Raw genomic sequence first — 72,089 nt, forward strand, 5'->3', positions numbered from 1 at the left:
CTTTGAAGATGGGCCAGATCTGTCTACTCACTGCACCAGTCCGCGCTGTTTAAAGTTTGCAGTGCTTGCCAAATTTGCAAAACAAGTACCTTGGTTATTAAATTGTTAAGGAAGCATTTTCCCTAGATTTCTATATATAATAACCAAGTGCTTTGATCTGCAGGTAAATCCTATGATATCTGTGGTCTGAAGCTGAGACTCTTGCCACCACTCTGTACTGAGATCAGGCTGTGCGTCTCCTCATTTCCAAAGTGATGTGAGTGATTAGAAATGGGAGTCTGTGATCAGGAGCGAGGGAAAGGAGTCGAAGTGGATGGGAGAGAAGAATGTGATATTTTCAGCCGAAAATCTCTGGGCAAGACAAAGGGGGTAGAAATTTGCTAGTACATACAGACCTTAGAACTAGGTCCGTGCTTTGTGAGGGGAGACAGTTGAGGCTCAGAGAAGTGGAACTGGTATAATGGAGTATGTGTTTGGTATATTCTAGTATTTTCTAGAGGAAGAACATTACGGTAAGAGCGAAGGCTATAGAGCACAGGTCAGAGAAGGAGTGGGATTCTGGACCTACTTTTAGGCAAGTGTTCTCCATCCTTACTGCTTGCCCAGTGGTACTTGAAGTGTCCAAAATGCCCTGAGTTGCCGAGGCCACACGTAGTCCAGTCAGGAGGTGGGGCCTCACACACGGCCATCGGTTCGAAGGACGAACACCAGCCAACTGTCATGTATCACAGAGTTGCGCGGTTCTCAAACCCGGGGCACATTAGAATTCCTTGAGAAGATATTTTTAAATTCTTTTTAAATAAAAAAAAAATAATAATAATAATAAAGAAACCATATACGCCTAGTAAAGTACAGAAATCCTAAGTGCGTATCTCTATGAATATTTAAAAAGTGATCTCACCCACACATTATCTGTATGAAGGCGTAAAGGCCATGCCCAGCATCCCGCCGGGCCCCTGTAGCACGGCCGCCAGGCTTGCTTCTGGCGCTTCTCCGGATGAGATTCCGCACTGCGCACGTGTCCGCGCCTGGGCCCTTCTGTCCCAGGTCCGCGAGATCCGCTGACTACGTATGGGGGCGGTTCGCCCTTTTCACAGGTGTGTAACATGTCGACGGCAAAGGATACGTTCCAGTGAAATCTTACCGTATATTTTTGGGGAATTATTATCTTGTTTCTTGTTGAACTGAAAATTCGATTGTCATAAATGTCTCCTTTATCCCTAGTTTTTTTTTTCTTGCCTTAAAATTCTGTCCTCTGATCTTAGTAAAGAAACACCAGCTTCTTTTTGATTAGAGTTCCCATGACATTGTCTTTTCCTATCCTTTTCCTTTCAACGTTTCTGTGTTTTTATGTTTAAGGTACATTCTCGTAAGATTTATTTTTCCAGTTTTTTATTTGGATAATTTAATCTATATTTAATGTAATTACTAACATTTAAACTTAAATGTGGCACTTCACAGTTAGTTTTCTGTTTGTCTGGTCTTATTCCTATTCCCCCCCACCCCTTGCCTACTTTTTTTTTTTTAATCAGCCTAGTACTTTTAAATTTTATTTAATTTTTATTAGCATTTTAAGTTACATTTTTTAAATCCTTTTAGTGGCTATCTATAATGCACGCCTGATTTATTAGAATGTACCTTGAATTAGTACCTTTAGTACTTCTCAGATAATGCAAGGACTTCACAATGCTTTGATTTATTTATATCTTTTCCCAACCTTTCTGTTATCATTGCCATTTCCTTTAATTCTGTGTTTATTTGAATGCTCACAAGACGGTATTATTTTCTTCTTCTTCTTCTTCTTCTTCTTCTTCTTCTTCTTCTTCTTCTTCTTCTTCTCCTCCTCCTCCTCCTCCTCCTCCTCCTCCTCCTCCTCCTCCTCCTCCTCCTCTTCTTCTTCCTCCTCCTCCTTCAAAAGAGAATATTTATTTAATTTACCATACTGCTCTCATGTTAGGGTTATCCATGCCTTCCTACATTTGCTTGTTACCGTCTCAAATTATTTCTATTCTGCTTGCTAAACATTCTTCAGCATTTTTTTTTTTTGGTAGAGTCCTGTTGGAATTAATCCCTCAATTGTTGTTGGTCAAAAAAATCTTTATTTTACCTTATTTCTGAAAGATCGTTTTTCTAGATATAGAATTCTAAGTTGACATGTATTTTTTTTCAGAATGTAAACATTCTCTTGTCTGGTGGTTCCCATTCTTTCTATTAAAATTGCTGCTTTTAGAAGGTCATGTATCTTTTTCTCTGGTAGCTTTTAAGATTTTCTTTCTATTATTATGAGGTACCTAGGTGTGCTTTTCTCTGTTTATCCCGTTTGGGTATAAGAGATTCTTGAGTCTGTGGCTTTATGTTTTTCGTATATTTTAGACACTCCTTGGCCAGGATTGCGTATTTCTTCCACACCATTCTGTCTTCACTTTTTTTTTTTTTAAGATCCCAATTATACAATTTGGACATTTAACTGCATTCCATTTGATTCTTACTCTTTTTTATTTCACTTTTACTTTTAGTATGTGCTTCAGTTCTGCTGAGCACCTTCCCGCTGCATAATCCTCTCTCCTGGTTTTTTTTTTAATCTACCGTTACACTCAGCTATTCTTAATGTTAGTATTGCATTATTTTTGGATCTAGAATTTCCACTTGGTGCTTTTCTATATATTTTAGTTCACTGGAGAATTTATCTGTCTTTTCATCTTTTTCTTAAACCCATTGATTGTGGGTATTTTAAAATCCGTGTCTGACAACTTAAATATTGTGATCACCTATGTGATCTGTTTCCATTTTCTGTTTTCTTTTTTCCTTTTCTCTTGCCTTTTAGTCATTTGGTCCAGTTTCCTGGCATACTTATTAATTTAAATGCCACATATTATCCACGAAAACCAATATGGGGCTTTGGAAGATTTTATCTTCCTCCAGAGTGGGTTTGATATTTTTCTGGCAGGCAGAGGGAATGTAGGCAGATCACCTTAATGTAAGCAGCAATTGCTTTGATTTTGGGCTTTGTGAGGCACATGTATTTTCTGTTTGCCCTCATCCTTAAGGGGTCTTTAAGGGGTGGTTCTCAAGTAAAACTCTGGGACATTCGTAATAGCTTCACCTCTCCAGCGAGCCCAACACCAATTTTTTTCTCTCCAGTACCAAGAGACTGCCCAAATTTCTGTTCAACTTTTTAGCCTCTTAGTAGATGCTTTTTACTTGGTTTATTGGTCTCTAGCACTACCTACTCTCCAAGCCCCCATGTACCACTCAAGAATTGACAGATACCTCAAAGGTAACCATTTTGGGCTCACTTCTCTGTGGCCTTATTTCTTCCAGGATCTTGGTTCTGTAAGTCCTCATCATTTGGTACTTCTGAACAGCTTATTTTATTTTATTTTATTTTTTTTACTTTGCCCCCCAGAAGGCTTTAGTCCACCGGTCTTTATTCAGCCTCTATGCCCTGTAACGTGAATTGGCAAATGACCCAAAGGGTGATAAAAAAAATAAAACATACACTTCAAATAAAACAAAATAAAAATCTTTCTGGGGTCTTTTTTCCTTCAGTCGTAGGCTGATTTAAATGTTCACTAGACTTCAATATATGTGAATACATTTCTGTGCTATTCTGTGATGTTCTTAGACATTTCGGTAGCTTATCTGACACAATCTTCCCTTTTAAAAATTATTTTAGTTGTAGAAAGTTTTAGAGAATGTCAAATATATGCAAAACTAGAGCAAATAATATAATGAACTGACACGTATCCATCACCCGGTTCTAACAATTAAATGCTAAAAGCAACTTTATCTATATCCTCAAACACATTTGTGGTTGTCATATCCTGGGAGAGGGTGCTGATGGCATCTCATGAGCAGAGGCCAGGGATGCTGCTAAAGATCCTGTAGTTCACAGGATGGTTCCCCACAACAAAGAATTAGTTAGCCCCAAAAATCAACAGTGCAGAGGTTGGGAAACCTTGATCTAATTAAATCCTTTTATCTTGCATAGGAGGAGTTTAAGACTCACAGGTGTGAGGGGTCCTGTTTAAATTCAGTGAGTACCAGGATGAGGGCAATAAGGGAAGACTGGAGCCTTTTCCACTGCAGCGCCCTATCTCCTTAACAGATGTTCATTTAAAACTAGCCACTCCCAATATATGTCAGACAACTACGCAGGGCGCCTTTTCACTGAAAGATGGCAGCGATAGCTTCTTTCCTAGTAAATCTGCTTATTCAGCTTTTTGGCTGATGAATAACATCAGCTAAAATGTGGGTGGTACTATAAAGCTTCACTAAATTAGAATGGCCATGTGAGCAGCAAATACTTTTGGTTTTCTGCAAAATATTAAATGTGAAATACACAGATTTTTAGAGAAAGGAGTTTACTTAGAGGTCGTCCCATTCCACCTTTCATCCGTCATCATCATCTAGACTGGCTCTGCTTGGACAATTTCAGGGATGGGAAGCTCAAGACACTCAGATGCAGGTTTGTAATGGTGATTGCTGTAAATGCGAGGTATAATAGAAATTGCAACTGTGATTATGGTGACCATAAGGTAACAATTGAATTTATGCTCATAAATCAATCAGGAAAGAGTTTGTCAAACAAAACAATGTGGGTTTTGTTGAGAAAGTGATTCTAAGAGGGTGCAGAGGAAGATAGGAGGTTGGAACGTGCTTTGGCATGACAGGTGATACAATCAAACTTTCCAGGCCCTGAAAGGCGTCTTTGGCTCCAAGGACAAAAGAGCCAACCCATTGTGGGGACCTACATTCCTGGATCAGAACTGTTACTTCTGCAGGGAAAACTGTAGGGAGAATTTCTAGATTTAGTCATGATGGCTGACTCAACTGCTGAATTAACAAATGGTTGTAACGAGGAGAAGCAAAACCTACAAAATTTCTCGGAAGGAATCAAGCTGATAAGAAGATCTCTGTGATTTTTCCTCTTCCCTATGTGGCACAAGAAGAGAAGAAGAAGAGAGTCTTTACTCAGATCGACATTTTGGATGTGGACAGAGATAAAGAAAGCACAAAAATTAAGACAAAAATGTGAATTCTGATCTTTAAAACTGTACTATTAATTTCCGAAAGTGGACTTTTGTTTTAGAATTGATATTTTACTTTACTCCCGCTCCCTCTCCCCAACCTGACCTCTACCCCATTTCCCCTCAGACTTCCCCAAGTCAGTTAATGATACTAGCACCAACCCAGATGCTTAAGCCGTACGCCCAGAGGTTATCCTTGATTCCTGGTCAACCATATCTTCTCACAGCTGGCCCAATACCGTGTCATATGGATTCTGTCTCCTAAAATCATCTCAGTTGTGGACCTTGAAAGATCTTCACTGTGATAGTCCAGGTAGAGGCCACCATAGTCTCTTATTTGGAAATCTGCCACCACATTTTCTGGTTACCCAACTCTGGAGCCCTTCTCATCTGTTCTCTACATAGCAGAAGGGGTTTTTTGTTTGTTTTAAACAGAAATCAAATGGTATCACAGTTCTCTTCCTGGATATGGCTAAATATTCCATCAAGAAATAACAACGATAATAATAATAATAATAATAATAATAATAATAATAATACCTTAAATTTATGTACCATTATCAACTAGTCCTAAAATGACACTGTGATGTAGTTTTGATTAATCTTTATTCTATGAATAAGGATATTGATGTCCAGCAAGGTCAAGTAACTTGTTCAGGAGTGCAAAACCAGGGAGCGTCTGACCTGTGATTCGGGTCTGTTTGAGTTCAAGGTTAAACTGGCTGCTCTTGCTTCTTACGTTGGGGAAAAGGCAAGTCGTCTCCTCGTCACAAGGAAACGCTCTTCATGTTTTCCATGGCTGACTGTTCCCACAAGCGGAAAGGAGAAATCTACTCCGAATGTAAACTGAGTGTCGTGGTAAAATTTTCAACAGTTCTGCATTATTATTTAAGAAAATAGCAGAAGGAACAAGGAAACTAATTATGGCATTTCTGAGGCAAAGCTTAAATGGTTCTTTTCCTACAATGAAACCTAATCCTAATTTTTCTTAAACGAACGAGATTTAACAAAGGATATCAGCCCAATAAAGTAGACTTTGAAATACTTTAGTTTGTTTTTCACATAAATTTGGGATTCTGTTATGAGGGAAATTTTGTTTTGAATGGTATTTTGCATTTCACAGTCAATTAAATTCAAAACAATGTATTTAGTATGTCGATGGGCAAGGCAGGCTGTGGAGAGAAAGAAGCCAATATCCAATGATAAGACCAGATTTGGCCCCAAAGACCCTTGTTTACCGCCTACTGACTGGAGGAAAGTACATGAAGTACCTCGGTGGCGCTCACCTGAAGAATGGAAGCTAATTCCTACCTCCCGAGGTGGTTGCGATGATCTTCTGGGACAACGTGTGCTACGATGCCTACCTTCGCACCCGGGCCATCGGAAGGTTTCAAAAGAATCGATCGTACCTGAAGTGAGACAAGTACGAAAGCAGTGCGGAGCTGGAGAGCTGGAGGAGCTCGCAGTAAAGGACCGAACTGGGGAAGAGCTTGTGGAGGAGCTTACATTTAAGTTGGCGTCGAAACAAAGGGTAGAACGGTGATAACAACATTCCAGTAAATGGATTACATAAGGGCAGAAACCTGTAGCTCTGATCCAGGAAACAGTAACGGTGGGAATTAGCTTCCTATAAAAGGTTAACAGAGGGAGAGATGAGAAATTAATAGGACGATTAGATTGATAGATTTAACTTCAATCAAATCTTAAAAACATCGCCCACTGTAAGACGCACTATTATTTTATGCTCCGTTCAGAAAGAAAAAATCCCAGCTAACTCTAAACAGTGACACAGGTTAGTTATTTTAATTGAAAGAGCTTTTTTTTTTTTCTTTTTAAAGACTTAGATATCATATATCACTCTCACGTGTGAGAAGAAAGAAAATGGAAGCAAAATAAGGTGGCGGAAGAAGGCCTAAAGCATCGTCGCTTTGGGCATCCTGAGGCTCACGTGCATTCGGTACAGTGCCGCTCTCGGGGCTCCCAGTTTCTGACAGCAGTGCTCCGCGGTGGCTCTGGCCTTTTCCCCAGGCTGCCGACACCCATTCTGCATCCTGACGCGTGTTCTCAGGCAGTGTGGCACCCACAGCGCCACCGCCGCATGGCTGCCAGAGGTTAAAAGGTGCAAACCGATTTCAGAGATGGAAAAACGTGCTTTTTAGAAAGTCTTCGGAAGCTGGTGGCTGTGAAAGGCTCGGAAGATGTATCACTCTTGGAGTCTGGACTTCAACCTGTAGCCGATTGAGAAGCACACGAGCTTTTGAATCAGGGAGGCGCTTGGGGTGGTTCGTTCTGGCAGCAGGATATGGAGGGTTGGGAGGGAGGGTGGCAAGGGGCGAAGGTGGTCTCCACCCCGGGAACAGCTGAGATGACGGCAGGAAGGCGGAAGACCTGGCGTGAGAATGCCACTCTTTCGAGCCAGTTCGTAATATTTCCCTTTGTTATTTATACATAAAACCTAATCTTTTTAAATTAGATTTTTTTCCCCCAGCAATCATGTATCTGGGCCCTAAAATAAGAATGGGAAGATCTATAAAAGGAATCTGGAAAGCTCCAGTTACCCAGACTGGCAACAAAGCGTTTCCACTCTTTGGGTCGTTCAGCGCGTGCTGGGCCCTGAGCTAAGTACGGAGTATGCAAAGATGGGCGTGACTGCACCCCAGGAACCCGGACTCCTCTAGTGCATGCAGAGAAAACAAGAGTTAGAATGCCCCCTGATGAATTCTGAGTGGAGCGATGCAGGGGAGGAGTCTGAGCATGGAGGAGACGGCGTTTCATGCCTCACAAGCCTGTGGTGGCTCTGAGCGGGCAGCAGAACTGCTCTTGAGGTCAAGATACATGAACGCAGAAAGAAGCAGGAGCAGGTGGCGTGGGTTTCCAGCTCAGAATGCAAATCTCTTTCGATGGGTAGCTGTGTTTCTCAGTTCCTTCAGGGTGGCGTATGTACGCAGTCCCCACAGAGACACGCGAGACCCTCCCATCACTGTGTGGCCTCTCTCCTTACGAGGGCTCAGGGAGTACCGCAACACAGTGTGGCTTCGGACACTGGTTCTTCCCTCCCCTAAGAATGAACCCAGTTGGGGACAAAGCTCCTCCCCTCACCAGCGCCCCACTGCTCTCGGAATGTGCCTTCCCCATGAAGGTAGAACATCCAGGCTGTGCTTTTACCAGGCCAAGGTGCCTCTGCCCTGTGGAAAAAAAATTCGCCTCTCGTGGTATTTACTCTGTTTTAGCGAGGGAGTGGACCACATTTTCTGCTAGATCAACATGCATAACTTGCATCCAGAAAAACATTCCAGGAAGGGAATGTAGCAATAAATGTAAATTCTGCTTTCTTGAATCATTATGCCAGCGATTGGTGTGGTTCTTTGCAGGGCCTGTCTGCCCGAGAGGAACTCCAGGCTGGACATATAGATGCTACTTAAGGCTAATGTCCTGTCAATTAGCAGGAACAGCTCTACAAATATATATAATACCAAGACAGAAAGTGTAAAAACCTAGAATAAAATCTGCCTAAATTCAGTACCCTGCTGATGCCTAGATATTGGTGAAGGAAATAAATCTCTTTGGTGGAGTTATTATCCACACATTTATGATGTTTTAGATTTAATCTTTTCTGTTTAATGCTGAAGAGCTTCTCTAGCTGAGGGAAAGTCCAACTGTGGTAATAAACAAATGGCAACATGCAAAATGGCTCACTGAAAAATGACGGGAGAAGTCTATTTCTTCCTCACGCAGAGTTCGAAATGAGTGTTCATAACTGGCGAGCAGCAATCAGCGACCCAGGCTCCTTCTTAGCTGCCTCGAAATTTACTGTGCTCATTTCCAAGAAATCAGCAAGCAGACAAAAGGCATCGAGGACGAAGCGTGGGTAGTTGCTGGCGGACAGGCTTGACAAAAGCCTGTCATTTCTGCTCATAGTTCACGTCTGCTCCTATGTCATATGCTAGAATTCAGTCACCTGTGTACACATGACAGAAAGAGAGCTTGGGGTGTAGACTAGGGTGTTTAAGAAGAGGGAATATGTTACAGATTAGGGAGCATTAGCCAGTCTCTGCCATAGCCTGTCCTTCTGTTCACCAAATGCAGTGCATCCTGCTGTTCTTCCCACACAGAAAATCCACTTGACCTCCTTACCAAGGGAGGAAGCTAAAGTTCGGCATGGTCACCACATCCAACTGCGATCACTGCGTGATGCGCAGGCCTTTCCATTAGTCCTACTGACCCCACGAAAGCTCACGGGTGGGTAAATCAATTGGCCCCACCACCCTCCATAGGCAACGGTGGTGCGTAGAAAGGATGTCAGCAAAACTCTCATTCAGAAAGAGAAGACACTGTCTTCTGCTGGTCCATAGGAATGGTGGGCCGTGCTGGGCGGGCACCGTGAAGGCCACCTACCTAATTTGCAGCTTTTTGGAATAAACCCTGATTCTGCCCTATGGACCTGCACCCGGTTCCAGCCTCCGAGAGGTTCCTTCTTACCTATTTTCCTCTTCCACTTCTGAAATGGGCGTTGAAGAGTTTGCTTTCCATGGGAGATGCAGAACTTTGATAACTCATAGTCTGCTTGTGTGAAGTTGGTTTCTTGAGGACTGTTTTAAGGTTTAAACTGTCAAAGACTTTTTAAGGCCAGGATCATGCTTTCTTTGTTTTCTTTTTTGTTGTTGTTGTTTGTTTGTTTGTTTAACAATACAAGTCCCTCAAAAATTGTAGGTTTCTGATCTATTTGCTTCAGTAAACCTCATGGACGGGTAACAACACCCAAATCTTTTAGCAGTCATTCAATTTTTTTTAATCAGTTTATTGTGAAAATTTTCAAATATAAAGGATCAACGAAATAATTTGATAGTGAACACGTAGTCTAGTCATACCTACTACCTAGATTCCATTATTAACATTTATCATGCATTTTATCACATCCATTTCTTATCCCTCTTTCTTTAACTATTTTTGATTTCGTACATTTCGAAATACATTGTGTATTTGCTACACTTCCTCCTTAAACAGTTCAGAAATACATGTGTAATCCAATACACTATTTAAGTATAGAACCTAAGTCTTTCATACGTATGTTTTTCCTTTTTCACTTTAATTTCATAATGACCTCCAGGAGGAATTTGAGTTATTACTTTACTAATGACCTGGGAACAGTGAAAGATGGATGTGGACTGGAGTATGAGGAGAACTGATTTTCTCTTGTTTAGTAACTTAGTCAGGCAAGGGAAGCTCCATAAAGCAGAACATTCTGGTCCAGCAGGCAAAAAGGGTCAGATTTTATGTATGAAGTGACATTTTTATACACAACTTAAACTTTGGTCCACCATTTTATTCCTGTTTTTTCTTTTTCCTAACTTTCTGTAAGTTACTTGAAACTTTTCTTAGAATTCTACTTTAATTTATAGTTCTTTTTAATGCATTTATGCTATAATGCCTTAACTATTTTTCTACATACATTGATAATCGTATCAAACGGTGCTATAATTTTGCTTCAAACATGACACACAATTTAGAAAACTCAAGAGGAGAAGGGAAGTGCATGGTACTTACCCACATTTACTCTTTCCATTGTTCTTTATTCCTTCTCGATGCTCTTAGATTCCTTCCTTTGCCATTTTCTCTGTTTCAAAAACTTCCTTTAGCCATTTCTTTGATGGTAGTCTACAGATGACACATTTTCTTAGTTTGTCTTCACCTAAGAATGTCTTGGTTTTTCCTTCATGCCTGAAAGATATTTGTTCCTGAATAAATAATTTGGGTTTCATAGTTCTTTCTTTCAGCAATTGCAAAGTAATTTAGAGCACTTCTTCCTGGTTATTTCTGATAGAAATCCACTGCCATTGAAATTGTTTTCTCCCTGTAGGTAACATGTCACCTCTGTCACTGCTTTTAAGATTTTTTCTGTCTTTAGTTTTTAAAAGGTAGACTATACTGGATCTTGGTGTACATTTCTTTGAATTGGTCCTTATTGGGGTTCACCAATTTTCTTAAGTCTAGGTTTTAAAAATTTGGAAAATTTTGACTCATGATTTTTATGAACATTTTTTTCAATCTCATCCTCTTTCTCTTCTTCTTGTGATTCTGATGAAACAAGTATTAGGTGCTTTGTTACAGCCAAAGACTTTATTCATTTTGTTTTAATCCACTTTATCTCTGTTATTCAGAGTGGGCGATTTCTATCGTTCTATCTTATAATTCGTGAACTCTGTCCTCTGTCATTTTTAGTCTACCGTTGAGTCCATCCATTGAGGTTTTTTTTTTTTTTTTTCATTTTTGTTATTGTATTATTCGGTTCTAAATTTTCCACTTGATTCTTCTTTATATCTTACATTTATTTGCTGAGTTCTTTTTCTTTTTTTATTTGTTCCAAGTGTGTCTGTGATTGGTCACTAAAGCATTTTTTTAATGATGGCTACTTGAAAATCCTTGCGAGATAATTCTAACATCTGTGCAATTTTGGTGTTATCATCTGCTGATTGTCTTTTCTCATTCAAATCGAGATTTTTCTTGTTCTTATTGTGACAAGTAATTTCCGATTGTATCTTGGGCATCCTAGGTATTATGTTCTGAGACTCTTGATCTTATTGAAACTATTAAGTCTTCTGTTTCAGCATGCCTCCTTCTGATACCAGCCCAGAAAGGAAGGGCATTCCCACTTTTTTTCTGCCTTATCTGATCTTCGTTTCACTGTGATATAAATTAGGAATTTTTATTGTGTTAAGCCAGTGAGATTTTGAGATTGTAACAGCAGGTAGTATTAATTAGCCTAATAATTTAGGAAAACATAAATTCTGTGCATATCACTGACTCATTTCTTCATTTTGTTTTATTTATGGGCACAATATAATGTGTGAGTGGGAGATGCGGGGACGTGGGTGGGGAAATTTGGAGTGAGGGACCAGCAGCTGTTCCCTGCGCTGTTCAAGGCTACGTACTGAATTAACATTTCCATACTGGGCCATCAAGCTCAACGTGATTACTTCCCTGGCAGCCTACCTACCCTCAAGAAACAGCCATCTTTAATTGTGCACATTTAATGGTGAGCGTTCACCTTCTGAAATATTTTTCTGTCATTGGGCTCCGTGCAGCAGTCCTCACGGTCTGAAAAGAGAGAGCTCCATCCTAGCGTTAAGGAATGGTCTCTCTTCATGTGGGATCCAGCCTGCTGTTTGGAATCAACTCTGGAATCTGTGTATGGCAGGTGCCGGTTACACGGGGAGCATGTCATGAAGTGCAATCATACTGCTGTGGCACACGGATCAGGTGGAGACTGTTAAATGACACAATCTGCTTCTCTCTTCCACACTGAGACACAGATCCTGGTTTCAGAAGGCACCAGAGCCTTCTCCTCTCCTAACGACATTTTCCTCTTATCTCTGGTTAAAGGGATACAGTAATGTGACTGCTTCCATCCCTTCTATCCAGGCTAGGGTCCAACTAGAAGGGACCTTTAAGACCTTAAAGATCTGTTCTTCTTGGTGGATTGAAAAATGTGTGTGTGTGTGTGTAACGCTTAGCTCTGTTTCTGGCATGTCGTTGGTGCTCAGGAAACGTTAGTTTTCATCCTTTCCCTTTCCCACCCACTCCACGTCTTCCAGGTAGTAGAGCTCTGGGACAACTTTCTTGTGCCCTGATTGCCTCGGTCCATTTCTGGATGTTTGGAAAGAAGGCGATGGAATGGATTCTGCACTCAACCTGGCATCAGAAGTGAAGATCTACTTTTCAGCTGGTGCAGCTGGTTAAACTAGGAATCTCTTTAAACCTCAGTTTTCTTGTATGGAAAACGTTGGTAATAGCTTCCACAGAAAGCTTTGTGAAATCCAAAACTTAGCACGAATATAAGGTATCTTGGTAAGCTTCCAAAATACCTTTTTTTTTTTCCAGATTGCCCTGTTTTTCTACACTTCCAGGTGTCTCTTGATACCTGAATCTTCCCCAGACCCACTAAGCAGCTGTGTTTTATATACAGGGGTGGCGCTTTATCCCTGCCATCCATCCGTGCCCCTGGACTCACATCGTCTTTCTTTGCTCATGTCGCGAATGCTTTGGTTTCAGTGTATGCTACTTTAAAACATCCCATCAGAGCAGAGCACAGGGAGAATATCCTTATAATTCCGTAACATTTTATTTTCTGCACACCGTTTTAATTCATCCACAGATCCCGATGTGATTTATACGTCTTTGTTAAGGTTTTGTGAGATCTCACCCCAATTTAGTGCTGGCCATTTTACAAGATAGAAGAGTCTTAAAAGTAAAAGTTAACATAGCTAGCAGACATGAAATATAACATACAGGTAAAAATGTCTGAGACATTATTGCCGGGGAAGTCGTCTCTTTGAATTTTTTGACTTCACTTAAAAACAACAACAACAAAAAAAACAAACAAAACCCCCCCAAAACCTAAGCACTTTGATGTTTTTTAAAAGTGAATTCAATTCTATTAAGGTGTAATGTCTCTATTGTCTCACTTACACATTAACTGAGTTCTGTGCATTTGAGAATATGTTTCCTTGCAGTCAGAGGCTTTTGGACCTCTGCTTCGTTTCGCAGCTGTCTACACTCAAGGCTGTGTTTTTGGACATCTACTTCTAATTTTTCTGCCTTCTGCCTCTTTGGAACCAACTCAAGTTCTCCTCCAAAGCTCTGTGAGGGCTCACTTGGGGGACACAGTACACCTTTCCAAGGAAGAATACTGAATTTTGAAAAGGGAGTAAAATAACATTATGGAAATCTTTTGTTCCAATTCTGTTCTAACTCATTAATTCTCCGTGATACTCAGTGATCCAAATCCTCTACATCCCTTCAAATAGGCTTGGCTTCCTTTAGTTGATTTGGGTCCCCAGTATGTTTTCTCTGGTGTCTAGAAAGGTTTCCTCAGTCCTTGGACTTTGACACAAAGTTAGCTCGTGTTCAACTTTTGCTGCTTTTTTTTTTTTCCCCCTCACTTGGGTCTCCTGAGCTAAATGGATCCTGCACAATTTATCTCATGTCTTATTGCAGCTGTTACCACTTTGCTCCAAAAATGTTTTCCTCATATTCGATTACTTTGTCACTCAGGCTTATCGTTATGTTGACATATTATTCACTCCTGTGTCTCGTTAACTTAACATTTTGACGTGCTGCACAAAATAGCAAACACATTTGATGGCTTGAAGTGGCAGTCCTGTATTGGAAAAAAAAATTTATTTGTAAATTTGTCACTCTAATTGAACACTTTGCAAATCTATTCTACCATCATTTCATTTCTTTTGATTCTGTTGAAGAAGCAGTAAAATTATTTTATGTAATGATAGATATTCCAGAAAGAAATAAGTTTATTTATCTCTGTGTTCTTCCTTTACTTTCTTTATCTGTTTTTCAAAAACTTTGTTAGGTTGCTGACAGTATATGTCATGAAATTTATCAGGATTTATTTTTAAATTGCTTTAGCCAAGGAGGCTTTAATCTCTCTTCTTTGAAAAAATTCCTATGTTCTCTTAAGCTCTTGTATCCCACGACTACCCTTAATTTTAGCTTTTCTAATTTCATCCTGTTGTTTCTGTTTAGAAACTGAAGGGATTTTACCTTTGTTCATACAATTTTAGAACTGGAGAAAAACTAAGAGAATGTCTAGTCCGTCTTCCCAGTTTCACAGGTGCCAAAGTTAAAGGTGGTTGAGAGGACTATCTGTTGTCACAAAACTAGTTTTAGCAGAACAGGAACCAAAGCCCTGGCCTTCAGATTCCAAGTCCAGGTGTTTCAACCTCTAGGATATTTAAGAATGTTGAGTATTTTCACTTGTTTTGTCTATGTCTGTGCATTTTCTTCTTAGAATGTCACTTGGATGTACCTTAGGCTCTATAATACCCTAAAAGGTTTAATTCCTCTTTCCAGTGATAAGACAGTTGGATAAGACTGAGAGGGGTATTCATTCATTCATTCATTCATTCATTCATTATGTCTTCAAACCAGGAACGGTATTATATTCATCTTGGTCGTTCTGAGTACCGGTCTTAATGCCTAGAATGTTCTTTGAAAATATTTATCGAAGAAAAGAATGAATAAAAAAAATCTGTCTTAACAACTCTGTGTGAACTATCAGGCATATAAAAAAAGAAAAAAGATTTATGGGAATTACCGAAAATGTAATCTTGAAGCTGAAATCACGGTGGAAAGTAACAATGTAAGAAACTATATTTAATTGCCAGAATGAGAGAGCTATAAAAATTCAGAAAAGCTAATAAAGCTAGAGTCTATAAAAATATGAGGAGTACGGATAAGCACCAATATATGTTGTTGAAAATAGGAATGTCTTCTGTTTGAAGGGCATCTCTTCTTGAAAAATATAGAAAGGAAAAATAAAGGAAAAAAAATCACTTTCCATGGAGAAAATAGAGAAAAACACCTGTAACCTAGGGATGAGAGAGAGAGAGAGAGAGAGAGAGAGAGAGAGAGAGAGAGAGAGAGAGAGAAATTACTTGATTAAGCAAATTCATGAATAACAGATTTGCAGTTTTTTATTCATAGTTTAAAAGTGTAAATTAATGACTTGATTATGCGGGTTTTAGGAGCATCTCGCAAGTGTTCTACAGGGCCTTTGTCTTAATGCTGAGACCTACTAAGTACGACGAATAACTTTCCCAATTAATATATTTACTATAAGCTAGGTTTTCATTAATTTTTAGAAGTGAATTTTGAAGGGGCAAATGTATGTCTTTGCTATTGATTCAAATCATAAGTTAACTACTTAACTCAGTAAGTAGTTGAAGGCGTTTTGGCCTCAGATAAGCCATCTCCTTAGAGAAGACTGAATTTTGAGTAGATTCAGTTGTGAGGTTTGCCTACCCATGGGTCTGGGTCTTTAGGTTATTCCTGGAGGTGGTAACCCCCACCCCCCACCCCCCATACACACACCCTCTGTGGACTTTGACTTGCTGAACTCCATCTGAAAAATGGAAATTCTCTCCCAGAGCTTTCTCCTCCTTTGGAATAGAGGAAAGGTGTTGGGCTGGAAGTCAGAAGCTTGGGCTTTGATTCTGGCTGTATACCAGGAACAATGCAATTAAACAGTTTCCACATCTGCTAAATTAGAACTGTGTTCTGAGGCTACTTGCTCTCAAGATGTGTGTCTTAGTTAAGGCTCTTTGGCTGCAAGCACCAAGGAATTCATTGAAAGGTAGAATTGAAATCTAAAAAGAAGTTGCATAAGCAGGTTTCAGGAAGGTGACCACCTCGGAAGGTGAAGGTTCAGAGAAGTGGGACATAACAGCCCCTCCCCTCAGGATGCTTCCACGAGGATGCACGTAGCTCCATGGCACACCGTTTGGGGTTCAGCTTCCCAGGACCAAGCATTTGGTGCTCATTCCTGGACCAGGACGGGCCTCCAGCCCTGTCTAGGCTTAGCCAATGCTCTCTTCCCAGAAGCCGAATTTCAGGAAAAATGACCAGGAGACAAAGGTTAACAAGATGTGCTCCCAAGGATGTCAAGGCTGCAGATTTCAAGGACCAGGTCCAAGTCTCATCTCTCAGTGATTCTAACATATTTTTTCTTCCCTAGGATACACACATTTTTGCTAGAAATAGTAATCAGATTTTGCTTTAGGGAATATTCTTCCCACATCTGATACAGAGTTTGGTTGTGTTTTAATAATCTATAATGCCAAAAAGCCACACCGAAATGTGCTAGCTGGCTGAAGACAAAATCCATGATGTGGCCCGTGAGTCTTTGGGTCAGGACTTTGGGCAGGGCTCAGTGGGGGTGGCTTTCTTTGCTCTGCATGGGGTCGCTGGGGCTGGGCCACCCACAACGGCCTCACCCACATGCCTGGCAGCTGGTGCTGGTGATCAGCCAGGGATCCCCAAACCATACGTAGGCTTATCTTCGTCCCCTCCTGGGCCTGTGTGCTCACTCCCTTACACAAATTTCCATCTCAGGCCCTTCTCGGGAACTCAGTGTAAGTCCTTGGACCTCCTACACATAATATGAGTGAGACTGGATTGTGTGTCAAGGCCTGTCAGGCTGGCTCGGGCAGGCGACACTGTCCTACTACCCTCTCTCTTACTTTTCAAGTTGAGGAGGAGTTTTCTCTAGATCCTGAAATCTATAACATTGACGAGCAGTAGAAGTTCATCATCTTTTAAGATCACACAGATCTAAATGTCCCCTTGGCCTTGGGGCCTTGGTCCTGCTCCTTCATTTCTCTGAGTCCCCATTTCTTCGTCGGGAAAATGGGGATATCTGTGTCCATCTCAAGTTATTGTTATGAGAATTAATTGCAGTAAAACGTGTGAAGCCCTAATAGAGGGCCTGGTACAGAGAAGGTGCTTAATAAATACTATTTCTTTTTTCTTCTTTTGTTCGAAGGCTCCATCCTTCTGGGACTTTATTACAGTCTCCTTGGGGTGAACAAGATCAAAATCCAAGTTCAGTGTAGTTTCCCATGACTGGCTTGTTGAGTGATAGTGCTTAAATGATGTCCTTGGGGAAGACAGTGATTTGGTGTAAAGTGTTAATGCTTGAAACTCGATCCTGATGCGATGGTAAGGGTCCCGAGGCCCATGATTTCTTAGTATTTAAAGGAATCAAAATTATGTAATTTCAGCTGTTTCCCCCCACCTTAAGTTCAGAATTCAATATAGAAAAATGGATGAAAAAAGAGATTTCCATCTTTTTCATATTCACTAAAAGAAACACGTATCGACCAACCCCACTTCTGCCTCAATTTATGCTGTGTCGGATTAAAGTCAAAAGCTATTCAGACTCCAAGTTAGAACTTTATCGAATGAGCTACCTATTTGCTCCCGAGTCAATAAAAGCTCAAGACTAATCTTTGGAAATGAAAACCAAAATTCGTTCACTTATTTACTACCAGCCTCTCAGCTTTTATATCTCCTTACTGAGAAGCCTTGTCTAAATTATTTTATTTTTAACGTTTTACCAATAAAAATTGACCATGACTCCTTTCCTCTAGCAGGTGCAGGCTACATGTACATTTAAGTGGGGCTTTGGCCCACACGGCTCCCTGGCTGAGTCATTTGATTCTGTTACCATGTAAGGATGGCCTTTGAAAGCTGTTTCCTAGACTATGTCTCTTGGAGGAGTCAGTGCTTTGTTACTCATGTGGTTTGCCTGACAATTTGAGTTCCCTTTCTTCACTAGAGAGCCACAAACCCTGATTGTTCAATTAATTTTACAGTGCGACCAGTAGGGGAATTCGCAAGAGTATTCCAGGATCATTTGTTAAGCTCCACATCTCACACACCAGGTAGAAACGAGAAACAGCTACCAAAGCATTTACTTTTATTTACATTCATTGCCGACCTGCTCAGCAAGTTAGGTAGCATGCAGCAGTAAAGATTTCATAGAGGTCTAAGAAATAATAAGCTACAGAGAATTAACCGATGCTGACACATTTTTCCTGTGTAATTTACATTCTTCTACCGTTTTTTAAGGATCCTCATGCTCCTTAACTGAATGCTTTACTTTAAAGACAATGTATAGGAAAATAAAAGGGATGCTGTATATATTTAGCCTCATTAATAATCAAAGAGATACTAATTAAAATAACTGCAGTACTTCCGCCCATTAACTTAGCAAATTTAAATTATAAGAGAAGAGTTCGAGGAAACAAACATCAACAAACACTCCAACACAGGTCTAAGTGAGGACAACCATTGCGGAGGGCAGTTTGGAATTCTGTATCACAACCTTTAAGAGCAAAACCATTGACTTGGTCCTACTTCGAATAATTAACCTTAAAGAAATGATCAGACATGCTCAACAATCTCTTGGCAAAGATATTCTTGAAAGCACAATCTTTTACAATAAAAACTGGAAAGAAAAGACCAACATCAAGAAATTAGTTCAATAAACTGACAAAACCATCCAGTGAAACACTAGACACCTGTCAAAATGATTTTTGCAGAAGAAGGGATAAGAAAAATCATTATTACAAGAAAAATATTACATAAGGGCACAGCATAGTGGCCATTTCATTTAAAGTAAACAGAAACACACATATAAATAGATATTTCCATGTAAGTATATATGTACATATACACACACATACATGTGTATGCTTGTATATGTGTGAGTACCACATTTTCTCTTTCCTAGATCACTGTCACTAAACTGATTCCCTTGCTTCCACTCTGTGTTGCTCCATTTAAACAGTACGAGTGACCTTTCAACTGTCACATGACACTGTTTTGCTCTAAACTTCTAATGCCTTCTTTCTACATTTAGAATAAAGCTAAACTAATACCTTCAAGGCTATGTGGGGTGTGACTCCTTTCTACCTTTCTGGACTCATCTCTTTAACTCACTAATTCTCTCTGTTTCTACATGAGCAATAAATAACATTCTATGCAAAACTACTCTGAGAATTTGGGTGAATAAACAACATTCTATGCAAAACTGCTCTGAGAATTTGGGTGAAGTTTCAAACTCTAGGTACAGCGTTCTTCAGGTGTGCCAAGTGAGAGCTGAGTAAGAATATTAGACAGCTAGGATGGCAATTCACTCAGTTCCTCTCCTCTGCCACCAGAGGGCCAGAGATGGCCTGCATCGGCCCTGGGATGGGGGTGAGGAGGAGTAACAGAGGCCAGGAAGCTCACAGTCTCTATTCTCATCAGTCTCGTTGCTCTGGAGCAGCAGGAAATCTCAGTAGGATTCTTTAAATCAGGTTTTAAAGATCTCTTGCATCTGCTCTGAATATGAAGCCTGGCGGGAGCTCATTACTATAACCATTCTACCCTAGGTCAGATCTGATTTAGCTGAAGTTACTTCTAGTTCCTCAAGTTCTCTGACGTTTTCAAGGCAACGGTTAAAATGAACAAGGCGCCATTTTGTTTTGTATTCTAATGTTCCTTTGTTGCATACTTGAGCTTCTTGTCCAAACAAAACCACCTCACTGAATATTCACTAAGTAAGGAAAGTAGAAAGAAAAGAGTTAGGAGATGTGGATCTTTAATTTTCCATTTTATTGAAAATTTTAGTTACTTTCCTTATAAAAGCAACACTCGTTTGGTGCAGAAGTCTTAGAAAATAGGGGAAAAAATGACTTCCTCTAATTTCCCAACAAGAGATACATAGTCATTTATAATTCCAGCTAAATATTTGTACTTATGTATGAATATATACAGGTACAAATGACATATACATCTACATGTAGTCATACAAATATACATACCAAACGTGTGTATGGAGAGAGCTAGATAGGATCATATGTATATACCAAAATAGAATCATGTGGACATATTATAGTGACTTCTAATTTACCAGGATACAACAACAATCTCTGTAGAGAAAATCTAGCCAGTTCCCATGATTCTAGGTCACAAGGCTGATTTTTCAGCCTCTCTGCAACTTTCTTATATTTTCCCAAAAGAGCCTTTTTCTGGTCTCCAGTTATAGTGAATAAGACATATAAAAGACAAAGGTCCAATCAGCATCAACAACCAAAGTGAATCTTTACTTTGATAAGCCAGAGGTTTAGCTACTGATTGAGCCAAACTGAAAATGCCCCCTGGTTTCCAACCTCTGCCTTTTTGCTCTCGCTTTGCCTTCCGCCTAGACTGCCTTCCTAATCTAGTTATTCATTTATTTTTTGCATGTTAAAATCCTACTTATTTTATCTCAAGTTCATCTCAAGTGACCCCTCTAGATGGTTACCTTTTCTGGTCTGAATCCCATGCTTTTTCTCTCTTTTCTTAGAGGACTCACTGCCATCTGTGTGGGAATGGTGTTTTCTCTGTTTGCCTGACCTTCTCCACAGGGGGGCAAGACCACCCCCACCGTGCCCCTAAGAGCATCAGCAGCCTAACTGCAGGGAAGCAAGCCTCCATATTCCAGAGTTTACTATTTTTTAAAAAATGTATGTACATTACCTGGGCTGTCTACTGAGTTGAGCGGGACCAGGAGAAAGGGTGACTGAGGATGGGGACAGAAGGAACCTCGGGATCTACCCCGCTGGGAGGGACTCGTCCCCACTGAAGAAAGAACCAGAGAGCAACACATTTCTTCTTAAAATCTTGGCAGAAAAAAAGAACAGGGGAAACACACCAGAGAGGCCACTCACCAGAAATAAGTGAAGAAAGAGCTTTGCTGGCTTCCCAGTCTCCAAGTGACTAAAAAAGGAAGACGTCCATCATTTAAAGTACCAGTTTACCAGGCACCTCATACTAAGTATTTAACATCTATCGTCTTGTATAACCCTGAACAAATCATGTGGGTAATCATTAACCCCATTTGAAAGATGAGGTAACTAGGACTCAGAAAGGACACCTCTCCTTGGTGCACTGTGTGTGTGTGTGTGTGTGTGTGTGTGTGTGTGTGTGTGTGAGAGAGAGAGAGAGAGAGAGGGAGAGGGAGAGAGAGAGAGAGAGAGAGAGAGCGAGAGAGAGAGAGATGGGGAAATGTGGTGGTAGTTCTGCCCTGACACTTTATCAAGAATGCACTCAGCTGGACCCAGTCCAGTGACAATGGCTGTCAGGCATTTGGCCACTCCAACAGGAGCAGGCACTCTGGCCACGAAGACAGGTGACATTGGAGTGTCATCAATATAGGCAGGTGCTAGCCCATGCCCGAGCCAGGAGTCATCCATGGTGTGAAAAATCGAGGCAGGGAAAAGGCACAGTCCCAGGGAGCTTGCTGGAGAGGAGGCGTCTGGGGAAAGAGGGACTCTGGTTCTTGCTGCTAAGTCGGTTAAAGGTTGAACTCATGTAGCTGGTTTTGTATTGTTCTTATCATTTAACGGTGCTTCTCAGTCCTCAATTTTAGATTCATTCTTTCTTTCTTTCTTTCTTTCTTTCTTTCTTTCTTTCTTTCTTTCTTTCTTTCTTTCTTTCTTTCTTTCTTTCTTTCTCTCTCTCTCTCTCTCTCTCTCTTTCTTTCTTTCTTTCTTTCTTTCTTTCTTTCTTTCTTTTTTCTGATAGGATCTATATGAATATCTGTATTAAAAGATGGGGAGAACCCTTTAACTACCACGTGGCTGACTTTGGAAGGTAAGAGACAAAAGATTCCAGCGCGGCCTCTCCACCCTTCACCACTTCGTGCTTATCGTCACATTGGGAAGAGGGAAGCTCTGCTACTTTGAACTTGAACCCAGCCTAAAATTTTGATTTGTAGTTTGGAAAGTTATTAAAGGAAAGCTAAAGTAGAGAACCAGGAAACTACAAATTTGGTTCAGGAAAACGTATTAATAATTCTTTCACTGTGAACTGATAGGAGAAGATGAAACACAGGAGACTAAGCTGTGGTACCTAATAGAGAAGTTTCGAATTTTCCTTTGGTCAGCTGACATAAGAAGGATTTGCGATCCCAGGACCTGGATACAAAGGAAAAGAGGGGAAAGATCTGAGCAGACAGAGTAAAAGCGGCCCCCAGATAGTGAAGAGGGACGGCCAGGACCTAGGGAGGAAGATGCCGCCAGCGAGAGTCTCTTTCTAATTGTGAAAGGCGATGAACTCACACAGTACCATTTTCTGGTGTCATACTGAAGTCGTTTCTTCATTTCGTGCTTTTGTCGCATGCATGAATTTTAGAAGCTATAAAGTCAAATGTGTGAAATAATACCTTGTCTTTTCTAAAACAGTTTCTTTTTTCTTGAGTCTCTATCTCACCGAGGACCAGAAACAATTTAATTCCATTTGATAATCAAGAGAGGAAAACCATAGTTTCCCCATATTTCTCCTCGAACTAGATTTTCATTTAGTTTCAAGAAACTTATAGAACCTCAAATCATCAAGAGAGTATGGATACTGCAGCCATAGGGATTGCATTCTTTAGTTACAGATATGAGAAAGTTCAATTTACTAATGACAAATAATCAGGAATGTCATTTTTCTCATATGACAAAAAGGCTAGAGTCAGGGAGTTCAGGGCTGATATGGCGGCTCCGCAATGCTGCCCAGGGCCCGAGAACTTTCTGTTCAGCCATCACTGGCACATGAATTTTGTCCCCGTGCATGTCCCCAGGTGAACACTAGGCATCTGCTCCAAGTTCAGCATCTTGCTTTCATTCCATGAGGAAAAAAGAGAAAGAGCCAAAAACGCACTATTAGTTGACTCAGGACCTTTTGGGAAAATTTCCCCATTTTGTGCCTACATCTCAGGGGCCTGGACTCTGTGATATAGTCATTCCCAGCCTGAACAAAGTTGGCAAATGTAATTTATCTGTTTAAAATTTCTGAACAAGATAATTTTCTGGTAGTAAAGAAGGAGAGAGGGCTGCGAGCAGGTGACCAGCAGCGTCTCACAGGGATCAGCCATCATCGTCTGGGACATGGTTTGTGCTCAGGTGCCCAGGTGATGATCTTCATTTCCTCTGGCACTTCCTTCTCTGTTAGGCCACAGTCGTCTGAGGTTTTAATGGACTCTGTGTAAGGAACTGGGCGGATGGAAGGTGACATCATGGATTTCAGCATCTAATGTAAGAGGAGACTCGAAAGTCCATTTTAGTTTGTTTGTTTCTTTTGTTCTTCAAATGCCCATTTCAAAAGCTGCTTGTTTGAGTGAGGAAACCTCAGGGGTATTTAGGCCAGTCTCTTCCATCCTTACTCTGGGACCTGGATGTTGCAGGAGCATTTGCGATTTACTGTAGGCTGAAACAGAGCTAAATCCCATGGACAATGAATTGTTCCCTCACTTGCTGCTCAGATAACGTTTAGTGTTTAATTAACCTCAGAACCTCAAACAACATTCTGTAAATTCCCTGCTTCTGAGCAGCAGAATCTTGATGATGTTCTTTTGTTCTGGTATGTGTGTTTCGTTGGTCAAAAAGAAAAACTCATCACCTGTTTTCCCCAGCTTTTGAAAAGCAAATCTCTAGCTAATTTAAAGATAAAATGAAGCAAGTTGCTTATGCCCTCTGTCAAGATCAAAGCCTGTTTTGAGAAGGAATGTGTCACCATTCCTTCATAATGATTATTGGTCAACATATTACCCCAAACTTTCCTTAAACTATTGTGTCTCGTGTCAAGGGGAAACTTTGGAGTCAATAAGTCTGCATTGTGCTTCCTGTATTTCTCCTGTGTTAGTAAATTATTTGGCTTCCTAAGGGTTCTCAGGCAAGTCTGGCTCTTCCTAAGTCCAGCATCTTCTGAAAGCATTGAATTTGTAGCAACTTCAAAAGATCCCCCAAGAGACCGGTGTCTACAGTGCCTGGCCTATGTATGACACAAGGAGATGGATTCAAAAGAATCCTAATTCTTAGAACTCTGAAAGACAGAGAGTCCCTCCGGGAGGGATGGGGAGCTGTGAGCACCTGAGAGGCTCGAGGACAGCACCAGGCACCTGTTTTCTGCCAGAGACCCTCGGAGACTCTCACAAAACCTGCGAATCCTCCATCCAGACAGACAAATGCCCTCCTTGTCTGTGTATTTCAGGGGAGTCAAAGAGCAATTTGAGCTTATGTTAATATTAAAAGCCATTGCTCCATCTGGACCTTGCTCTTCTGACAGAGAGGATGGCCATGTCTCCCCCATTGTGGGATAGTTTGAGGTGCAGTAAGGAGGAATGACTGAGAAACAGCAGTAGAAGACAACGTTGGGGAGACTGGGCCCTGCCTGACTCTGCTTTCAAGGCTTCTCGTCCTCAGACCTGGGGATTCCCCCCCCCTTCTTCACCTCTCATCCCGTCTTGGAGGCGTGGGTCATGCCTGGCACTTGTCTGCTCTGCCATTTCCTTTGGGGTCTAGACCCAGGTGTAGGGCCCCATCTAGGAACCAGATCTAAGAACCGAGCATTTGCCATTCTCTTAGGAACAAGTCTCTGACATACATTCTCTTTTCAGGCTTGAATCTCATCTTCTGCCTTTTTGAAATTTTAGACTCCTGTCCCCAAGATGTGAAAAGGTCTTAGATTTTTTTTTCCTACAGCCCACCTCCAGCCTTTCTGTGCTATTGGCCCTGATTACAAACTGATTACAGTTTATATTGCTTCCAGACCATTCCAGGAGAAATTGTCAGCAATGAGTATGGACTTTTCTTTGGTCCTCTGGAGTGTTTCAGGTTCAAGTTCATCAATGAAATCTATGTCCTTCCAATTCCTTCTATCTTTCTATGTTTTCCTTTGTGGAACCTTATTTTTGTCAGATTCTATTAGATGAAGGTCATGTGTGTCTCTTGTCTTCAAGAATTTTATACTCTGACAAAAAGAGAATTATAATGTGATAAGCTTCGTAAGACTAAGATAAACAGTGAGGAGATTGACGTATGAAATTCTCAGAGTTGTGGGGGTGGGGGGATGGGGAGGGAGGAAGGACGAGCTTTGAGCCAAGTGTACAGGAAGCCAGGGGTTTGAGCAGGGTCCTGACAGATATTTCCCACAGACAACCATTCTCAACCTTGTATAGACCTTTGAGATGAAATCTAATGAAACAGGAGGAAAAAAATGGCTAAAAGGTCTTTGAGAGCTATGGTGAAATCATCTCAGAGTTAGAAGTTAAGGCCACAGATTGTGGCCACATCATTGGAGTGACCCAGATAGGACATCTATTTTTTTTTTTTTTTTTTGATGCATCTTGATTATTTTATCTACAAAATGTCATTGAAGGAAATACGACAGGATAATAATTCAGGTCTCTACCTGCTTTAAAATTATATAATTCTATGATCTACTCCATCACTGTGGATAGAAACATACTTAGGTTGTTTCAAAGAAATTACCTATTTTCCTATCAGAAGACAAAAATAACCCTTCTATCTCATCCAAAAAATTGTAAAATTACTGGAAAATGCATGATGCACACACTAGAATTTTAAAGAACCTAACATTTCACATATGTTGGAAGGAGTTTGTTATAACGATGGAGGCCAACCTTTACTGAGCAAGTAATACGTCTCAAGCGGGTTGCGAAGTGCAGGGCAGACATATCATTTCATCCTTTCATTAATTCAATGGATTAAGCACTTTTGATGTTATTCCCATTTTACAGATGAAGAAACTAAGGCTCGGAGAGATTAAAGTTAGTTTCCTAAGGAATCCTAGCTGGACTTGAATTTAAGCTCTCTGATGCCGCAGCCCGGGCACCCCATTGCCGCTGTGGCTTGGTTTTGCAGTGCAGTGAGATTTTTCATCAGTGGTTTATAGTGTTTCTTAGGTCACACATACTTTGAAAACCTGGAGAATTCCCAGTCTGTAAGCTTTTATCTGTAAAGACACACACAAACGCACACACACACACGCACACACACACTCACGTGCACTTACACATATGCACATACAGATGCATTTTAGAATCCCAGAAACGCTTCTGGGTCTACTACATGCACTGCTGTTCAAGCGCTCCTCCTTACAGCCACAGATCGCTGGAGAAGACTGTGGAGCCCTGGTCAAGACCAGTCAAGGACGTAGATGATTCACCACATCTGTCTTTCAGACGAGTGGAGGGTGCAGCTGCCGGGTTGAACAGGGGTGGAGTTGGCATAGGGTGCTACTACGAGGACACCCCATGAGAGTGAGGTGGCTAACAGGTCACTGATCAAGAGGCAAGGACATCAAGACTCATTTTGTCCATGAAAATAGGATCATCCTTCTTCAGTCACTCTTTATTTCCCACAAAATGTCTTGGTTTGTCCTCAAATATGGTGCCCCTCTCAGAAGCGACTTTGGGCCTTTTCAAACCTAGAAAACTGCACTTTATCCACCTACTCTCAGAGTCATAGTCAACTGACTAATAGAAAAAAACCTGAAGGGGAAAAATTCTCAAGCGAGTTCAAAAACTTTAACTCAGTTTCACTTTTGCACTAAAAAAAAAAAAAAAAAAAAACCTTTAGAAATTGAGGTAGAAATCTGGGTCATCGTAACAAATTTACCACTTCTTTATTTTCTCCTTCATAATTATGAATTTTTGTTTCACCAAATTGGTGCGGTTTTCACCAGTGAAAGGTGAGGTCATTTGTCCACTAGGGGGAGACTTGCCCACATTTATAACCTAGGCTTCAGGTCCCCTAGCTTGAGGTAAGAATTGAGACTTTTTTATTACAACTGCCGCTCATTTACCCCATTTCTTTTGCTGAGCAAGGCTTTTTAGATTGATTAACAAAATTCTCCACTTACATGGTCAACTTTTATTTTAGGAAGCAATGAGTGCAGGGAATAATGACTATTACGCTAACAAGGTAGTGACTTCTCCCATTTTTCCCAGTGAACCCTGAAATGAGTGGCCAGCAGCTCCTGCCTCAGAGAAACAAAGTGCAGCTGCGGCATCGCAAGCCCAGACGTGGGCAGAGCGGCAGACCCGACACACGTACTCTGCCGCTGGCCTCGCGGGGCCTTTTATAGATTGTTTGCAGCCAGGCTGAGTCACACCGCGAAGACAGCAAAACGCACCTGAGGCAACTGTTGATTGCCTTCGAATGTCCTCATTTTCTTTCCTATTTTTCTCTCCTCTACTTTGCCTGCCTTCCCTTTGCATCACCTCTGCCAGCTGAGGCCTCTCTCTGAGCGGCCCTCGGCAATGGCCAGTCCTGCGGTTGATTCTCAGTATTAAAGGAGCTACTGATTCTGACCTTGTCTGAAGGTTACTCCCCAAGTTTGTGAATTTTCTGAGCAAGGTACATTCAAATTATGTAGGAAATTGCATCTCTTCTGTCAAGATTTGCAATACAGACATACGCACACACACTTTTTATAGTCGGTTTTTCTAACATCAGAAATCATTTGAACTGGAAGATTTTTTTTTTTTTTTTTTTTTTGCGGCAATAGAAGGGTATAAATGTCACACAATGTACCCACTGTTCTTACTCCGCTTTTAATTAGAATTTGTATGAGGCATATACACTTAGAGAAGAGCCAGAGAGTTGGGCTATAGGTCTTTATTATCTTCTATTACCCTGAAAATTTAATATTTGATTCAGAAGAAGGAGTATCCTTACATGTCACTATCCTCTATATCTGAGGACACGTTCCTAAATTAATATCCACCACAAAGCAATATATTCCAATGTTTTTGAAGCAGTATTAAACCCAAATAAATTGTGAGTAATTTTGCCTTCTGAGAAGAGAACTATGGGGGGAAAAATGCCATCGGCTGTGACCTTCCCCTTGCAGAGATGTGGGGAGTGGGGGTCGGAGGAGCTGGTTTGGGGAGGGGGAACATCGATAAGGGTGTGGACCTACAGAGGTAAGCCCTGAGCCGAGTCGGGGAGAGGGGCTGGGGAGAGACTGTCCTGCCACAGGATGAGTTTGGGTAAGCGTGCTCCAAAGGGAGGTCGCCAGAAGGGACTTGGAAGAGGAGAGAACGGAGGGCAAATAGTGGGGTGTCTGAAAGACAAAGTAGATACTGACTTCAAGACTTAAGTTTCTTCCATAGCCCCCAAACCGTCTATAAAACCTGCGCACCCCTAAGGAATTCTACTGATAATTTTTTTTTTTTAATGGAAACCAAGGAAAGCCTCATTTTCGTGTGTGTTCATTCTTCGAACACATACTTATTGAACATCTGCTGTGAAGCAGGTTTTCGTCCGGTGCTGGTGCTACAGAGGTGACCGGGGTGGTAGAGGATTCCTACCCTCTTAATCCTCGCCTTCGGTGGGGAAAGAGAGACTGTAAATAAGTGAACGGCAGTCACCAGGATCATCTCAGAGGGCGCTGAGGCCTGCGGAGACCAGGACAGGCTAACTGGCGGAGAGGGAAGGCATATATCAATATCCAATCAGGAAAGTAAAAACCACTCCGGGATACTCAAACGAAAGAACTTCAGTTCGGGACATTTATTATAGTTATTGGGAGGACTAGAGGAACAAAAGGAAGCCTCTGCCTGAGGGAGGGAAGGAGGAGATTGAGAGGAAGGGGCAAGAGGAAGGCCGGTCTTCTCTCATGGTTGTGGGCACGTCGGTGCGGCAGCAGCGCCACAGACACCAGCCCTGGGCTCCAAACCTCCGCCGAGGCCTTGCAGCTTTGCTTCTCCAGGCCAATGGCTGACTGCGGCTTCTTCTCAGGCTCTGGGGGCCTCTGCCCAGAGGCCCGGGGCTGGTTTGGAGATTCATACAGAGCACAGCTGAGCTCCACGTCCAGGTTCCTCTCCCTTTTCCACATGGCCGGAGGATGGTTCCAGCCTCCCCAAGCACGCCACAGAGGAGAAGGAAGGTTTTTGTTTATGAAGAAGACAGGAGTCCAACTCTTGGGGCGATGAGAAGGGATGGCCGGAGGCGAGCGGAGGAGACATAATGAAATGGCAGCCAGACCCGATGTGCAAATGAGGATTTGGGGTGGGATTGGGGGTAGAAGATCAAAGCCAGAAGCGAGGATGACGAAGCACCCCAGGCATGAGCAAACCTCCCGAGAAGGATATTAGACATTTAATGGGGTGTGGAATGATGGCTCGTCTAGATCAGCTAGATCTTAAGGGGCAGGATGACCCGCTTCACATCTGGGTTCTTTCATTTCTCACACGGAAGTGGAACATTTTAAAGCTGTTCCTAATTAACAATTTGCCTTGTTAGCGTTTTCACCTTAGCCTCCCCTTTCTTGGTTTTATCCTTCCTTTCCTCGCATATACCTTGTGCCCTGGCCAAACCGGCCCGTAGGAATCCCTCCACAAATATTTACTGAATTCACCTGACTGGCTACGTCTTTGTTCTTGCTGGAGCCCTCAGTTCTTAAAGTCCATATTTCCCTGGATTTGCACTTTTATTATTATTATTATTATTATTATTATTAGTTCTGTTTTTTCATTCCCAAATACCCTCTTTCCCAGTTTTTCCTTTTCTGCTTCTCAAAATTGTATTCTTCCTCCCTGGGTCCAGCTTTAATGCAACTTTCTGAAGCCCTCTTTGACCGTCCCGCACAGGTAAAGAACCTCATCTTCCTCGTTCCATAGAATTTTCTGTGTCTGTCTGATTTCTTTCCACGACTGTGTCCAGGGTTCCGGTTATTCACGGAGTTGTTCACATGTCTACCGACACGGACCGTGAGCACACAGAGGGCAGTAGCCATATTTTATTCACCTCGTTTACATTGAACCTCCTACCACAGCGCCTTGTATAGGGAGTATTCGACAGATATAACAGTTGACTTTTAATTTCCCTACCCACGTGTTAGGACTCATTAGTGCACTACAGAAACCAACTGATGTCCTGGTATGCTGGGGCCCCCTCGTTTAGCTGTAATCAGCCCAGGATGGTGACTTCTTTTCATCATTTTTTATCCACTTTTATGATTAAGGGTTTTTTTTGCAAACTCCCACCTTCTTCATACTCTTTGCAGAAACACATACAAAGACACGTATGGCATGTAGGCATGTGTACACTGACTCGCATGCGTGTTCACTTGTACACACGCTTTCTCTCAACATCTCAAAGCAGAATTTGGATCAGGATTCTGAATCAGTGTTTTTTTGTTTGTTTGTTTGTTTAAAATCAGGTTTATTGTGGTATAATTTACTTATAGTAAAATTCGTTATTTTTAAGTGTATTTTTCTATAAATGGTGATAAATTTGTATGTATGTGTTGGGTTCTCCAGAAAAAATATATATATATATATATTTATAAAGAGATTTATTCCAAAAAATTGGCTCACACAATTGTGGGGACTGATAAGTTCAAATCCATAGGGAAAAGCAGCAGCCTGGACAGTCTTAGGCAGGAGCTGGTAATGCAGTCTGTTGCAGAGTGTCTTCGTCCTCAAGAAAACCTCTGTTTTGCTCTGAAGGCCCTTCAACTGATTGGATGAGGCCCACCCACATTATCAAGGATAATCTTTACTTAAAGTCAAACAGCTATAGGTGTTAACCACATCCACAACCTGGGTATTGTAGCTTAGCCAAGTTGACACGTAAAAGTTACCACAGCAGGCATACAGCTGTGTAACTCTTGCCATAACAAAGATAGAGTACTTCCATCTTTCCAGAGAATTCCCTCACACCTCGTTCTGTGGTCAATCTTCCCTGCCCCCCGCCCCCCGCCACCCTCCCAGCCCTGTCAAACCCTGAGCTGTTTCCTGTTTCTACAGATGTGTCCTTTTCAGAATGTCATTCAAACGGAATCATACGATATGTGACTTTTTAAATCTGGCAGCATTTGCTTATGAATATGAAACATATGAGATTCACCCATGTCGTTTGTTTCTTTTTAGTATTGAGAATATTTCTTTGTCTGGAAGCACCACGATTCTAAATAAGTTTCGTTAACAGGAGGGGTATTATCTCCTATAGTTCTCTAAATCAGGCACATTGCAGAAGTTTGGAAATTAATAGGCATGTACATTAAACTAAAAAAGACGGGAAAGCTTCCCCAGACATAACCCAATGAGAAATCAGTCATAAAACCCACTCCCTGCTTTCCTGCACAGATTTTTTGCCTTGGAAAAAAAACGAATGATTTCATTGGCCATGCAAAGTCAAGGCCAAGATGGATTTTAAAAGCACCAGTCATCATAATCTTCTTATTGGCCATGCGGCACAGCAAACTGCTTCAGGACTCTGATTGTCATAATGGTTAAAGGCTAAACTACAAAAATATCAGATCAGGGAAGGGTTGGATTACCGAACTAATTATGAGGATGCTAAAAGGCATAACACCGATGATCAGACACGGCAGATAGTCAGAAATGACAGACCTAGGTGTCAATCACTCTGAGTAAAGTGTGACTTTTATCCATGTGGCCTGACAGAACAGAACTCCCTAGAATCTGTGTTCACAAAGTCAAGTCCATGGCCTAGTGCAGTCCCGTTGGGCCAGACCCTCTGCATTTAATAGACCTTCAGTCTGCTATGTCCCACCTGGGATTTTTTTATTGTTAGAAAAGCGGTGGAATCTAGAGCAAGATCTGAGTGTCCTGTAAGTGCAGTACCGAAGTTAATCTATTTTCCATTGTTGATCTATTGGGGGGGGGGGCTGGGGTCCTGCTCTCTCTCTCTCAGCAGTTTCTATGGGCCCCTCTCAGTGCTGAGACTGGGGGTACAAGGACCCACAAGGATGCCCTTGTCTCTGCTCATGGAACATGCATTCTGATGTGGAAATGGGTTCAATCAAGTACTAGAGCAAAGAGCGGAAAGATCACAGACTATGATAAGTCCAAAGAAGGAACCAAATAAAGAGCTAAAATTTAGGGTATTCTAGATGGGTGGCATGAAGTCCTCTCTGAGACTTTTGAGAAAAAGATAGCCAGAGGGTGAGTTTGGGGGAGAAAGTTACCAACAGAAGGAACAGCACATGTAGAGACGTTGATGGGGTTACAGTTAAGGAACAGAGAGAGGGACATGGGGCAGGGTCGGAGGATGTGGGGGTCATTAGCTGGCCGTGGGCTGTGACAAGAAGGTGGAGTTTCCTTTTAGTGAAGGGAGAAGCCCTTGGAGGGTGCAGAGCACAAGGGTCAGATGATCTGGTTTACGATTTGAAAGGATTATTTTTCTGCTATGAGATAGCCCCTGCAGAGAGACAGGATTAGGAGGGACGAGCACTGTCAGTGGAGTCGTAAAGTCCAGGTTGGAAATGATGGTGACAACGGCCACAAGAGGACAGACAGGTGGAGACAGGAAGATAGAACTGCAGTTTCGGAGCTAAAACTAGGCCCTCTTCATGGGTAGATCTGAGGGAGAAAATGAACTGATCTGTAGATTTCTGGCTTGAACAATGGGCAAAGTGTTCAGACATTTAATTACGTGGGGAAAAATTGGTTCCGTATCAGTGTCTGGAGCTCGGCACAACTGAACTACTATTTCAGGATTCAGAAAGATCCAGTGACCACTGATATTTAAAGTTATGGGGATCCATAAGGTTACCTCAGAAGAACGTGTCAGAGAAGAGCAAAGCGCCCCGGACAGAATGTTGAGGGAAGGCAGCACGTTATTCAGGTAACAAGCAAAGAGGAGACCGAGGTATACTGAGGCCAGTGGGATAAGGGGAAAACCAGGAGAAGGTGGCGGCAAGTGACGAGTCGAGGGTGTCATCCGTGCGGGTGAGTCCTGCTGAAGGAGTGAACGCAATAAGGAGCAGCGACCGCGCGCTCATTTGGGCAGCATGAAAGTAGTTGCCCCCTGGACGCTTTTTGATGGGATGGCGGGTGCCACTTCAGAGAGGATGTGGAGATATTGTGTATGGGGACAACTCCCTTGGAGGTCCTACTGTGTTGCTGAGAGGAGCAACCGGACATTCTCCAAGGGCAGAAGGAGTTGAAAGAGAGACGAGGGGGGTTTATCAAGATGGGCGATATTCAAGTAAAATTGCGTGCGAAAAGAATGTTTCCTTGCAGATGAAGATGGCCTAGGAGAGGAAAGGGTGACGCCCTGGAGGCAGAGGGGACAGACGTGGGGCGTGGGCTTTTGGTAGAAAAGGGGACGTTTCGTCCACTGGGACTGGAGGAAAGGAGAAAACGGATGTAAGTGATTTCGGTGTGGCCCGGGTAAGACGATATAAGACACACAGTCATTATGTGAGAAAGGAAGGAAGAGCCAGGCACGCTTCCGGAGAAAGGAGACGGGCGGAAGTCGTCTTGTAGGGGACAAAAGACCGGAGGAACGTAGTGTTTGGGTCAGCACTGCTGACGGCTCGTGTGGGATGCGGGTCATGGATTTACTGTGGCACCAGTCATCTGGGCTGCGAGATTCTGTGCAGCTGTTTCTAATTTTTTTCTCAGCTGTTCTGGGATAGACACGAACAAGGAGGATGTAGGGTTCACATAGGGTCGGTGTTTTTATAGATGAGTAAGAAGAAAGAAGAATGAAAGAAGAGGGTAAGGTTAAAATGACTCACCAGGGATTGTGAATTGCACAGGGTGAGAAATAAAACCGGGGCCGGGGCCGGGGCGGGCGGTAGCTGTCAATGGATAATGAGAAAATGACGGCGCTTAACATTCTCCCTGGATAACATCTTCATCCTGAGGAGCAGAATTAGAGCTGGAGGTTCCAGGTTAAGGGGTCACACTGCCATGCTGAGAGCACGGGGACCCCCCTTACTATATAAGCTGTCACGCACTGGCTCTTTCCCTGTGGATTAGTCAAAGCCCTGGAGAAGAACAGCGCCCTGTGTTTATATTGGGGGGCAGCAAGGAAGGGGAGACCTGGGGAAGGATGTCCCACTGCGTAGCAGTGGTGTGACACTAAGGCATGGAACAGGAGAGGGCAGCTTCCTTGAAGAAGAAAAGAATGTCCAGGGTCTGAGAAGGAGCCTGGGTCTGGAAGCAGTTGAGGAGAAAATTCTGGGGAAGCTTATCCCACAAAGACCCTGAGAACCTGTGATCGAGGGCTTATGCTGTGAGCATTCGCTATGGCCTAAATGAGTGATTTAGTTATATTTTAAAAACTCCAGCCATTTCCTCAGTAGTATCTAAAGAGTGGTATTAATTTTCCCATTGGGAAGGCAAAATGGCATGTTGAAAAGAATATGAAATTTAGGGGCAGGTGGATCTGACCTTGATTCCTGATTTGAACGCTAAGTTGGCTGTGTATTCTTAGATGGATGATTCGGTTTCTCTGAATCCCAAGTCCCTGGTCTGTAAAGCAAGGGTGGCAATCATATTTATCCATTTACTTATCCTAAGGCATAAATTAATTCAAGTAAGAAAACAGTTCTGAAAATTGCAAAGCTATATTCAATGTTGGTGTAGTAGGAATAAATCCTAGTCCACAAACAGATGTGTAAAAAAAGTGTGTTTTATAATTTTCCTTCACATCATTTTAATTCTGCATCTGTGCGCCCAACTATCTCTGAAAGGGCTAAGAATTTAGCTTCAGACCTTCTGCAACTGCCATCTCCTCCCACTCTAACGGCCAAGACGCCTGGGCTTTTCCGTTACACCACAACATTGCTTTGGTACCAGAGACCCCACTGGTTGCTATGGAGACACCGTGGGATTCCTTCAGGCCCAGCATCTTCTGTGGCACACTTGGGCGAGGTGCTGCCTCTCCAGAGGAACTCCATAGCCATTCTTGCAGGGCGGCTCCTCCAAGAGAAAGAGTCCAGGCCCAGCGGAAGGGACTGAGGGGTCCTTTTCTCTCTGCAGCCTTGAGCAATCATTCCTCTCTCTCTTAGCTCTCAAAAAATTTCAATGACTACCCTCTCCTTCTGAGACATTTAACATTATCTCCTCAAAGGACCTTGGCTTTTACAAATTCAGGCAAAACCATCAGTTGAGAGTCTTTTTTGTTCTCAGCTCTACCAAAATTCCTAAGATAATGGGTGCCCTAAAGGACCTGGATGCCTCCGTGAAAAGAATAAGGAGGGAAGGTAGAGAAAGGACAAGTAAAGCTATTTTAATAAATTATATTCTGTGATGGTTGTTTTTACTAATTTGCATGGGATCTTGCAATCGTGGGTGGTCCTGGATCGTTTGCCTCATAAAGGGACTGGCTGATTTGAGAATTTGGAAAAGATTGACTTTAAGAGTAAATGAGGTAGATGTGACAATTTCAATTCTATAAAAGAAAGGTGCTACCTAAATACCAAGCATTGATAGAAGATATTGGCCCATTTGCTAATGCAGGCACAACCTTCTTTTGATTGGGCGAAAGGCCAAACGACTAGGCACTGTTCGAGGGAATGTTATGTATTAACCGGACACATAAATGGATACTTAAAAACCACCTTCTTCCAAGAATAGCTGTGGAGCGATGAAGCCAATTTTCTGTTGAGAGCCCGGTTGGCACGTTCAGCCGACCGAGGAAATGAGTGTTGGACTCAGCCTTCCCTGACTAGACAGTGGTCCATTTGGCTGAGCACAGAGTTTCATTGCCGCCCACATTGCTACGCCTGAAACGGCAACAATAAAGACCTCATTTAAAACATTGGCCTTGTGAGTTCAGAACAGTGGCAAAGTGAGTGTCACTATAGGATGTGTGCAATAAATCAACGTAAAGGCTTTAGGGAGATGCCAGGCACCAGCAGAAAAGACATCCTCCAGGACTGATGTGTAATAATAAAAATTCTTGTTCATCATTCAGAGATCAAAACCAGGAACGTTAAAATATTCTCTAGTTTTATTCCAGCTTGAACCACCGCAGCCTGACTGACCAGCGTTGACCCCAAATCTCCAGAACAATAAAGGTCTGTTGAGGGACATCTCCCCTCCTCCACCTCACCCCATTTTGCTGTCTGAGCCATCCCTGTCTACTCCTGTAACTGTTTCAGCACTGGAGTGACAGAGCCTAAAACAGCAATGTAGGCGATAATGTCAGGTGGCTAACGAGAGAAAGGTCTACCCACCGAGCCAGCATTTGGAGAATTTAATTATGTTTTGAAGGCAGATTATTCACTCTGCAAAGAAAGCAACCATGTACTACACTGAACTTATACAATAATGGGAAGTTCTTTTGCTGACTAATTTTTAAATATGAAATTATATATAATAAAACTTTTAAATATATGACCAACAGATACCAGCGGAAAAGGCATCTTTGCATTGCCTCATGAACTCCAAGCACTTTTTCCCCTTTCTCCAATTCTTCTCTTTTTAAATTTTCATTTTTCAATTATAGTTGACAATATTATCTTTATATTAAAGTGTACAACACAGTGGTTAGACATTTATATAACTCAGGAAGTGATCACCCCAAAAAGTCTAGTACCCATCTGGCACTATATACAGTTATTACAATATTATCATTTCTGAGTTAAAAGGATACTGAAGCCCAGGGCGGTAAAGAAAATGGCTCGAAGACACACAGCCAGAAGTTGAAAAGGCGTTGATTTAATCCTAGTTGTGATCCATTGCTTTATGATGACAGGGCACTTTAAAAATGTTTCCGGATGCTTCCTTGTTTCCTGTATCTCCCTCTTTGTCCTTAGTCTTGAGTCATCAGACTCTGAATGCTGAAAGAAAGGATGGATCTTTCGGCTTCTCTTATTGCTTCTGAACCGGTGGGTGGGGTCCTCACAGCTCAGCCAGCTGCAGGGCATTAAGGTCCACTAGTTTGTGCATTATCCCAATTTTGACAATTCCTGTTCTCCAATTTCTACAATTTAATCCTTTAAAGCTCAAAACAATTCAGTTGACCCAGTGCGTTAATTCCAGCTCTGAGAATAAATGAAACAATGCCAAATTCCATTTCATGTTGATGAAATGTGGTAGCTGAGTGGGAGGAAAGAAAACATAGTCGAACCTGATTCCTAGAACGAGTAAGGACTCCACATACACACCTAAATCTATGACCCTTCAGCCCCGACTGACCTCCATTTTGCTCAGTCTATTTAGTACTATTCACACACCTGAAGACTGGCCTGGTTCAGAGCCAGGGGGTATCCTCACCAACGTTGTCTTACTACCACCCCAGAATCCCTTGCCTTCTAACCTTCAGTGCTTTGCCGATCCCCAGATCTGTATCCTTCAATGGACATCTTTCTCCAGGAAAGACTCAGCAATGCATAGCTTCTTCCTCTCCAAGCACACATTGTCTAAGTTGAGGCACTTAATGGGTCAGCAATAATGTAAATCACCCTTTGTTGATTCCCTGGTATAACAATCTTGACCTATTTCAGCCACTCATATCCAGAGATAAACCTTAGATATTTACCTTAATAATAACTGTAAAATCTCCCTTTTCATCCTTCCAATTTCTGACCATCTCTATTTCCTATAGTTCCAGCCCAATTCCTCTACTTTTCCCACTCTAATAAATTTCAAGCCCCTAGAAATACCCAATCCATTACCCTTAGCACATTTCCTCTATTAACCTTCTCACATCCTCACTTCCCTAGTTATTCCTCAGATTCTATGGTTCATCATAACTACTCTTGTATATAATTTCAGGAGTACATTATACTCACTAGGAAAATGGCAACTCTGGTTCAATCTTTGCATACTCGGCAGTTGCATCAGTGAGTTGAATGTGGGTGGAGAAAAACAGGAAGTCAAGATGTCTCATTTCACTTTAAATTTATGACCACACACCTCAGGTAAGTTCTTACCAAATCATGCCCTCATTCTCCCAAGGATACTATACTATTCATGCTCCTCTTCTCAAATTGCCCCAAATTTCTTCTTCTACCTCGTTCTTGGTGGAAGATGATGGCATCGATCTATTAGTCCATTGGGAAAAGAGAATAGTTTATAAAAGATTCCACATCCCTGGTTCTGAACCTCTGTTCTCCTCCTTCGTGTTAAAATGGTTGAGCTGTGGGAAATTCCCTCGCCTTTGAGATCCATTATCTCTCGACTCCACATGCAATTGGCTCTGCAGTCATCTCCTTTCTGCATCATCTCACTGTCTTTTTTTTTTAAGTTGAGATTCAATTCACTACCATGACATGCACCCTTTTAAAGCCTGCAATTCAATAGTTTTAAATATACTCACAAAATTGAACAAACATTACTATTGTCGAATTTCGAAATGTTTTCATCACCCCCGAAGAAACCCTGTCTCTGTAACTGCATTCCTTCCTCCCCCAGTCCCTGGAAACCATGGGACTTTTCCAGTGGCTCCTAACTTGTCCTACGTATGTCCAGTGGCCGCTAGGCTGCTAGTTTTCATGGCTTTCATGGAGCTGGGGAGAAGGAGATGGGAATAAGGCATGTTAAAACATCACACGCTCCCTATTCTTATGGAGATTCATCTATCTTTCATGAATAAACATTTCTGATATTTCTGTAATCCTTTGGTTTAATTTCCAGAATTCTGAAAAAGTTGCTTTTGATTTTTGCAAATGTTCTCATGGCCTTTACGAAGGGGCAGAAATTCGAAGACCCATAGACTGACATTCTGAGCACTGTGTTGTTTGTGTGCCCTTCTCAGGGCACCCATTCTCCTATTCCCAGGCTCTGGCATGCTTAGCAGCCCACATCCAGGTCTCTGTAGTATCTTAACCAGGCCTCTCAGGCGGCAGCATTGGTAGCAGAAACCACCTTGCCCTTCCCTCTTGCTGGGGCTGCCCATCGCCTTCCTGCTTCCCTTCACCACTTTCCCCGGGAAGCCTGTGATGCCCACGTGCCCATAGGCTCCCAGCTGGTCCACCACGGCCAGCGCGCCTGCGCAATGGGCCGGCAGCGGCGAAGCCCACGCTGAAGCTTCTCCTACCGCAGGGTTCCATTGACCCCCCACCGGATCTTGCTCCATCAATCCCATTTTCGTGTAATTCATAATTCAGATTTTTGTGAAATATTTGAGTTATGCTTGTTTCAAAATGGCAGATTGAATCATTATTGCTGATTAGTGTATATTAGGCCAATCTGGTACCATTGGAAATTTTGAAAAAGAAAATGAGCCATATATATATATTTTTTACTGTTAGAAATCCATTCCTTTTTGTTAAGCTGAGAGGCAGATGAGCAGATAGACAGACAAATTTGAAATACGAAATGGTGGGGGAGAACAGTCTTATTAATCATAGTCCTGCTTACCCGTTCATACCTCTCCTATACTCTACGTTCCTTGAGGATAGGAATTTTGCTTCTTTTACTATTATATTTCCAACACCTAGCACAATGCCTGGTATAAGGAAACACCCAATAAACACTTGTTAACCAAATGACTGGTTTATTAAAAATTAAATGTAAGACCTTACACTCATCTTTTGTGTAAGAACTGCCCTTAGAATTCGGTAAAGTTTAGAAGGAGCTCAGGGAGGGAAAAAACGCCAAAGACAAATTTATTTTGCTTCTGATGGGCCTGGGGAAATGTCGGGTGATTCGTACCCTTTGTCTCTCTCACCGTCCGCCATCTTTCTGCTTCTCTTCCCTCTGGCTGCTTATCTGGGTGCTTTATCAGTCTGTCCTGAGGCGATCTGTTCTACCAAGAATGTTCTCATCTCCCCCAAACCCACCTGACCCCAGCTGGGGTGGGGGGAGGGGGTGCTCTGTCTTGCCACTATGCCGTCTTCTGAACACTGAGAAATGTCGATGTCACGTTTTGGGGTAACAGTGACATTTTCCCAGAATCCTTACAGGTGACATGTTTGACGCTAAAGTAGTAGGTGCCTCCAGTGGCGCCCCAGCAGATTGCTGAGGGTTATTTTGAGATGGACAATCCTTTCTTCCATCCCCTGTTTGAAATCTTCCTCAATTCAATCCCAGGAATCCACTTAACTATACAAGTTCCATTTTCATGTTCATTTGAAAGAGACATATTAGGTAATCATTAATTCCCATCAAACTTTCTTTCTCTGTAACCCTAGCTATTTTGTTGTTTTTAAGTAAAAACCAAGCTGGCTTCTAAAAGTCATTTTAGCCTGTCAAAGGAAAACATAATAAACTAGATGAAAGCGGCTCTCTCGGACATATTAATGTTTAAAGCCTTCTGAATGCATGCTACTAAATACGAGTTGTATTTTGAACAGCCCCAGGTTACAAGGATGGTGACTAATGAATTATAGAAGAAGGTAATTAACTTCTCACATCCTCTAAAAGCTTGTTCGGTATGGACCTAACACCCCCTAGAGAAGGCTGATTAGCAGTGTGAGGAAAACTGCCCACCTCTCTTCTATTTCCAGACGCTTCTCAGACTGGGGGAGCAGCTACAGCTGGCTGTGGAGATTTCGAAGCAGATCAGGAAAAGAAGTGGGCGTGTCAGTTGATTTGCTATTAACCAGCAGTGGTGTTGGGGACAAGCCGTTTAAACTCTGTGCCACGGGTTTCCTTACATGTCAAATGAGGGGCTCAGTCCCAATGACCCAGAAGTTTCCCTCCACATCTGTGGTCAATGATCCAAACTTTCTCATCCAAAGGCAGATGAAATGCTGTAGGCTATTCTGTGGTTCATGAGGGTTTAAGTAACATTTAATATAAAAATCAAAACAACAAACTTTTTGACCTAGATGATTTATTTTAATGTCTGAAGCACTAAGAAAGGAAAATGACCCATTTTTCCTTGTGCAACTGACATAGCGAACAAGCTCAACATGTGGATTGGAATCAAAACACAACTTAATTTTTACCTCCCACCATCCTTTAAACGTTATCCCGTGGTGGTAATCTATCACCTGTGATAGTCTTTTTCCTGCAGGCTCGTGACTTTCCCATCACTCTTAGGAAATAATACAACATTTGCTTTAAGTAGCAAACACTCATTTCGGAATACACGAAGTCCAGCTCCTTATAATCATTGAAATGCCAAAATTGGAATGGATAATATTTCCTTCCACCACCAACTTGGACCTGCTTCTCAGAGCAGGAAGCATAATCCTGCAGACTTCTCCCATCACTGCGTTGCTCTTGAGGGAGGTCCTGGTTGGGGAAGGACTCGCAGGGTAAGACGAGGACAATACTCTCTGGATTCGGTGGCTTTGTGCTTTATGACCACACAGTTGGTGGAGCTGTTTCCTACCTATGTCTCCCATGAAGTGCTTTTGAGGACCCTGTGGCGATTTCTGGTTGGAACCTTCGCTCTTGCAGTTTCTTCAACTCAAGCAGAAACATATTTAATTTGGGATGGCAAGTGAGACTCCTTTCTCAGCCCTTGGTCACCTGGTGTTATGCCCCCAGCTACCCTTCTTCCAGCTTCTCTCTATTGGGGTCTCTGTACCCTCCAGCTGGTCCTATGGACAGGATTCTAGACAAGCCCACCCCAGCTTGACATTCACCCCTTCTCTCTCTCCCTAGGGGGAAACTCCTGCATCCCTTGCCCCTAAAACCTGGAGAGGCCACTCTAAACTCAACAAAGCAGTTATTTAGGTCTTCACTTTTCCTTAAGATTTCTGGGTCCAGCTCAGACTATAGTCCTCAGTTGGCTTTACTTTCTCACTTGTAAACCAGAGACCAGTCTTCTGTGTCTCCTAACATCAGGGAAGAGAATTTAGCACTTTCCAAGTCACTTGGAGGCAATGAGCCTCCAAGGGCTGCAGCATTGCGGGATGCCAGGCAGGTGGCTCATGTTTGCCCTTCAATGCCCAACATGGCTCCCAAAAACAGGAATGTTAGGAAGCGAAGCAAGACAACAGATTTCTCCAGAAAAAAAAAAAAAAAAGGTCTCTTCACTGAACTTTTCCCCAAAGCTTCTCTCTGATACTTTATATACCTTTAATCTCACTTCAGTATGGAAAATTTTAGAGATTTCTAGTAACTGTGAATTCCGCACTTGACAGTGATGGACTGACAGTAATGTCTCTCTGTCATTGCAATCTGATGTTTATCATACCGGTGCTGCAGTTGAAGAGTCTCAGGAAGTCTCGTCCTAACACTGTGAGAGTAATGTTAAAATATTTGATAAGATTATGAAAACTATTTTAATTGCCTTAACATAAATGTATGTGTTCATGCTTTTATTTTAGCATCTGTAAAACCACACTTTTTCTTTTTTATCTGTCATCTAATCGTACATACGCATTCACGACCTGTCTTTTAAAAAGACAGTTTGTGAAGTCGTGCTTGAACTTTTAACGTGCGCATATTATTCCAACTCTTGATTTGCCCTTCCTTCATCAAAGACTCTTTGAGCATCTACTCTGTGGCCAATACTGGTTTAGGTGCTGGGTTGCAAACGTTAAAAGAACCTAGTAAACACTGCACAGAGGAATGCAAGTTATTATAATGTAACACTGTGTTTGCCACAGATAGTTTACCCACATGAGGTGGGAGTCGAGAACAAGACATATCTGTGAATTTTAAAGGAAATCAGGAAGGAGCCACCAGGAAATGTTGAGATGTTTGCGGAGGGCGCGTGGGAGTTTGCCAGGCACACAGAGCCGACGGAGGGCTGCCCGGTGGATGGAACAGCTTGTGCCAAGGCCTGGAGTCTATTTTGGTCTTGTAAAAGGTATGAATGTTTTCTTTTTTATCAAACTGTGATTGAATTGTTCTAAAATTACTCATTAGATAGTCCTTTCTCCTCAGTTACAGAGTTATACTAAAACACTAGTTTGATCATACATGAAGTTTATTGCATTGTTTGGTCGACGCTTAGTCTCTCCTTGCGATTTCAAAGATTTATCATCTTCGGAGCAGGCCTGGATCAATCTCTTAAACTGTTACTGCATTTTAATCGTTTTAAATACCTAAGAAGCTAATCTAGCCTCAGAGCTTCTTTGGAAGTGATTCTTTTCTAAATTATTCTAATTCTAACATTTCCCTAAAGGGACCTAGATCTCTCTTGATGTTTAAAATGTCAAAAATATTTTTGATATTTAAAACACTTTAAGACAAAATTGCTTCAAATTTTTAGCTGAATTAATTCTCTCCGCGTTTGGCTTTAGATAAAAATCTTGCATAAAAGGCTTGAAGTGAAATCCTACAGATTGCTTGAAAATATTTTGTTTCTGTTATTACTTGTGTTTTGTTTAGTTTAGCTTTGTTTCTGTATGCAAGCCTAAATACATGCACTTTCATAATCTCTTAAATGATTTTGAAACACCTCTTTTCTTTGAAAGCATGAGGTTTACTCTGAACCTTCTAAACTGTAATTTGGTCTATTGAGCAAAATCACCAGATAACCACCTACTTCTCTACTTCACATATGAAGCATTCTTACAAGCATTTGAAGATCGTTAGGCACCTTATTTTATGCTCAGTGTTAGGTTTACATAAATTGAGTTCCACATATTTCTTTCTAGTTTTGCTCCTAAAACTCAGAAGAAAATATGCACAATAACACCATATACATAGAGAAGACCCATTCTGAGCCAAAGTGCGGGTTCAGATGTACCCCCAAAGGACCTGATCAATGAATGGGGTGGGTCCCTAGTCATTGACTTGCATGAGGGCTATAGGTTGTAAGAGAGTCGGGGGGAGAGAGAGCATAACCCAAGGAAAAAGTTTCAAAAAGTGTGTAATATGTGGCCGTATGTAATACTGGTAAAATGACAGAACGGCTTTGGAATGTCAACACTGCTGCTCTGGGGTAATTCTAGAAATAGTAGCTTTGGCACAGACATACACGTTCTTGTGAGACTGATGTGGCCTTGGATGCTACATACATAAATGTGAGGAAGTGGGGGGAAGAATGTGCCATATGCCACATGATAGCAGAGAGCATCTCTAAGAAACTCAAGCGAGACCAATCTAGGGACTCCCTACTTTAACAGGATGAGATGCATAGGGGAATCCCTGCGAGTTAATAACCTGGAGGGGAGGAGCTATTTAAAGGTCCTGTGGAAGTTATTACCAAAGAAGCTAATCACATTCATTTATACACAGAGGCTAATGGGATCTGGCGAAGAAATGTGTCATATGTAAATACTATTTAAATAACTTACAGTTAATAAATATTAGCTAGGCTATACCAGACACTTTAACTGAGTTTCATAATTCTAAAAGATTTTAGAATTGTCTTAATATCAATACAAATAAACAATGCTAAAATATTTTGAAAAACTGGCAGAATCACACAGTAGGAAACCTATTGATTTGGAGTCAGAAGGCATTATTTCTAATACAAACTCTCTCACTAATTTGAGACACTCGTCTCACTTCTTTGGCCTCATATTCCTTTCTTTGTGCAAAATAAAGGAGTTAGGAAATGTGCCACATAATTAAGGAAATTATATGTCAGTCTCATGTGTGACCATGAATAGAAAATTCTTTAATAAAATACTAACAAATGGAATGTAGCCACATATTAAAGAATAATGCACCTTAGCCATGGACGCCTGTGTCCCCCCAACATTTAGGTATTGAAATCCTCATTCCCAAAGATGCTGGTGTAAGCAGGTGGGGCCTTTAGGAGGTGCTTAGATCAGGCGGGGAGAGCTTCCGTGAGTGGGATAAGTGCCCTTATAAGAGACCCCACAGACCTCTGTATCCCCCGTCATCATGTGAAGACACATTGAGAAGGCGCCATCTACGAACCAGAAAGCAGACTCTCACTAGACATTGAATCTGCCAGCACCTTCATCTTGGACTCCAGAACTGTGAGAGATAAATGTCTGTTATTTATAAGCTGCGCAGTCTCTGGTATTTCATTATAGCAACGCAAACAAACTAAGACAGAAGATTTACTTCAAACATAAAAGAAGGGTTCAACGGTAGGAATTCTGTTAATGGAATTTATTACATAAATATTTTAAAAGAGAAAACCATAGAATCATCTTTATAAATTCCAAATTATTTTTGACACTATCAGCACCTATTCTGATAAACAAAATGAAACAAACCTTTCCTTATCTTGATGAAAGCTAGAAACCGACAACAAATAATCAACAAAGGACCTATGGCATTCCTACTATGGCCAGAAGCACAGCAAGGATGTCCACTGAAGCAGCTAGTCTGCAACGAGAGCATCCAATGGACACATCTCCTGGTATTCACGCTCTTGGGTAGTCACTCCCCTGAGTCTGACCAGTCTGTGACTCGCCTGACAAACAGAGCACAGCGGCAGTAATGCGGTATCAGTAAGAGGTCTATGTCCAAAACAAAAAACAAAACAAAACCTAACAGTGCATATTTTTGTGTGCCTGGAAGCCATGCACCATGTAAGATATCTGGCTACCCTTCTGGAGAGAGAGGCCACCAGAAGAGGACCTGGAGGTGAGAAGCCACATGGAGACATGAACAAGGAAGAGCACCAGGCCTGTGAGTGAAGAAGCCAAAACATTAGGCAAAAACTGCCACTGTGAAATTTACCTTTCGGTGAGTGCTCTGGAGACTAATCAGCCACAGTAATGAAATCATTACGATGTAGGTACAAGACTAGGTATATAAATATGTGGAGCTTAATAGAGAACTCAGACATGAAGCTAAGTATCCCAGGGAATCTAAAGCACATACACACACATACACATATGTATATATACACACACACACACATATGTGAATGTATACATACATATGTAAACAAAAGTCACATTGGTGCAGAACAAAAGAATCTTGCTTGGACAATTGGCATTCTGATGGACAAAAGGGAAAAGAAGACAGGCTTGATTGTGCCCATTATAAATGAAAATAAATTCCAGATAGATAAAAGGTTTAAATGTTAAAAAATAAAACTCTGGAACTACTAGAGGAAAACAGAGGCAAATGCTTTTAATACTCTCGGAATGGGACAGCTGTTAATAAGCCAATAAAAAGCTCAGAAACCGTAAGGAAAATGATACGACGAAATTGGATAAATAAGAGTAAAAGTGAAAACTCTGATGTGGTAAAAATTATACTATAAACAAAATTAAATGACAAACTGAGTAAAATATTTGCAACCTGATTGACAAAGAGATGGATAATATCTTTATAATGTTCTCATAAATCATTATAGAAATGAACAGGATCCCATGAAAAATGAGAAGAGGCTGTGAATAAACATTTCACAGAAGATGAATAAAAATACCTGGTAAGATCATCGCTAACTAAAAACGTAAATAGAGAATGAGATTTTATATATTTATGCCACCGTTAGCACACAATTTGAAGCGTGAGAGCATTTGCTTTGGGACATGGTTGCTCTCTAATGGTCTCTGGGGTTTAAGATCTCTTTCTTTAAAATATTTTTTATTGAAAAATAACAGACACAGTGAAAAGTATTCCAAACTTCAATGTAACTTTTCGTGAAATATCACGAAGCAAACGCCTGTGTCTTCGGCATCAGGTCAAGAAGTAGAGCACCGCCCTCCTGTCCCGAGGTGACTAGCATTCCGATTTCCAATACGCTAGTTCAGCTTTGCCCACCTCTGCACTTCACGTAAGTGGGATCATAATGTCTGCCTTGTTTTGCTCCATATCGTGTTCGTGAGCTGTATCCTTGTTATTACAAGTCATTATAACTCCCATATGTTAACTGTTGAATAATATGTCACTGTATGACTAGACATCATTGAGCATCTTATTCTTGATAGTCAAGGTGTTTCTTGAGTGGTTGTTTGGGGCCATTATGTATATATGTTCAAACGTTTCTGTCCAGTTTATGCCTAGGGTGGTGATGCTCACTCATAAGGGATATGTGTGTTCAGCTCGAATAGATAATGTCAGAATTTTTTCCAAAGTTGTGCCAATTTATATTTCTACTAACAATGAATGAGAGTTCAGGTTGCTCCACATCCTTCCCATACTCGTCGGTCTTTTTAATTTTAGCCATTCTGGTGTATGTATAGCTTTAATTTTTACTTTCCTAATGACTAATAATGTCCACCTCCTTTTCATATCTTTATTAACCGTTCAAACAACCTTTACAGGCAAGCACCAATAGTTCAAGTACTTTGCTCGCTTTGTCTCCTTCCTTTTTATTACTGAGTTATAGGAGCTCTTTATATAAGCTGCACATACGCCCTTTGTCTTAAAAGTGTTGCAAATATCTTTTCCCATTTTGTGCTTTCTTTTCTACTTTTTAAATGGTATCTTCTCTTAAAAAGATAGCTCTAATTTTAACGTAGTAAGGATTATTAATATTTTCCTTTATGCTTCATGCTTTTTTTGCGTGTCCTGTTTAAGAACTCTTTTTTTCTGGCCCAGGTCATAAAAATAGTCTTCTATATTATCTTTTAGAATGGAGTTGTCTGTTATAGTAGCAACTAACTACATGTTGGCCAGGCGACATTAAATTAATTAAAATTAAATAAAAATGAAAAGTCCAGTTTCTTGTGCATACTAGCCCTGTTTTCAAGGGCTCAATCACCACGGATATAGATCATTTCCATCATTGCAGAAAGTTCTATTGGTTCTAGAAGGTCATTTTGTTTTGCTTTTTGTGGCACTGGAATATTATCATGCCCAGATAAGATGAGTATGAAATATATTTTAAACAAAAGCAAGAAAAGAACAAAAAGAAACTCATGAATCTTTATTTTAAAAAGCTCACTTTTATCTTATTATTAGAGTAATAAAAATTAAAAAACTAAAAAATAGAGAACTCACATTAAAAACAGACAGCGGGACTTCAAATTTATTTACATACAGACCTACAATAAATTATTATGGGATTTAATGATATAATTAAGAGCAATAAGAATGTGGGTGGGAAAGCCATAGGAGGAAATGTTAAAATGTTCACCTTTCTCATCTTGAGCAAGAAGGCAAACAACTCTCTAAAATGAATTCAAGCAGAAAAATTTGATTTTATGAACTTTCATCATTTTGTTAAAATTATGGATTCTCTTAGCCTTAGGAAGAATCTTTTGAAAAATATTTCTGTTATGAAGAAACACTAATATAAAGTGTATTAATCGTTTTTAGTTATGGCGATTCCTTTTTCTTTTCAATTTGGGTAAAATTTAATTCCATCATCGAGTAAAGTAGGGTGACCTCTGCAAATGAGTGACGTCAGACCCGTTTCCCTCGCTTTGCCTCTCGCCTGCTTTCTTTTCTTGTTCCTTCTGCTGTTTCTCTTTTTCTTTGCTTCCCCTGAACCACAAAGCTTGCAAAAATAGCTCTTGAAAGAATTGTTCTGACAGTTGCTTGGATGTGATCGTACTGATGATCCTGAGCAAGAAGCCTGAGAAACCAGAACATTCTCGATCTCTTGCAACCGTAAGATTTGCAGCGATTAGAGATTTAGAAAACAAAAAAGGTAAAACAAAACGCAGTCCAGGCCAGACCACAGGGACACATAGCCTCCTCGTCTCTCCTTTTGTCCTGTAGATCTCCGATCCTGCTTTGTTCTGCGGAGTCACCGAGTTCTCAGGGTCTTCCTGATGTGCACCCACTAAAAAAAGACTTAGTCTTTCATTGGAATCATGATGTTTTTCCTTGACATCTCATTTTTTAAAAATAGTAATTTATGCTTCCATTTGCATATCTTCAGAGAGAGGGAGGAGAGAGGAGAGAGAGGGTGAGGGAAAGGTGGTTACTGACAGTTTTTTCCAAATATTTAAAGTTTAGATATAATAGTTTATTTTTTTTACATTTTAAATTTGTTATAATAATAGGTTATTAAAAGTTAGCATTCTTTAAAAATTAAGAGAAAGATATGTTCCGATTCTGCACAAAACCCATAGTGTATTGTGAAGTAAAAAAAATATACATATACATCTATAAAATAATTTGCACAACAATTTGTAGAACAGGATTGTATTTTGAGAAAACAACAAACAAATATCAAAACCCCACTGTCTGCATGCATCTGAATTGCATATGTGCAAGAAAAGTCCAGAAATAGGCATATCGAACTCTACTTAGTAACAGTTCAGCAGGAGGTCTAAGTCATCATCAAAAGGAAATAATAAAAGATGTTGTGATATTATTCTGTGTAAGGATTAAACATTTAGATAATACAATGAGAAACAAATCCGAAATGTTTTCGATGGAAAGCAAACGAAATGTAGTAATTTTTACATTTTAATTAGAAACGCCGGTTTCCAGGGGGTTTGCACACAGCCACCCTGGGGTGTGTGGCCCAGGCGCAGAGGTGCCATCACCCAGTCCACGCATAGCACGGACCACGGGCCATGCAGCATGGTCAATGACAAACCGCGGGCCTAGAAAGAGACGCCTTCTCCAGTTCTGCTAAAATAGCCTAGAAGCAGGTACCATCTCATCCCCAGTACTCACATGGAAGGGTCCGCGCCCAGATTTGCTCTTTAATGTCAACTGCTATGAAAAGGAAATAGAAAACCTTGGAGAGAGACTAGCTCCATGTCCTGGGGCTTGAAAAATATCAATTTGGGGGTAAAACATTTTGTTTTTGCCATAACACAAGGATGCCCAGGAAACCCCTGAGCGCTGCTTAGAGGGTCAGGCATTGGCCAAGTTCGTCATCAAAAAAACTAAAAATAAGTGAGATTTAATGAAATGTATCGAAAGATTTATGTAAAATAAAAACGACTAACAGCAGATGCTTATTTTTATTCATTGTAATATGTACGGGATAGTTATTATAGGTGGGCGAGTGTTGTTTTTATGAAGTATACTGCATTTTTATCTGTGTAGGCAGGAATAAACGCATCTGTGGGATTGTCAGCAAAGTATTTCTGGGAGAAGAAAGGATTTTATTGAGAATAGGAAGGATTGAGGGAGCTGGTGCTCATCCACAATAGCCAGAGGGAGGGAGAATTCCAGAGACCCCGTGAAGACAATGCACCAGCAGAGGGCCCAAGGGTGGGGGGGGGGAGGGGCGGGCAGAGGGCACAGACTAGACTCTCATCTCTTGAATTAGGAAACCCTGGATAAGCCTCCTAATCGTAGTAAGATGTGAATAAAGCATACCCGAATTTCCAAAATTGCTAACAGACTATGAAAATGATGACTACATTTGAGTTTTGCAATATAGGCCAGTGTCCAAAAAAGCCAAAACTTTCTTTTTGGGGGTGGTTTGTTTTTTTGGAAGTTTCATCTGCAAGTGAGGCTTGATTGTAAAAAGAGGCCCTGTCCACACTCACGTAATTTTGAAATATCCTTAACGTCACCAGATCTCATCCCGTAACCAAGAATTGGTTATTCAACATTTTAGAACCCAGCATCTAAGCATTTGTGTGAGGTGGTATTTTCTTTTGAGTTTGGCGAGATTACTGCAACCCTGGGCAGGAATAATATAAGTTTAGAAAAAAAGTAAAGAAATGAATCAAAACCACAGCATCATGACTTTTGTATTAGGATAAGTAAAAAGTATAAAAATCAATTTTGGAATTATCCTGATACTTTGTAAATGTCGTCTGTTTTCAAGGTGATCGAATCAATTAAAAAGTTGACAAATCGGATTCGATTTTCTTGAAATGTTTTGGAGAATTTGGTTAATTACCCTTTAAATCAAAATTTAAATATTTAAGAGAATTCATAACAATGTGCAAACGTTTATGTTTGTGATAGTTAAAGGTTTAGAAATATTATATTAGGAAGATTTATAGATTTTAACAAACTAAATATGACATGGAGAAGCACAAAGAGAAAAATATTTCATGTCCAGTTTTGGCATATTTGTAAGACAAACACGACAGATGATAGAATGTAGCAACAACAGGAGGGAGTCTCTTTGTGGCGATGAGACAGTGTGTATCCTGATTGTGGTGATGGTTACTTGGCTCTACATGTCGGATAAAATTTCATGGCACTATACCATGAAATCTCCTGAAAATCAATCACCAGCCATCCCACTAGATCATTTCCCTCCACAGAAAAAACTTTTTGGCTGTTAATGGTGCCACTTTCCCGTTTAAAACCACCCAACTGTTACTCCTGGCATTTGAAAAGAAACAAATCTTACAATGCCTCAAGGACCTATAAAATCTACCTACTGTTGACATTTCTAATCTCATCTTGTGTACTCGCCCTCTTCCTCTGAGCCTTGTAGCTGCACAGGCCCTCTGGCTGCTCTGAGAACACACTCAGGGCTCCGCTTTGCAGCTCCCTCTGCCACGCAGGCGCATTCTGTCTGAAAAGATCGCACTTGTCAATCTCCATCTCGTCACCCTGCTTTAGTTTTCTCTGTTAGCACTATCACTAACTGATCTTCTCCTTCCTTTCTTCCTTCCTTCCTTCCTTCCTTCCTTCCTTCCTTCCTTGCTTCCTTCCTTCCTTCCTTCCTTCCTCCCTTCTTCCCTCCCTCCCTTCTTCCCTCTCTCCCTTCTTCCCTCCCTCCCTCCTTCTCTCTCTCTCTCTTTCTCTCTCTCTCTCTCAATCCATAGAACCTAACACATAACTGGTGCTCAGTAAGTATCATTCGAATGAATGAATAAATGCTTCTATTAATGGTGCTTATCCAGGAAGCGTGCCTAGGGGTTAGAAGACTTACATTCTACTTCTTACACTTCAGGTGAATTTGACATTCTTATGTCAAGCATAAGCTAATTTTGCGACTATATTTAAAAATATATTTCCACTTATACGCATTTGCACTTGGAGGAGATGACTTCAAAGTCTTTTCTAGCTCTAGCTAGATTTTCCAGATTCTTCTGATAAGATATAGTGAAGGGTGCATAGCATCGTTTAGCTCTAAGTGGTAAGGTATCAAGACAGAACCAAATGGATTGCATTGTTCAAGGATGAATTAATGTAAAAGCACAAATCAGTGTCAATACCTAAGAGCCTGCACAGATTAAAATGTGGACTTGTATTCTCGCCCTTCGGAACTACAAAAAGCAGGTCAAGAACATCAATTCCCTCTGGACACCAGTCATGCTCGGGAGAAAATAGAGGTGATATAATTTTGGAGGATGGAGGTGGGTGTTGCGAGAATGTGAGGACTGTTTGCAGATTGGTTTCCTTTCTCCATCTGCTCTCTGCATATGAGGATACAAGAAATGTGCTCCCAGATCTTGGCCCTGGATTTTAGAGTAATTACTATTACCTTTGAATGCTTTGACTTGCCTGCCTTAAGGCAGGCCAATGAGTTCAAATAGAGCGACTATTAAAGTTTTCGTACGCCCTTTCATTTTCCATAAAGTATCTAGGCAGCCTGCAGAGATACAGAAACCATACTACGACACGGCAGAAGCAGAAGGCAAAGGGCCGGAGGGGCATGAACACAGGACGGAGCCTGGAGTGAGGGGTAAACAAAACCGTGCCTTCCGGAGACCGACGCTCCTGCAAACGGGGTGCGAACAGCGGCTGGGATCGTTCTCGGATCCAGCATGGACTCCTCTTGCAATATTCCTAACAGAAGTCAAGTCAATGACTTTGTCGATTCGCAGCTATCCCCCACAGTAAAGCAGAAAGGGATTTCTGGAAGTTTCTGTAGGGAAGATGTTATTCTCAATCTCCTTCTTGCAGTGACGTTTACTGTCATTTCACGTAACATAGGGCCATGGCGTTACTGCAAGGTGCATTTAGGTTAAAACAATCGCACTGTGATTGGGGTGGCCGTGGGGTATGAAGCAGGGGCGGAGCTTGTGAACAACATTTTAACGTAAATACATGTGCCTTTAAAATGATCACATGCATTTCTTTTCTTCAGTTAGTCCTGCATGGAAATCGTCAGGCAAACTTTTTTATTTTATTTCATTATCATTTTTTTATTTTCGGTACTAAATTAGAGTCTGCCCTCGGGACTGAGAGAAACAGAGCCGGGAGACTGAGAGTTAAAAGCCAGTGGGAATCATTATTTCTGCCTCACTGGCCAGGCGTATTTGGGGCACATGAGTCAGCGCAGTGCGAGAGGGGTGTTTGAGCTAGACATTCTCCCATGTTACATAAATTTTCTAGAGTGACTAAAGCTGTCCTGGGTGGTTATTTAAGGCTCTGGGTGGGAGCAGGATTGAGGAAGTAAGGGGACTAAACTTATTTTGTGACTTGGACTGCTCAGATTGGGCCACTGCTCTGTTTTAACTCTCTCTCAAAATGTCTTCCTTCTGGGGTCGATAACATCGCTGTCTTAAGTATAAGTTGCTCAAATTGGCCAGGATCCCTGGGTCCCCAACTCTAGAACATTTCACGAAGAATCTGACTGTTCAGGGCATGCCCGCATTTGGGACAAGGTGCTCAGGGCTGGGACTCTGCCGTCTTGGTGACTTGTTTTGCTTCCTTGGGTACGAACGAAGTACGTTCTACATACTTGGTACACGTGTGGTTCTTAACGAGGAGGTGACAAAGATGAAAAAATTTTTCCTGTCCTCAGGAAGCTCCTGACCCAGTGGCAAAGACAAGCGTGAAGGCAACAGAGCACAAAGAAAAATGCGATCACAGCAGAACTAGCCCAGGGCTTCTGGAACCTGGGAGAGAAGAGGGCGGAGCTTTAGGAAAGGCTCTTGTCCATCTCTTAGTGAGGGATCTAGCATCCGGTGAACATTTGAAGTTGATCAGGCAACTTTGAAACTTGCTGTGTTGATAACTTAGCTGTGCAAGAAAGAGTTGAGTACAGGGAGATGGAGGTGGATGGAAAAGGCATTCGAGGTGAGAAGCTCGCGGAGGCAGGCGTTCGCCCGAAGGCTGCTGGGAGGGTGGCAGAACTGGCTGAATTTGGGTGAAAAATAACCTGAAACTTCATCAGGATTCGAAGGAACTTGTTAATTTTTATAGCAACACTCACCTGAGCTTTGATAGCTTAAAAATGAGTTCTGGAGCACGTATAAACCCTTAGAAGATAAAGGCAGGCAAATGCTGTTCTAAGATTGGGGTTGGTTAACATAAGTAATATGAATATAACATTGTAATGTGACATGATATGGTATATGATATAAAGCCAGGGTTTCCTAAGGAAGACTCTGTCTACCTTCTCACTGTACCTACATGTCATAGTCTAAGAATCTAAGGATATTAGTTATATTATGAAGGTGCTGGTACATTAAACTGGGGTAGGTTAGAGGTGACCAACGAGGGATGGTGAAGCCCTGGGACTATTGACATTTGGGAGCCATTACTACTCTGAGAGCTGACCAGGCAAGGGGACAGAGTGGCTGTCAAAACGCAGAAAGAACTGTGGCTATTGATGGAGGAGATTCAGGACCACCAGCGGGAGCTCTGGCCCTCTGTGGAGGAACAAGCCTGCTGCTAGCTTTTGACCCAGGGGGGAGCCGAAGGCATAAACTCTTTAGTTCTTGTCTTCCTCCAGTCCCCAGCTGGCATTGCTCCTGTGCGAATGTCTCCTTCTAACAAGAAACCAGAGGGCAAGGCGGCCCAGGGTCTGGTCTTTAGAGCTTGGGCTCTTGGCAGAGCAGGCAGAGAGAGAGGAAGAGTGACTCGTGACACCCTGGATTATTGTGGCATCGTGGGGATAAACTTATGGCCACCTCTGTACAGCTTAAAGGAACAAGATGCCCCACATTTCAATAAGCTCGACTTCCCTTAACACTGCCTGCAACTAGGGTTAACTCATTCTCCTTCATCTTAGGCGCCCTTGTCCTGTGAGCAGTCAGAGCTACCGTTATCTTCTCAAGTGCTGGCGACATGTGTAGATACAATATCGCTAATTAGATGGTGGAAATGCCAGATGCCATGGAGGCTTCGCCAGACAGATGGTTCTTTGTTAAGACGCTGCAAATCTACTTGTCCTCATCCCAAAACAGCATTCGCCCATCAGAACCCCTAAAGCCCGTATATTTTATCAAGCTGCTGAGGAATAAAAGGTTACCTGCCTTTAATTATAAGGTGGGCTGTAAGGAGACCGCCAGGGAAGACAATCAGATGCTTGCTTCCTAGGTGAGTGTCATATGCTGGATGTGGGAGGGACATTTTATATTAGAAAAATGTTTTGTTAGGAGAACAAAAGGAATAGAGGAGGGCAGTCAAGGCTGTGAGAGAGTGTGGCTCATCTCACTCAGAGGCCTCAAACTCAGATGCAAAGGGAGAAGTCCAGGGAGGAAAAGAAAGTGTCTCACCCTCAGCAGTCACTCAAGTTTGGTTTGAGGATTCATGCATTCAGGGTGAATTCACAACCCCAAACTCTCGTAGGTAAGAAATGTTATGCATCGTCTTCAAAATAAATAAAATCTGACTTTGCACGTCTAAGATGCTGGGTGAACAGGACGTATGGAAAATATCAGCCCTCATTGCTATACATTCTGCCCCCCCCCCCCCCCCCGGGGCTCTGTTCTGGCCTCCGAGTCTTCCTCATGCTCCAGGATTTGGGAAAACCACCGCTTCCCTTCTCTCCCGTGCTCTGAGAATCTTTCGAAGGTCATTCCCTCTCTCCCCTTCTTCATAGTAGCCTTGGTGGGTTTGAATTTTCTTTCACTCCGGGAGGAGAGGCTGGCCTCCACAGAAAGGAGCGGGGGCCGGGAGCATCCAGCCCTCTCTGGCTCTTGCGTGCGCGCTCGGTGCTCAGACAAGAGCAGGCCCGCTGGGTCGTCCACACACTTACCAACATCCAGTACTGGACGGAATGATTGAGGATTGTTCCTTTGTTTCTAAAACTGAATATTTAAAAATCTTTCAAATGTGTCTGTTCTTTAGCAACAGTAAGAATTGCTCTAAAGTTATAGAAGTTTTCCTAAAAATCAAAAACGCTCATCAAGCATACAGTATACCTGATTTACGAAAATGAGCATTTTTTTTTTTTTTTTTTTTTTTAGTTTTGACCAATGCCCCCTTTCTGGCAGGTATTTTGAGATTTTTGTCAAATATCTGTCAACTTAGTAACACCAAGAGGTAGGAGGGAATCTGGGGAAGGGTCTGGGGGTGGGAGAACTTCCTCCACAGACTCCTGCGCCTCTGCACGGGGTTCAAACATTATTCCGAGGACAATGGGGAATCTAGAATTTTGAGCAGGATGGTAACCAGTCACCTCCTCTCTGGAATATGGTCACCTATAGAAGGAGGTAACACATGCTGGTTATCTGATTAATCATGCAATCAGGGCACAGAAATTTAGTTATCGTTTAAATCAAGATGTCAGATATAAGGTATGTCTCTGTTTAAACGATTCGACTTAATCCAGAGAAAAATTTCTTTGCATAACCCTTTGACGCGAGCCACTTCCAGAATTAAATCTGATCAAACGAAACTCCCTCCTTTCGAGAGAAAATTTAAAAATATCCACCGAGCACGCAGTCCTCCTCACAGCCTTCTCTCGTCACCCGAGGAGAGAGTTGGATGTTTCACCCACTTTCAGACCCCTTTTTGGGCATCTCTTATCCTATCGTACACCCAGGACTCCAAGGCTCCTCCGACAGGGACGTGATGGCAAAGGAGAGGTCAGGGGAACCGTGTCGTGACAGGAGAGAGAAGTGATTTCTTGACCACGACGGAGGCAAACCCCTCAGTGACTGGCTTTCTGCCGTCCAGACTTTGCTGGAAAAGGACATCGGGCAGGAGGCTTTTCCATGATGTCTCCCTCTTCCCTGACACCTTGAAACACTCCTGTTGGGGACAGCACTTCATAGCTGTTGCTCCTTTATTTTTCTGCAGGTGACGATGGCCCAAGGGCAGGTGTTATATGCACCGTGGTATTGACAGAGCTCCTTGCCCTCTGCAGGGAATTCATAACTGTCGCAGGGACAGGCCTGGGACCCAGTGTCACCCAATAACCCCATTCACGTCACATTTTGGCCCTCAGCTTCTTCATCTAACAGTTGGAGAGGTAGGATGTTCTCTAAGCACCTCAAGTTTATGAATCTGGCAGTTCATTTTCGGGGGAGATCGGGGTGGGACGCCACCTCTCGAGTCAGGAAGGTCTGTGTCGAAACCACCTCTGCTACCAGCTGTGTGACCTAGGTACGTCACTCACGCTCTCTGAGAGAAAGCAATTGCGATTTTGCAACTTCTGGGGGAGGAATGTAAGACATGGTAGGCATGAAACAGATTGCTGTAATCCATGAGCTAGAAGTAATACCAGGCTAACACTAGACTAACACTAGGCGTCTCCAAGACCAGAAGTTCTAAACGCAAACAATGATGTTGACAAAAGCACCTCCTGGCTTTCCGCACCTGCTACGGCCAGTCTCTGGGGTTGAGGCTGGCGAAAAAGGATGTATGTTTTCCGAGGAACCAGACAGACAGATGGGTATGATCAATTATGATGAGAATGCAACAGATTGCTTTTTATTTGGGCTGCCTTCTTCGGAAAGCCAATGACATAAGGCAAAGGAGAAAATAGTCCTAAAAAGTAGAAAGTGTCTCACAGCGAGGGAAGCCAGGAAAATGTACTTTGAAACATTTGAACAACCTTCGTAAGGTCGATCCTGGCCTAGACCTTCATTAGTTCAGTGACACAGCCTGTGCTGGTGTGTGTGCACGTGCGAGACCCTGCGTCTGTCTAGGTGATTGTGTGTATGACTCTGTGTGTGTGGCTGTCCGTGTGTGTGTATGTGTGTGTGTATGTGACTGTGTGTGAGTGGCTGTATCTGTGTGTGTGTGTGTGTGTGTGTGTGTGTGTGTGTGCGTGTGTGCACTTGCCCTTTTCCAACAAAACGTCCCAGGCCTTCGGGCATGTCCACACACTCAGGCAAGAGCACCAGCGTCTGTCACCTTCACATCAAGAGCTGTGGAAGGCAACTCACCTGTCACTCAGCTCTGGGTGAAGGGCAGGTGCCACGTAACTATTTCTAAGCTTGGGCACACTGTCTGCATCCTTGAGTGATGCTGGTAAGGGGTTCATTCGCTCATGGGCGCAGGGACTCAGCTGGCACAGAGGGGTGGCTTTCCCAGCAGGGGCCCCTAAACAGCAGTGGCCTGCCAGAAAAAGACACCTGAGGCACTGAGTTAATGTTGGTGATGCTTTTACAGAGGAAGGGAACTTTGGGCTGTCCCTCGAAAGAGAAGAAAGGGCAGCAGAAAATTCTGAGTAAAGGCAACATGTAAAGTCATGGAAGTATTGCAGAGAGGCGATCGGTTATGGAATGCTTAGGGACTGTGGCAGCCAGCCTCTCAGAGGGCCCAGTGAGGCTCGCCTCTGACATCCTTGGGTGGTCCCCTCCTGCACTGAAGCAAGGCTAACCTGTGTCGCTATAGGATACTGTGGAAGTGATGGCATGTGACCAGCGAGGCTGTGAGATTCCTGGCACTGGCTGCTATATATGAACATTCGTGATATAAGACCATAATTGTCCAGTCACTCAGCTGTGTTTCCTCATTGAAACATTGACTCCAGAAGGCCACATTGGTCTTCAGGATTGCTCACTCCAGGGCAGGTCAGTCGCTTACTGTGAGGACCCTTCTTCGTGGGTCTGTGAGCCTTTGTGCAGCAATTTCCCACACATCGTTAAGTCACAACAAAATGCTCATAAAATAAATAAATAAGTAAATGAGTAGGAAGTTTTCACTGACTACCAAATTTGACTCCTGCTTTAAAAATTCTGGGGGAAATCTGCCCACTGGGAGGCCCACTGCCCAGCAGCAATACGTAAGGCTCTGATTCCCCGCCCCCCATTAGAAATCACAAAGGAAGCTGAAGGCGGAGGCGGGATTCCTTATAGAGCTGTCATTCATTCCTGCCTTTTGGCTCCTGCTTTGACAATTCTCGCCTTGAATTTTGAATGAGGGAGCTGGAATGAACTGTGTCACATGCTGCCTGCTCTCAATTGTAGTTCAATTACAATTTATGGATTGCTTTGGTCGTCAGTGGCCATTGTCATAATCCAAGGCTGTGGCCTTATTACGGCACCTGCGCTCATCCATCTTGCACAAATGGACAGTCAGACACTAAACGGCTGTGGAGCGGGCCATTCCCAAGCTGTGCGAGTTAATGCTGATCTCTGATTAGTCCCAGATTATGTCTCCGAATTGATGTTGTAATTTGCTTTCCCCATTTAAGGGGAAAATGACAACACAGTCTTTGATGGGGTCGGCATACTTTCTTTTTTTAACCTTCTCACTTTGTTTCCAAGTTTCATCCTCACTTTTCTCTAAATCTAGGACAATTTCTTTTTTTACTGCATTGGTTTCTCTTCTTTTAAAAAAATCTGGCTATAGTTGGGTATCAATCTCTATCGTGATCTAAATTTTATTGTCATTAAAAATGGAACCATTTGAGGCACAATTGGTATATAAAAAGCCATACATATTTAATGCATAAAACTTGATGAATTTGGGGTAAGCATACACCCACGAAGTCATCACTACCATCAAGGTCATATGTATACCCATCACCTCCCAGAGTTTCCACCACAAAAATGAGATTTATGGATTATCTAACGCACACAGATGTTATATTTATCTAAAATCTACTTCTGTATTGACAGAGGGGGAAAAATGCCGTTTAATTAAGAAATACGGTCTGAGAGTCGTTTGTTCTCTGTAAATGTTAACAGATGATCTGGAGTTTACATTTTGAAAGTTGATGTTCTTTACAAAGAAGCATTGCCTTCGACAAAGCATTTCTTGTTGTGATTTCAGTTAAAATGTTGCAGTCTGGGGCTCTGCCCATGATGAGGGCTTTCCGCTCACATCGAATGCATTCCAGGCAGCCTCGCTGGCTGTGCGGAGTCGGGGCTGACCTCAGGCTCACCCCAGTAGAGGAAGCTTTGCTTTGCTTGGCAGGGAGCTCAGCATCCTTGCACCTCATGAACGCAGGCCTGGAAGCGGCTCCTCCGCACGGCCTCCCTCTCGTGGCACCCGCTCTCCCTGTACCTCCGCTACACACTTCTCCCTCTGCCAACCGGCACCTCCTTCCTCTGCTCTTCTTCCTTTTGTGTTAGGCACAGACTTTTTAAATTGCCATGTCCTCAACTCACTGTTATGAGTTGGAGTTACCATTGACTCCTACTTCTAACTCAGGTTCATAAGAGCCTATGTCCAAATTCCCAAGAGCGGAACCTGGGCCGCCCAGCCCGTCATTCAGAGCCAGACCTCGCAGTGATTGGTCACTGGCCAGCCTGTACAGGCCTCTCTCTGGGTAAGATGTCTGGCTTTGCTCCAATCAGCTGTGACGGTAGTAGGGGTCTTAAAATATAGACAGGACCTATTTAGGCAGAAGGATTGAAGGTGACAAAGTGTATTACAACAAGATATGGCTGAAGTACAGATTTAACTCCAGCATTCACTTAAGCATGAAAACAATGTTTGCTTGGGCCTCTATACTTTTTCTACATGGAAACCAGGACAGGTGTAGTCATGACTCCTCATAGCCTTCAAGAACGTAAGACCTGCCCACCCAGTGGTCTCGACAGACCCCCTCAATAAAACACAGAACTATAACCCCAACACTAACATCCCGCCAACCCCAATAACTTACTTGAAAATGACAGGACTTCATTTCAATTAGCTTAAGCCAGAAAAAGGGTCGATGCCCACAAAAACAGCCACAGGAAGAAAGAGGGTGTAGCGGACCTTGAAAGCTGCTGGAACGGGGCTGGGTTTTTCTCTGCCTCTCAAGATTCTCTGTGTGCGTCTCTGGCCTCTGCATCTCGGCATGCGGGCTTCATTGCTCTCAACCCAATGGATCCTATGTGGATATTTATTTGCTCAGGGCTCTACCATGTCCTTGAAGATTCTCAATCAGAGACATAGGGGGACTTTTAAAACCTTGGAGAGGGGTTCTGATTGACTCAGCTTAGTCACATACTGTGTTAGTCAGAGTTCTTCAGAGAAACAGAACAGGTAGGATATGTGTGTGTATATTAAGAGTTTTATTTTAGGGAATTGGCTCACCCGGTTGTGAAGACTGGAAAGTCTGAAATTCATAGGAAAGGCTGCCAGGCTGGTAACTTAAGCAGGTGGTAATATTGCAGTCTTGAGAAGGATTTTTCAAAATCCCAGATTTTGCTCTTAAGGCTTTCAACTGATTGAATGAGGCCCACCCACATTATCAAGGGAAATCTCCTTTATTAAAAGTCGTCCGATTTTAGATGTTAGTCGCATCCGGCACATAAAGTGTGTGATTAAATAACTGAGTACCATAAGCCAGCTAAGTTGGCAGATAAAACTAATCGTCACGCATGCTCACCCACTGGTACAATTGATGGGGCAATAGGGGAACTGGACGCTATGGTAGTTTACATCATTTACCCACCCATATGGCTATAGGTAGGGACTCGATTAGTAGAAATAACATTAGCATAGGTACGAACATTGGTCTATCTGTGGGTACATGAGTTGGCCTAGGAGCTGAGCCAGAAGATGGCCGGAACTCTTTCTCTGTCAGTTCCTTAGCTCAGCCTCGACAGTGCCATGTAGATGGGGAGGACCACGCGGATGGGACGCGAGAACAGGGGTGTACCTGCTTCGCTCTATTTGTAATAGCCATGCAATCTCAACGCGTGTTTTCTTTTTTCAATTTTGTTTTGCCTTTTGGACAACACTCTTCTTCTCATAGTCCCCGAGGATTAACGTACAGGAGAAAAAACAAACAAATAAATTTATAATGTGGAGTATTTATTATTAATAGATAACACATTCATAATCAATGAAATTAAACACTGCTGTAATTTTCAGTATTTGTGATTCATGCTACCTTCTCTATCCCACGGAGTCGTGCATTATTCATTCATTCAAAGAGTATATTTGAGGGCTGCTGTATGACAGAGAATAAGACTGGAAATACGGTGGTGGTGAGTAAGGCAGCTAAGGTTCCGCTTTCGCGGATTTTGTGTTTAGCGGGTTGAGGGGAGAGAGGTGAGCAAATGCATAAATGGTAAGTAACTTCTGATGGGTGCCATATTCGTACCAGTCAGTGTTCTTCAAAAGAACAGAACCAAGCGGAGATATAGAAATAGACATAGATACAGATATATAGACATGGATGTATACATGTATAGATATATGAGGAGAGTTATTATAGAATGTGGCTCTCATGATCATGAAGGTCAAGAAGCCCAAAAGTCCACATGCTGGAGGACCAAGAAAGCCAGTGGGATGATCTTGTCTGAGTCTTTAGGCCTGAGACCTGGAAGCGCTCATGACCTAGAGCAGAAGATGGGTTTCCCAGCTCAAACGGGAAGAGTGAACTTGTCCTTTCACTACCTTTTCATTCTAGTCAGGGCCTCAAGGGATTGGACGAGGCCCACTCACATTGGCGAGGACCAGCTTCTTGACTCAGTCCACCAATTTAAACTAATCTCTTCCAGAAACACTCTCACAGACACACCGCAAAATAACATTATCAGCATTCTGGGCATCCCTTAGCCGCGTCAAGATGACACATGAAATTGACCATTACGGTAGTGATTGGTTTCATGAAGAAAGTAAAACAAGGAATAGGACAGAGCATGGCCAGGAAGGGTGAGGAAGCTTCAGCTGTAGGTGCTCAGGGCCCGGGGTGGTGCTCGAGCCATGGCAGGAAAGACACGAAAAGCTTCCCATGGAAAGATGGACTCCACTGACAACCACACATCTCTGCTTCTGTGTACGCATATGCATCTAAGCTGACGACTCAGAGTTTCTGCTTCTTTATATCTTTTTCGTACGTGTTGCCTGGACTCCCGCAGTTTTCTCACGAACATTAGATTTAGCTCCCGATACTGATGGCTCTCGCTGGGTTCATTTTTAAAGTTTGTACTCCTAAAGGAGACAACTCAACTGGCCTTCCTCACAGTATGCTGGCTGTCTAGTGGATTGGCTGTTCAGCCATGGCAGATGTGGGGAAGGTCTTACATTCTCGATGGACTGTGCCCTTGGCAGGGGCCATAGGTGGGCTGTTTTAGCTGGAATGTGTTATTAGGTGCAGGCACTGTCCCAAATACCATATTAGAGGTGAATAAGACATGAAGTTCACATCTAGCGGGAGACCCCACACAGTGTTACTTATAACACAAAGCCTTCTTGACCTTTGTTATCTCAGTGCCTTCTTTGTATATTTCTATCTTGGCTCTTCTTCCTTTATTACTTATTTATCTACATATCTGTACCATTGAACCTGAAATCGGAACCAAAAGAGTTTAAGTGAAGTTCCTAAAGGCAGGGTCTTCTAGCTGCTATCCCAAGGCTGTCTGAAGGATGCTTTATACATCCTCGGCATCACCTGAGAGGTTGTGAGAAATGTAAATTATCAGACTTACTAAATCAGGTTCCTCTGGACATCAGACTTACTGACTCAGGTTCGTGGGAGTGGGATCCATGAACCTGTTTTGACAGTGCCTAAGGACTCTTATGTACCACCAAAGTTTGAAAAGCACTGTTTTAGGCTGCTCATCTTTGCTTACTCAACATAGGCTGGGTATTTCTCTTGACCTTTTCACTATCCTAGACCGTCTCAAAAGAACTACATTCTAAGACCTTGAACCCCTCTATTCTGTAGTGTAAGGTCTCCCATCATGCTGGTTAATTAGCATCTGCGTTGCTGTGAGGCAGTGGTTCTCAGCTGGAGATGATTTTGTCCCACAGGGAACATTCATCAATGTCCACTGACATTTTTGGTTGTCATGACTCGGGTTCGGGTGATACCACTGGCATCTAATGGACCAAGGCCAGAGATGCTGTTAAGCACCTGATAATGCACAGGGCAGCTCAACATCAATACACAGTTTCAGTCCTGAAGTTAAGAAACCCTGCTCTAGAGAATCCTAAGCAATTGATGACCAATATACTTCGAGATGACATTTTGACCTATCTTCTCTTTCTCCACAGGTTAAATTATTAATAGCCTCTTAAAAATGGCAAAGTTTGCTTGCTAGGCAGAGAAGAATTCAGATTTTGAACTTGATTCAGCAAAAGAAACTGCCACTTGACAGTGGAATTACAGTATATCACTCCACAGTCATCCATCATCTTCCACATTTTTTTTACATATGGAATAAGTCAACATCACCACCATTACATTTAACAAATTGCATGCCCCTGAAAAGTCATAATGTCCCCACCAAGACTTGTATAGGATATCACGTAATTTTCCTTGAAAACAGGATCTGGCTTGGAGAATGATTTCAATTTGTTTTCCAGACATATATGACATAAATCATTATTTCACTGACTCTGATCACCAGACCATTGCTAGCCTGCAATAAATGTTTCCCAGCCTGCAAACATTTTACCATGGAAAGTTCTTATTTTTAAAAGTTATGAGCAAAAATGGTGACCCTTTGTAGGTAGTAAAATGTACAACATTATTTGTTAAAGTTCTAATTTTTACTATATTTTAGCAATAAAGTAAATAATTGAATATAGAAAAATATAATTGAAATAGTGCCTGTTGTAGCCTGGTATCTCCCAAAGCAGAATCTGAGGTGAAGGTTGCTGATGAGTAGTAGTTCATTTAAAGAACACAATTGTGAAGAGGAGAAGCTAGGAATGGGGAGAATGAAATAGAAAGGAGAGAAATCCAACGTAAGCTTGTACCACGAGTTGGCCATCCAATGGACAACTGGTCACTTTATACCATCAGCCTTTGGGAAACCTTATAAAATATATCTCAGACTCATCAGTCTGGGTAAGAAAGAGGGAAACTGTTGTCCGCTAGCTGCCAGTCTCAGTAGTCAGGGTTGTTAGATGGAGTGTCTAATTTCATTTGTGAGTGCTAACATTGCTAGAGATGCCCATGGAGGGGAAACGAGGGGGGCCCCAAATAAGAAAATGTTAGGTTGTACCTGCAAGATGCTTGTGGAAACCTGTGGAGGACTTATGGAGGTCGTCTCAATGGAGGTAGCTGCAGTGAAAGGTAAGGCCAAGAGGACCTGATGAGGTGAACAAGAGGCATTTGGAACAGAACCCTTTAATGACATATTTAAATTAGGTTGAGTTATACTACGCATTCATCTGTAGTATCTACGATGAATATATTGATGTCTGAGGTATGCCCTCTATATCCACACATATCTATATATTTATCAACATATACCCCTGTAAGTATAGGTACACACATACATACACGTACACATGTACATATACAAATGTAATTTAAAAGTATATAATTAAAATAAATATCCGCACGTTAAATACTTACATAATATTTGATAATGATAATAGAGATTGTCAATATTTTTCTTACCTACAGCTTTTGTTGCCTATGAAGTATGGTTATTTTTATTTTGGCTTCATTTGAAGGGAATTATTATTTGACATTGAAGTGAATGGCTAAACATCTCAAAAGAGGTATAAGATGAAGTGTGCCTTTCCAGTGGGTATTAGCTTCTTTAGTCTTTAGATAAGTTAGATATTCAATATTGACTATTTCTGGTGTTTAGACTTATGCTACGACGACTTCCATTTAAATCCGTTAGATACAGCATACCAGTTGTGTGGTCTTGGGCAAGTCATTTAATCTTTCTATGCTTCCATCTTCTTACCAGTAAAGTATAAAAAATAACAGCACCCATCTTGTAATATTTTTATGGGAAAAAATGAGTTGAATGTGAAAGACACTAGTTGAGGCCACCACATAGTGGGAACTCCTAGTGTCTGAGCCAATCCTAGCTAATAAATGTTAGCAATTATTATTATCTTTACATGTGCCTACCAAAATTGTATGAAACGGGGTGGAAAAAAGAGAGAAAAGATAGAATTAGTTGGCTTAATTTTTGTTGCGTCATTTCCTACCAGTAAGCAATCTGCAATGGACTTCTAAGCTGAGCAAGGGCTTTACAGTGCACATCTTCTGTTTGCTTTTTAAGCACTTTGCTTATCCTAAGTTTACTTCAGAGATAAACTTTTAAATGTATTTTAGAGAGCGTTTAGTATGTCATTTGAGAATTGCTGAGTCAGACTAGGGAGTTAGTGAACAGAACGGAGTTATTAAAGTAAAAATCCAAGAAATGTTAAAAGCAAAATGTGAGTTAAATGACTCCAGATGAGTGGAGTTGGAAGACACTTTTGCAACCATGTAGCCAAAAGATAGGGAAACCCACAGATAAGACAAATCAGAAATGTTCTCTGCACACCCATCTGTGCTAAGTGCTACGCTAAGACTGGATATAAAAGCTAGGTAGGAGCATTTCTAATTTAAGGAACTCGTAGCCTCGTAACCCTGCTACTTAGTCTCTATGGCAAAACTAGACACATTCCCCTTTCTGAAGGGAAAATAATCAGATTAATTGAGCACTCGCTATATACCAGTTTGCCAACCTCTTTACAAGAAATGTATCATTTCTATTTTACATTTCCACAGTAAGATCTCTAACACTGGAGAAGTCAGTAGTCTTTAAAAAAAGGTCATAAAGAAGAATTGTCACCCGTCTGTCCAAAATTCCCTGTGCGTGTGAGTGGACACCAGCTCACTGAATGAACCATTGGCTTATCCGATCTAGCTGGTCAATGACAATGCGAGGTTATCAGCAATGACTTGGTGTCAGCCATTTCTGAACTCCGGCAGTGACAGAAAAATGCGCTTGATAGTTCCACGAGAGGCATGAGTTAGACAGGACAGAAGAAACAGCTGATACCAATTAGAAACATAAATTAAAATGTTCTGGTCAACTTAAAAATAAACAAATCATATGCACAGCCATCCACAAGTTGGAGTGGGAGCCATCTATGAAATCAAGTAATTAATTGTCTCTCGGTATCTCTAGCAAGTTAACGACCTCAGGCAAATGAGACAAGACACCCTCAAGAGAGCTGTGTCTGTTTATCCTGTTAAGTAAGTAGACTCTGAACCATGGTGTGTCCCTCCACCTAACGTACTTGACATTCAAAGGCTGGTAATCAGTTCTATACTCATGATTTGTGTTGACAATAAACAGTACGAGATGAAGGATCGATCCTCTACTAATGGTAAATTCCATTCTGAAAGACGTATGGTGTGGACAGGCTCTCCATACTGTCTCTGTTCCTTGCTAAGTAACATCAGGGCAAGGCTATGTGACGCCTGCATTCCAGAGGTATTGGAGAGGGAGCGGAGGGCTTGCATCAGAATCTCAGCTCTGTCGCTGCTCTGCAGCCTTGGGGAGAGTCTTAAGTTCTCCGTTCCAAGTATCTTCATTCGGATGCTACTGGAATGCATAGTGTACACATGAAAGCAGCAGACAATTTCCTTACTTACTGTGTTCATCCTCCCACCAATCCTGCTATGACAATGATATTGTCCCTACTTTTAATGTGAAGAAGCTAAAGTTTAGACAAGAAAACTCTCTTGCTCCAGGTTACCATGAAGAACCGAAGTCACCCAACCCACAGATCCCATGCACTGCTCACCCAAATGTGTTGGTCATGGCCCTCTCACTCTGGTAAATTAGATTTGTTTCTGATTTCCAAAGAAGGAGCAACCTGCCCTTAAGACTACTCAAACTTGACCTTCTGCTTAGTGAACTTCAGTCCACCAGCAACAACCAACTAAGATTTAACTCCTACCCTCCCCATCATATCTGGCTTCTGTGAAGGCCTTTTGAGTCTCTGCTCTAAACTTTCCTGACTCCATTTCCTTCCATTCAGCATCCTGCCACCTTAGTTCTAAGACCATCTCTCAAGAAGTAAAGGTCTCTATCTGCTGTTGCTGTCACCACCAGATAATGCCACAGTTTCAAGTTGCTCCACCTTTAGTGACATCTTGGCTACCAAGGCTGTGACGGCCCACAAAGGAGGGTGGGGTTCACGAGGGAGATTCTCTTTCCTCTTGTCCTTGTTCCTAAGCCTGGGGCACTAAGTGACCAGTCCTTGAAGACCCCACCCGCCTGCTAGCCATCTAGTCTGAAGTCACTTATCTTGGATGTGCTACACTCGAGTGCTTCAAGATGTTCTTGGAAAAAAAAAAAACTGCACCCTTCATTTCTTATCTAAAAGCTATTCTTTTTATGTCTTAGGGGAAATGAACCCAAGGAGAGTATCGATGTTACTTATATGCCCAGAAATATTTATTGATAATCCCCAGCAACGAGCAGCTGGCGTAGTCAAGCTAGAATAATTTGAAGAAGACATTGAGAGGAGTATTATAAATGTATGGCCAGTATGTCGGAAAATCACAAGGTGTATTAGTTTTCCATTGCTGCCTAACAGATTGCCCTAATGGAAGCTTAAAGTAACAATCATTTGTTATGTTTCTTTGGGTCAGGAATTCAGGCACAGCTTGGGTATTTGTCTCTGGCACAGTCTCTCATGAGATTGCAGTCACGCTATCAGCTAGGACTGCAGTCTCATCCGAAGACTTGACTGGGGGCAAAAATGCTGCTTCCGGGCTCATTCACACAGTCATGCTTGGGGCCTGATCTTGTGACATGAGGGTCTCTCCACAGACAGTTACTGGGACATGGCAGCTGGCTTCCCCAGGGCAAATGACCCGAGAGAGTAGGCAAGGGAAAAGCCATTGCCTTTTTATAACCTTATCTCAAAGATGATACCCCGTGTCTTCTGCCTTATTCTATTGGTAGAAGTGAACCATTCAGCACAGCCCAAGAGGAGGAGATTATATAAACTCCTGGCAGAGAGAGGTGAGATGTGCGGAACATGCTTATAAATACATCTAAACATACACTCCTCCATTTTTTCTTAAAATTCACCCCAGTTCCTTCGACCTCCTACACGTGCAAGTGCTGGATCAAAGAATTTGCATATTTTTAGGACTTTTGATACATAGTGCAAGTTCCATCTTAAAAGTGGATTCAGATATTCTTGGGTGCTCTACGTAGGCACAAGAATTTTCACGGCAGCCACCACACGGGTCCTCCTGCACAAATATCTCTCGAACAATGCCTGAAAAGATTCTTCAAGTGAAACCTCCTCCCACTTCCATTCTGGTTCCAATAAGGAATCACATTTAGGCATTTTCCCTTAAATCTTCAGAATGAATTCTGCTTTTCCCTTTACTTTTTGTGTGTGTGTAGGTTTCGTTCTGCGCTCCTGTACATGAGGCTTATCCCATCTTGGTGCTTATTACAGAGGGGGTAATTGTTCTTAGCCCCAACATCTGTTCACTTAGGTATGGGTTGCAAACTCCCCTCCATGCTACAGCTGGATTGAAGACCGATGGCACAGTTTCTAGTCTCATTTCAGCTATTTTTGTATTTTTTTGGTATTTCTAAACTGAGGTGGAAAATTCTTCTAGGCCACAGGTTATAAACAGACCATAGACTATTATTTGAGTAGCACGGGATTTTTGGTTTGTTCTATTTTTAAATATTTGGTATTTTAAGTTTTATAGTGGTATATTATGCACAAAGGGTGCATACCCTCAGGGCGCAAGTGTTTGGATTTTGACATTTATGTGTACTTATTTACCATTACCCACTTTGTACCTCTCCCCAATCAATACCCCTCTCCCTAGTGGTAACTTTTGTTCTGACTTTTTCATTGTCGGTTAGTTTGCCTGCTCTTGAACTTCATGAAATTGGACTAACACAATATGTGCACTTTTGTGTCTGGTTCCTTTAATTTATTCATTACATGTTTTTTTAATTGCCTTATAATATTTTATACGAATATATAACAATTTATTTATCTCTTCGTCGGTTGATAGGCATTTGGGTTGTTTCCAAATGGTGCTTTTATGAAAAAAGATGGTATGAACATTCCTGTACATGTCTCGCATTGCATTTTGTCTCTTGTTTCTCTTGAGTGTATGCTTGGGAGCAGAATTGCTGGGTTGAGAGTGGGTAAACGCAGTAAATTGTTTTTAGTAAAACTTTTATCTGTAGATAATTCCAGATATACATGCAGCTGTAAGAAATAATAGTGAGAAATCTCAAGTCCCCCTTCCCCAGATTTCCTATAGTACCATGTCACAGCCAGAATATATCATTTCGAGAATGTTATACTAATGGGTATGCAACTTCTTATGGTTGGCATTTTTGTTGTTGTTTGCTTTTGTTTTTTTGTTTTTGTTTTGTTTTTGTTTTTTACCTCAGCATAATTCTTTAGAGATTAATCCAACTTGCTGTGCTTATGAATAATTTGTTCCTTTTTATTACCGAGACGTACTCATTGGTTTGGAAGGACCATAGTTTGTTAAGCATTCACTCACTGAAGAAGTTTCGGGTTGTTTCTAGTTTTTGCCTTTTAAGAATAAAGCAGTTATGAACATTTCCGTACAGATTTTTGTGTGAATATAAGATTTTATTTTTCCGAGAAATTCATTAGTGTAATCACTAGGTCATATGGTCATTTCATGTTTAGTTTATTGAAAAACTGACAAACTATTTTCCAGAGTAGCTGTATCATCATTAACAGCTCATCAGCAACCGAGGCTCTAATGAGCGTTCTGACTTCTGCACATTCCTCCCAGCATTTGGCGTTGTCATTATTTTTTATTTGATCCATTCCGATAGATGTGTAGTGGCATCTCGTTACGGTTTTAATTTGAATTTCCCTAATCGTTAATGATGTTAACATACTTTTGCGCGCTTATCTGCCATCTGTGTATCCTCTTTGTGTTTGCCTGTTTTCTGATAGGACTGGTTTTGGTAGGATATTTTTACTTTTTATTTTTGAGAATTCTAGACCGTAGTCCTTTCTCATATATATAGTTTGCAAATATTTACTTTCACTCTGGAACTTATCTTTGAATCCTTCTAACAGGGTCTTCCACAGAGCAAAACTTGTTAATGTCAATGAAGTCCAGGTTATCAAGTTCCCCCCTTACAGATCATCCTCTTTGTGTCACATCTAAGGGCTCTTTGCCTCGCATTAGATCCAAAAATTTTTTATACTGTTTTTTAATAAACGTTTTATGGTTTTACATTTAAATCAGCGATCTATTGTATTTTGAGTTATTTTTTGGACTAGATGTGAAGCGTAAACGGAAGTTCAGTTTGTCACCTACGAATGCCCAGTTGCCCCAGCACATTTCTGTAAGATGTTACCTTTCCTTCATTCAGTTGCTTTTGCAACTCTGTCAAGAACAGGCTGGAAATATTTGCACGGGTCTACTTCTGAGTTCTCACTTCCATTTTATTGATCAATATGTCTATTCTGTTGTCTATACCACACAGTCCTGCTTACTCTAGCTGTACACGTCTGAAATTGGGTAACTGATCTTTCCTACATTAGCCTTCTTTCTCAAAATTATTTTTTGTATCTATTCCTTTTGTATTTCTCTGTAAATTTTAGAATAATCCTATCTATATCCATAAAAAACGTTGTTGGAATTTGGTTGGAATTGCATTAAACCTGTATATCAGCTTGAGGATAATCAACATCTTTACTGCGCTGAGTCTTCCGATCCACGAATATTTCTATCTCTCCATTTATTTAGATTTTTAAAATTTCTTTCATCAACATTTTGTATTTTTTAGTATATACATTCTGTACGTACTCTGTTAGATTTACACCTAAGTATTTCTTTTTTTTTTTTTCCGAGCCAATATAATGGTACATTGTATTGCATTTTTCATTTCAGTGTCCAGCACATTTGTTTGTTTTTCTCTTTTTTGTGTGTTTATTGAGATATAATTGAAATGCCATTGTATTAGTTTAAGATGTACGATATAATGATTTGATGTATGTATATACTATAAAATGTTTACCACAATTGGATAGTTAACATCCATCACCTCACAATTTTTTTGTGTATGATGAGAACTTTTAAGATCTACTCTTTAACAACTATCAAATATACAGTACAGTATTGTTAACTGCAGTCACTATGCTGTATGTACACTGTGCTCCCAGAATTTAATTATCTTATAACTGGAAGTTTGTGCTTTTTGACCACTTTCACCCATTTCCTCCATTTCCCACCCTTCGCCTCTGGAAACCACCAATCTGATTTCTATTTCTATGAGTTCTTTTACTTTTTTTTTTTTTAGGTTCCACATATAAGTGAGATCATGTGGAATTTGTCTTTCTCTGTCTAACTTATTTTACGTAACATAATGCTCTCAACCTCCATCCCTGTTGTCACAAATGGCAGATTTTCTTTTTCATGAATGAATATTACTTTGTGGTCTGGAGCCACACCTTCCTTACCTATTCACCCACTGAAGGCCATGTTGGTCGCTTCTAAGTTTTGGCAATTACGAATACAGCTGTTGTAAATAGCCATGTGCATGTTTTAGTGCGGTCGTGTTTTCCACACCTTCGGGTAAATGCCAAGGTGTGCAGTTACTAAATTGCATGGTAAGAGTATGTTTAATTTTGTAAGACATGGCCAAACTGTCTTCCAAAGCGGCCACACCATCTTGCACTCCCACCAGTAGTGAATGAGAGATCCCCTGGTATCTGGTGTTGTCAGTGTTCTCAATTTTGGCTGTTCAAATAGGTGTGTA

The 72,089-nt window shown here is 41.7% G+C and overlaps 1 long non-coding RNA gene across 1 annotated transcript; it reads right to left on the reverse strand.

Moving 5' to 3' along the window:
- Positions 1–10,558: 10,558 nt before the first annotated feature.
- On the reverse strand, positions 10,559–21,173 carry LOC107518552. The gene is made up of 3 exons (XR_001598900.2): positions 21,083–21,173; positions 20,892–20,993; positions 10,559–10,748 (listed from the first exon to the last, which is right to left on the reverse strand). It is a non-coding gene; the product is annotated as an uncharacterized LOC107518552 (long non-coding RNA).
- Between the last annotated feature and the right edge of the window lie 50,916 nt (positions 21,174–72,089).

Source organism: Rousettus aegyptiacus, unplaced genomic scaffold, assembly GCF_014176215.1.
Source record: "Rousettus aegyptiacus isolate mRouAeg1 unplaced genomic scaffold, mRouAeg1.p scaffold_m13_p_13, whole genome shotgun sequence".
NCBI lineage: Eukaryota > Metazoa > Chordata > Mammalia > Chiroptera > Pteropodidae > Rousettus > Rousettus aegyptiacus.